This window comes from Carcharhinus amblyrhynchos, chromosome 35 (assembly GCF_965287045.1).
Source record: "Carcharhinus amblyrhynchos chromosome 35, sCarAmb.v2.hapA, whole genome shotgun sequence".
In the NCBI taxonomy this organism is placed as follows: Eukaryota; Metazoa; Chordata; class Chondrichthyes; order Carcharhiniformes; family Carcharhinidae; genus Carcharhinus; species Carcharhinus amblyrhynchos.
In genome coordinates, this window is record NC_137358.1 from 14787229 (window position 1) to 14859317 (window position 72089).

General features: G+C 46.8%; 2 protein-coding genes across 2 annotated transcripts in view; one reads left to right on the plus strand and one right to left on the minus strand.

Annotated features, from left to right (window-relative positions):
• The first annotated feature begins 15254 nt into the window (after positions 1-15254).
• Positions 15255-46986, plus strand: foxred2 (FAD-dependent oxidoreductase domain containing 2). The gene is made up of 9 exons (XM_080217311.1): positions 15255-15354; positions 17390-17944; positions 22304-22555; positions 25392-25676; positions 29098-29264; positions 35586-35751; positions 37804-38045; positions 41025-41195; positions 43258-46986. Exons 2-9 carry the CDS (start codon positions 17412-17414, stop codon positions 43410-43412), a joined length of 1971 nt encoding a protein of 656 aa, XP_080073437.1. The 5' UTR covers positions 15255-15354; positions 17390-17411; the 3' UTR covers positions 43413-46986.
• An 18860-nt stretch (positions 46987-65846) lies between these two features.
• txn2 (thioredoxin 2) overlaps positions 65847-72089 on the minus strand; it is a 25076-nt gene continuing 18833 nt past the window's right edge. The window contains exon 4 of the mRNA XM_080217581.1: positions 65847-68238. Within this exon, the coding sequence (XP_080073707.1) occupies positions 68128-68238 (111 nt within the window). The 3' untranslated portion in view covers positions 65847-68127. The remainder of the gene's footprint in view (positions 68239-72089) is intronic.

Consider the following 72089-nt stretch of genomic DNA (forward strand, 5'->3'; position numbering starts at 1 on the left):
GATGGCATAGCGGCACAGCGTTTGGCACTGCTGCCTCACAGCACCAGGGATCCGGGTTCAATTCGGGCCTCGGGTGACTGTCTGTGTGGAGTTTGCATGTTGTCCCCGTGTCTGCATGGGCTTCCTCCGGCTGCTACAGTTTCCTCCCGCAGTCCAAAGATGCGCGGGTTAGGCGGATTGGCCGTGCTAAATAGCCCCTTAGTGTCAGGGGGATTAGGACTGTAAATATGTGGGGTTACGGAGATTGTTGTCGGTGCAGGCACGATGGGCCAAATGGCCTCCTTCTGCACTGTAGATTCTCTATCTCTGTAACTTCCTCCCCAAATCTCTGCACTCCCCTAATTCTGGCCTCATGATTATCCTCAATTTTAATGACTCCACCATTGACAAAGCATTTAGTCGGCACGTGTTGGTTTCAGATTTTATTTGCTACTTCTCCCAAGAGGTCCTTTGGGATATTTTCCTGTACAATTTAAATGTTGCTGTTTCTGTAGTGCCATGGTGACAGTGTTGGAGAGAGTTAGTGATATGACCAAAATTGGCCAGCAGTCAAAAACAGCTCGTGATTGGAACGGTAATAAAATCTGAGCTCACAAAGTGACTCAGCACAAAACAAGGGCCAAGGGTTAGTCAGCAGTTTCCTGTTGTTGGAACCTCGGTCTACCGTGACACAGCAAAGTTTGCTTGGGCCTCTATTGACTCAGCAGAGAAAGAACTAGATTGAACTGACGGTTAATCAAATATTGATTCAGCAAAACATATCTGTGAAAAAAAGAACTTCACTCAGTCCTTGTAAACATGCCCGGTTGTGTGTGCATATTAATATGTTTGTGTGATGACTGTGTATTTGAGTGTGAGTGCATATACATGAAAGTGTCTGTGCGCTTGTGAGAGTTTGTGTGTTTGTGCGAGTGTGTGTCTGTATATGTGTGTGTGAGCTGGTGTCTGTGTGTGTTGAGAAAGAGGTTATCTATGTGAGTGTGTGTGTGTATATGTGTGTGTGAGCTGGTGTCTGTGTGTGTTGAGAAAGAGGTTATCTATGTGAGTGTGTGTGTGTATATGTGTGTGTGAGCTGGTGTCTGTGTGTGTTGAGAAAGAGGTTATCTATGTGAGTGTGTGTGTGTATATGTGTGTGTGAGCTGGTGTCTGTGTGTGTTGAGAAAGAGGTTATCTATGTGAGTGTGCATCTGTATATGTGTGTGTGAGCTGGTGTCTACGTGTGTTGAGAAAGAGGTTATCTATGTGAGTGTGTGTTTGTATATGTGTATGTGAGCTGGTGTCTGTGTGTGTTGAGCAAGAGTTCATCTGTGTGAGTGTGTGTCTGTATATATGTGTGTGTGATTTAGTGTCTGTGTGTGTGAATGTTGAGAGAGAATTTGTCTGTGTGTGTGTGTCTATGTGTGTGTGTTAGAGAGAGTCTGTCTGTGAGTCTGTGAGTGTGTTGTGTGTGTGAATGAGTGTGTTTGAGAGTTCGTGTGTCTGTATGTTTGTGTGTGTCTGTGTCCGTGTTTGTGTGTCTGTGTTCGTGTCTGCGTTGTCGTGTGTCGTGAAGGCCACCTTGGAGAACCCAAAGATCAGAGGCTGTATGTCTGTGACTGCTGAAGTGTTCCCAGACTGGAAGGGAACTGTTGAGCAGTGTTCATTCATCCGTTGTTGTAGTGTCTGCATGGTGTCCCCAATGTATCATGTCTCAGGATATCCTTTCCTGCAGAGTATCAGGTAGACAATGTTGGCCGAGTCGCAAGAGTATGTACCGTGTACCTGATGGATGGTGCTCTCACATGAGATGATGGCATCCGTGTCAGGACAGTGTCTCACAGCGCCAGGGACCCAGGTTCAATTCCGGCCTCGGTCACTGCCTGTGTGGAGTTTGCACATTCCTCCCATGCCTGTGTGGGTTTCCTCCGGGTGCTCCGGTTTCCTCCCACAGTCCAAAGATTTGCAGGTTAGGTGGATTGGCGGTGCTAAATTGACCCTAGTGTTAGGAGGATTAGCAGGATCAATATGTACGGTTAAAGGAATGGGGCCTAGGTGGGATGGTGGTCAGTACATACTTGATGGGCTGAATGGTCTCCTGTAGGGGTTCTTTGATCTATTGTATGAAAATTGTTGGTCGCCATGCTGCCAATGAAATGAAAGCTTTATGAAAATTCTGTTTATTCTGGTCTGTCCCTGTGTGCTGACCCAGCCCTGAGAGAGCCCATCCTCAGCTTGTGGTTTCTCTGCTGCGGTTTTGAGATTTTTGCTGAGTTATGCTATGAAGAAATGCTGAGTAGTGCTTCAGCTCCGTGACTGCTGCCCTCTCCCTGAATCACTGCAGGGAAACAGCATGTGACGTGCAGCAAAGAAATGGTTCCCTTTGCCTGCTGTGTCGAACACTCAGGGGGGAATCTTACAAAACAGAAACAGTCACAAGGTGCACGTGCTTTTCTTTTCATAAGAACATAAGAAACAGGAGCAGGAGTAGGCCATCTAGCCCTTCGAGCCTGCCCCGCCATTCAATAAGATCATGGCTGATCTGAAGTGGATCAGTTCCACTTTCCCGCTTTCTCCCCATAACCCTTAATTCCCTTGTCTATCCGAAACCTACCTACCTGTGACTTAAATATATTTAGCGAGGTAGCCTCCACCACTTCAACGGGCAGAGAATTCCAGAGATTCACCACCCTTTGAGTGAAGAAGTTCCTCCTCAACTCTGATCTAAACTGCCCCTTCCTTATCTTGAGGCTGTGCCCTCTAGTCCTGCTATCCTTTCTAAGTGGGAAGAATCTCTCTACCTCTACCCTATCCATCCCCTTCATTATCTTATATATCTCTATAAGATCTCCCCTCAGCCTTCTAAACTCTAATGAGTACAGACCTAGTCTATTCAGTCTCTCTTCATAGGCTAACCCCCTCATCTCCAGTACCAGCCTAGTGAACCTTCTCTGCACTCCCTCCAAGGCCAATATATCCTTCCGCACTGTACCGCACGTTGCACTTGGGGCGCAGGTTTGTCACCTCTGAGGCACGGGGTGGGATCTACTGGCCGCGCTCATCCCGAAACCGCAAAATCCTGCCTGAGGTCAACGGACCTTTCCATGGTCTGTCCCTCACTCACTACGATTCCCATAGAGGGCAGAATGGAAAAAGTTGCCCCATGGTCTCTTAATTCTAACTGAGCATTTTTTTTATTTTAATACTTTTTCATTTTTTCAGCAATGCGTGCATCACTAGCTGGGCTATTGCCCATCGCTAATTGCCCTTGAGAAGGCGGTGAGCCACCATCTTGAACCGCTGAGTCCATGTAGTGTAGGTACACCCACGCTGCTGTTAGGGAGGACATTCCAAGATTTTGACTCAGCGACAGTGAAGGAAGAGTGGATATGTTTCCGGGACAGGATGGTGAGTGGCTTGGAGGACAGCTCGCACGTGGTGGTGTTCACAAGCATTTGCTGCCCTTGTCCTTCTTGAGGTTGATTGTTTGGAAGTTGCTGTTGAAGGAGCCTTGGTGAGCTGCTACGTTGCATCTTGTAGCTTTTGCACGCCCTGCTGCCACTTTGTATCAGAGGTGGATGGAGCGTAGAATCATAGAAACTCTACAGTGCAGAAAGAGGCCATTCGGCCCATCGAGTCCGCATTGACCACAATCCCACCCAGGCCCCAGCCCCCCTATCCTTACATATTTTACTCACTAATCCCTCTAACCTACACATCTCAGGGGCAATTTTAGCATGACCAATCAACCTAACCCGCACATCTTTGGTCTGTGGGAGGAAACCGGAACACCTGGAGGAAACCCATGCAGACACGAGGAGAATGTGCAAACTCCGCACAGCCATTGATTGACCCAAGCTGGGAATCGAACCCAGGTCCCTGGAGCTGTGAAGCAGCAGTGCTAACCCACTGTGCTACTGTGCCGCCCAACTGTGTACGTTGAAGGTGCTGGATGAGGAGGCGATCAAACGGGGCTGCTTTGTCCTGGATGGTGTCGAGCTTCTTGAGTGCTGTTGGAACTGCGCCCGTTCCAAGCAAGTGTGGAGTATTCCGTCGCGCTTGTGATCTGTGCCTTGTGGATGTTGGACAGGCTTTGGGGGCGTCAGGAGGTGAATTACTCCCTGCAACAGTCTCAGTCTCTGACAGCACCATGGCATATTGGTTAGCACCGTTGCCTCACAATGCCAGGGGACCACTGTAGGCACAGTGGTTAGCACTGTGCCAGGGGTTCGATTCCTGGCTTGGGTCACTATCTGTGCGGAGGCTGCATGGGTGCTCCAGTTTCCTCCCGTGATCCAGAAGACACGCTGGTTAGGTGCATTGGCCGTGCTAAATTCTCTTGTGGAATGTGCTTTACTGCAGACATTCCAGTGGGACTTGAACTTTGGTTTCAAAGTGTTAGGATAAATTGAGAGGCTGATAACGGAGACAATCAGCCTATTATCGGACGCGTCCTGCCTCTGGAATGCTCCACACCCAAAGATTTGAACAGGATAAATAAGGAGGAGTTGTTTCTGTTGGTCAGGTGGGTTGGTAAGCTCAGGGACACTGATCAAAGCAAAAGACACAAGAAGGGAAGGTCAAAATTTTTATTTCACGCAGCGAGTTGTGATCCAGAACAAATAGACCGAGAGGCTGGAACATGCAACAATTTACATTTAGAATGACTAGAATTCCTACAGTGCAGAAGGAGGCCATCTGGCCAGAAAAAAACATAAGAACTAGTAGCAGGAGTAGGCCCTCTGGCCCCTCGAGCCTGCTCCGCCATTCAATAAGATCACGGCTGATCCTTTTGTAGACTCGGCTCCATGCACCCGCCCGCTCACCACAACCCTTAATTCCTTTACTGTTCAAATATTTACCTGTCCTTGCCTTAAAAACATTCAATGAGGTAACCTCAACCATTTCACTGGGCAGGGAATTCCACAGATTCACAACTGTTTGCATGAAGAAGTTTCACCTCAACTCAGTCCTAAATCTGCTTCCCCTTATTTTGAGGCTATGCCCCCTGGTTCTAGTTTCACCCGCCAGTGGAAACAACCTCCCTGCTTCGCTCTTATCTATTCCCTTCAAAATCTTATATGTTTCTGTAAGATCTCCCCTCATTCATCTGAATTCCAATGAGTATAGCCCCATTCTACTCAGTCTCTCCTCGTAAACGAACCCTCTCAACTCTGGAATCAACCTAGCGAACCTCCTCTGCACCCCCTCCAGAGCCAATATGTCCTTTCTCAAGTAAGGGGACCAAAACAGTACTCCAAATGTGGCCTCACCAGCACCTTATGCGGTTGCAACATAACCTCAGTGTTTCTAAACTCCATCCTTCTAGTAACGAAGGACAAAATTCCATTTGCCTTTTTAATTACCTGTTGACCTGCAAACCAACTTTTTGTGATTCATGCACAAGGACACCCAGGTCACTCTGCACAACAGCATATTGCAATTTTTTTTTACCATTGAAATTACCTCCTGTAAAGGAGAAGCAAACTAAGGCATGGGGTCAGTTTCGCTCTCTGTAATCTGATCATGTGCACATTTGGGATGGCGTGACCAATGTTTCCTTCCCTATTTGAGACCATCAGCCTTTGGGCGAAAGCCAGATGAGGATCTAGACTTAACCAGTCACACTGACCTCTAACAATGACTAAATGTTAGGATAACAGAGCTCAGCTGTCCTCGGGTTCCACATTGAGTGGAGTTGGCAGCATTGGCTTTCCGGCCAATGAAGTATTCTTTGAAGTGTCATTTCCAGAACCACTTTTAGGGACGGCACGGTGGCGCACTGGATAGCACTGCTGCCTCACAGTGCCAAGGATCTGGGTTCAATTCCAGCCTCAGGTCACTGCCTGTGCAGAGTCCGCACATTCTCCCCGTGTCTACGTGAGTTTCCTCCGGGTGCTCCGGTTTCCTCCCACGCTCCAAAGATGTGTGGGTTAGGTTGGCTGGCCGTGCTAAATTGCCCCTTAATGTCCGGGGATTAATAGGGTAAATATGTGGGATTACAGGAATAGGGCCTGGATGGGATTATGGTTGGTGTGAACTCGATGGACTGAATGGCCTCCTTCTGCACTGTAGGGATTCTGTGATTCTCAGCATCTACTCTGTCGAGCCCCCAAGAATCCCATATGTCTCAATAAGTCTGCCTCTCAGTCTTCCAAACTCCAGTGAGTATAGGCCAATCCTTCTCAAACAGAAAATGCTGGAAAATCTCAGCAGGCTGGACAATGCCTGTGGAGAGAGAGAATAGAGCCAATGTTTCAAGTCTGGATGACCCTTCATCAGAACCCAACTATCTCAACTTCCCTTCATAAGAAAATCTCTCCATATCCAGATCAACATTCATCTGTGCTTGGGTTGAGACAGGGGAGAAAGTGGTGTGGTGGTACAGTCACTGGACTAGCAATCCAGAGACCCAGGGAAATGTTCTGGGGACCTGGGTTTGAATCCCACCAGATGATGAAATTTGAATTCAATAAAAATCTGGAATTAAAAAGTCGAATGATGACTGTCGTTATTCAGCCAAACACCCATCACCCTTTACTGTGGATCAAGGAAGGCATTGCTGTCTCGGAGCAGTTAGGTAGCTCAACACCTTGGGACCTACAACAACAGGGTGACACGGTGGCACAGTGGTTAGCCCTGCTGCCTCACAGCGCCAGGGGCCGGGGTTTGATTCCTGCCTTGGGTCACTGTCCGTGGGGAGTCTGCACATTCTCCCTGTCTCTGTGTGGGTTTCCTCCGGGTGCTCTGATTTCCTCCCACAGTCCGAATGATGTGCTGGTTAGGAGCATTGGCCGTGCGAAATTCTCCCTCAGTGTACGTGAACAGGCGCCGGAATGTGGCGACTAGGGGATTTTCACGGTAACTTCATTGCAGTGTTAATGTAAGCCTACTTGTGACACTGATAAATAAACTTTAAAACAACAATCTGGTGAAGTAATGCTTCCTATTGTGTAAGCCTCTGCTTATTTACCCCTCAAACCAATCTGATTTAAAGGAATAAGTCTAAGCTTTATGTCTGTACATGGAACTTGATTACGGAGAGAGAGATTAGTAAAGCAGCTGACTAAACATATGGAATCCTGGGCTTTATAAATAGCGGGAATATGAAAGGCTCAATGTTGATGAAATTCTAGTACAGTCCCAGCTGCACATTGGCCGGTATTTTACAACCTCACTCAGGGGAGGCTCATAAAATCCTGCCTGAGGCCAATGGAGAATTTGGTCCTGTAAGCCATGCCCGCCCTGATTCCGAGGCGGACGAGGTGGTAAAATTCCAGCAATTGAGCCCAATGCATTTTAGAAATGGCATGAATGGTTCGGAGAGCGTGCAGAAGAGACTGAAGCTCTAGCAGCACTAAAGAAACTCAACACCGTCCAGGACAAAGCAGCCTCGCTTGAATGGCACCCCACCCATCGCATTAAACACCCATCCCCTCCACCGCCAACGCACAGTGGCAGCAGAGTGTACAATCTCCAAGAGATACTGCAACAATCCAGCAAGGCTCCTTCGACAACACCTTCCAAGCCCAGGATCTCTGCCACCTAGAAGGGCAAAGTAAGAAGTCTCACAACACCAGGTTCAGGTCCAACAGGAGTACTTGGTATCACAAGCTTTCAAAGCGCTGCTCCTTCATCAGGTGAGTGGAGAGTTGGGTTCACAAACAAGGCATATATGGACTCAATTGCAAGATAATGGTTGGAATGCGAGTCTTTACAGGTAACCAAGCCTTTACAGGTACAGACAATGTGAGAGGAGAGAGGGTTAAGCACAGATCAAAGAGATGTGTATTGTCACCAGCCAGGGCAGTTAGTGAGATTTTGCAAGCCCAGACCAAATGGTGGAGGTTACACAAAGTGTGACATGAACCCAAGATCCTGGGCAAAAACAGGGCAAAAACTAGGGTCGGCCTGGAATCTTCTGGATTGAAGAATAATATCCAGCTGTATGCAGTGGAGAAAAATGATTGGGACATTAAAAAAGATTGTTATTTGATATTTTGTTTGAACATTTCTCTTTACCAGATTTGAAAATTGTGGGGAAGAAAGCTGACAGTAAAGCATCATCCCATTGGGTCGTGAATCTTTTTGGTTTCCAATTGGAGTTAGAAGGTAGTTAGTCACAAGTGTGGATGTGTTGGCCAACTAATGGCAGGTGTGTGGGGGGCTTGTTATGTGATGAAACCTCCAGGAGTACATTGAATCATAGTTGGCAACCCACAAAAAAGCAGTAGACACAAGGGAAAGTATAGTAAAAGTAAAGGTTATTGATTAGTCACAAGTAGGCTTGCATTCACACTGTCATGAAATTACAGTGAAAATCCCTTAATCGCCACACTTCAGCGCCTGTTCAGCTACACTGAGGGAGAATTTAGCACGGCCAATGCACCTAACCAGCATGTCTGTGGGAGGAAACCGGAGCACCCAGAGGAGACCCACACAGACACAGAAAGAATGTGCAAAATCCACACAGACAGTGACCAAAGCCGGGAATCGAGCCCAGATTCCTGGCGCTGTGAGGCAGCAGTGCTAACCACTGTGCCACTGTGCTACTCCCTGCCACCTTGGAACACCGCCACCTGTAAATTCCCCTGCAAGTCACACACCATTCTGACTTGGAAATATATTGGCCATTCCTTCACTGGGTCAAAATCTTGTAACTCCCTCCCTAATAGCACTGTGGGTGTACCTACACCACACATGGATTGCAGCGGTTCAAAAAGACACCACCTTGGCAAGGGAATTTACTGACGGGCAATAAATACTGGCCTCGTCCCTTGGAGCAATAAATAAAAATTGACCAGAACTGTTCCGTGGATGAGATGACCGTGATGTAGAGAGGCTGGAGAAGGTTGTTCTCCTTAGAGCAGAAAAGGCTATGACGAGGTTTGAAAGAGACATTTAAAATCATAAAGAGTGATTACATAAGAGGAAATTATTTCCACTGGTTGAATTCTTACTTTGTTTACCCCAGTCCAACGCCGGCATCTCCACATCATGAGGCAATTTATCATGGCCAATCAGCCAAACCTGCACATCTTTCAGACTGTGTGAGGAAACCAGAGAACCCATAGGAAACCCATGCAGACATGGGGAGAATGTGCAGAATCCACACAGACAATGACCTAAGGCTGGATTTGAACCTGGGGCCCTGGCACTTAGCAGTGCTAACCACTGTGCCACTGTCAGAGGGAAAGGGCACGAAAGTGGGAGGGAGAGCTGCACTGTGAGAGGGTCAGTACTGAGGGAGTGCCGCACTGTCAGAGGGTCAGTGCTGAGGGAGTGCCGCACTCTCAGAGGGTCAGTACTGAGGAAGTGCCGCACTGTGAGAGGGTCAGTACAGAGGGAGTGCCGCACTGTGAGAGGGTCAGTGCCGAGGGAGTGCCGCACTGTCAGAGGGTCAGTACTGAGGGAGCGCTGCACTGTCAGAGGGTCAGTACTGAGGGAGTGCCGCACTGTCAGAGGGTCAGTACCGAGAAAGTGCTGCACTGTCAGAGGGTCAGTACTGAGGGAGTGCCGCACTGTCAGAGGGTCAGTACCGAGAAAGTGCCGCACTGTCAGAGGGTCAGTACTCAGGGAGTGCCGCACTGTCAGAGGGTCAGTGCTGAGGGAGTGCCGCACTGTCAGAGGGTCAGTACTGAGGGAGTGCCGCACTGTCAGAGGGTCAGTACTGAGGGAGTGCCGCACTGTCAGAGGGTCAGTACTGAGGGAGTGCCGCACTGTCAGAGGGTCAGTACTGAGGGAGTGCTGCACTGTCAGAGGATCAGTGCTGAGGGGGTGCCGCACTGTCAGAGGATCAGTGCTGAGGGGGTGCCGCACTGTCAGAGGGTCAGTGCTGAGGGAGTGCCGCACTGTCAGAGGGTCAGTACTGAGGGAGTGCCGCACTGTCAGAGGGTCAGTACTGAGGGAGTGCTGCACTGTCAGAGGATCAGTGCTGAGGGGGTGCCGCACTGTCAGAGGGTCAGTACTGAGGGAGTGCTGCACTGTCAGAGGATCAGTGCTGAGGGGGTGCCGCACTGTCAGAGGGTCAGTGCTGAGGGAGTGCCGCACTGTCAGAGGGTCAGTGCTGAGGGAGTGCCGCACTGTCAGAGGGTCAGTACTGAGGGAGTGCCGCACTGTCAGAGGGTCAGTACTGAGGGAGTGCTGCACTGTCAGAGGATCAGTGCTGAGGGGGTGCCGCACTGTCAGAGGGTCAGTGCTGAGGGAGTGCCGCACTGTCAGAGGGTCAGTGCTGAGGGAGTGCCGCACTGTCAGAGGGTCAGTACTGAGGGAGTGCCGCACTGTGAGAGGGTCAGTGCCGAGGGAGTGCCGCACTGTCAGAGGGTCAGTACTGATGGCGTGCTGCACTGTTGGAGGGTCAGTGCTGAGGGAGTGCCGCACTGTCAGAGGGTCAGTGCTGAGGGAGCGCCGCACTGTCAGAGGGTCAGTACCGAGGGAGTGCCACACTGTCAGAGGGTCAGTGCTGAGGGAGTGCCACACTGTCAGAGGGTCAGTACTGAGGGAGTGCCGCACTGTCAGAGGGTCAGTGCTGAGGGAGTGCCGCACTGTCAGAGGGTCAGTACTGAGGGAGTGCCGCACTGTCAGAGGGTCAGTACTGAGGGAGTGCTGCACTGTCAGAGGGTCAGTACTGAGGGAGCGCCGCACTGTCAGAGGGTCAGTGCTGGGAAAATGCTGAACTGTCAGAGGGTCAGTACTGAGAAACTGCCGAACTGTCAGAGGGTCAGTACTGAGGGAGCACCGCACAGTCAGAGGGTCAGTACTGAGGGAGTGCTGCACTTTCGGAGGGTCAGTACTGAGGGAGTGCCACACTGTCAGAGGGTCGGTGCTGAGGGAGTGCCACACTGTCAGAGGGTCAGTACTGAGAGAGTGCCGCACTGTCAGAGGGTCAGTGCCGAGGGAGTGCTGTACTGTTGTATGGTCAGTGCTGAGGGAGTGCTGCACTGTCAGAGGGTCAGGACTGAGAGAGTACCGCACTGTCGAAGGGTCAGTGCTGAGGGAGTGCCGCACTGTCGAAGGGTCAGTGCTGAGAGAGTGCCGCACTGTCAGAGGGTCAGTACTGAGAGAGTGCCGGACTATCAGAGGGTCAGTGCTGAGGGAGTGCCGCACTGTCAGAGGGTCAGTACTGAGAGAGTGCCGCACTGTCGAAGGGTCAGTGCTGAGGGAGTGCCGCACTGTCGAAGGGTCAGTGCTGAGGGAGTGCCGCAGTGTCAGAGTTTCAGTAGTGAGGGAATGCAGATTATTTGGCCATTATCACACTGATGTTTGTGGGATCTTGCTGTGTGTAAAATGGCAGCTTGTTTCCGAAATACAACATGGAGTACAGTTCACAAGTGTGCGATCGTCTTGGAGATGTGCAGAGGCCTTGAAGGGTGCTGTGGAAACGCAAACCTCTCTCATTGGAAAAGCAATTGACATATTCCTCGATGTGGCTAGGACCATAACTGCCAACACAGTTTGAGAGCTAATTGGATATTGCAATGGGGTAGAACAACAGGGAAGGGGGCTGGGGAGGGGGTGGGCTGGGGAACTTATGGTCGCGGTGGACTGAGGCTCGGTGATGCTGCCCTATATTTTGTTTGGCCAGTTTTACTGTTTTCAGCCAAGGCAAGTCCATTGCTTTGAGGTTAACATTGTACCAGGGCTGGAGTGATGAAGGTTTGCCAATCCTGCAGGTAAGGTAATGTGGGCCATGCAGGCCGGATGTTGACAGCTGTGTGCACAGTCTGCAGGCAAAGGCCTGGTTTGATCGATCCATCTTTGTCTATGTCTATATGAACAGTGAGACACGTCAGCCTGAAGTTAGCAAGGCCAATTGACCTGGGCAAGAAGCCAAGACAAACACACTGAGTTGCAACAACAGAAATCTCCACCTTTGAGTCTTACAATCAATAAAAGCCACTTTCCCAGCACCACAATATCTAGCAGATATGGACAGGTGAAAGTCCCCTATCACAATTCAATATAAATGATAAATGTCTTATCATTGTTGTCCTTCTGGACTTTGCCCCTCTCTGTCTCTGTGACTTCCTCTAATCCCAAACCGAAATCTCTGCACTCCCCTAGTTCTGGCCTCCACAGACATGTTTTGCTGATTCAATATTTGATTAGCCGTCAGTCCAATCTAGTTCGTACTCTGCTGAGTCAGTAGAGGCCCAAGCAAACTTTGCTGTGTCACGATAGACCAAGGTTCCAACAATAGGAAACTGCTGACTAACCCTTGGCTCCGGTTTTGTGCTCAGTCACTTTGTGAGCTCAGATTTTATTACCGTTCCAATCACGAGCTGCTGCTGGTCAATTTCAACAAAGGTTAGATCATGTTACAGGCACTAACTCTCCCCACCACTCTCACAACTACAATAACAACAACATTTAAACAGTAGCTTTAACACAGCAACAAATCTCAAAGCATTTCTCAGGGGAGGTAGAAAGTACAATCTAGGATTGTAATGTGCTCATCAAATTCTTTATCAAAGAGGTGGGTTTTAAGTTTAAAGTTTATTTATTAGTGTCACAAGTAGGCATATATTAACGCTGCGATAAAGGTGCAAAGGTAAAGGGAGGGAAGTCTAATAAGAGAGGGCATAGGTTTAAGGTGAGAGTCGGAGAGATCAAAAGGGTCCAGAGGGGCAATTTTTTCACACAGAAGGTGAGTGGTGAGTATCTGGAACAAGCTGCCAGAGGTAGTAGTAGAGGCAGGTACAATTTTGTCTTTTGAAAGGTTGATTGGCCATGCCATGCTAAGTTGACCTTAGTGTCAGGGGGATTAGTAGGGTAGGGTTATAGGATAGAGCCTGGGTGGGGTTGGAGTCAGTACCGGCTCGATGGGCTGAATGGCCGCCTTGTGTACTGTTGGGATCTATGAAAAAGCATTTAGACAGTTACATGGGTAAGGTGGGTATAGAGGGATATGGGTCGAGCGCGGGCAATTGGGATAAACTTAATGGTTAAAAAATGGGCAGCATGGACAAGTTGGGCCGAAGGGCCTGTTCCCATGCTGTAAATCTCTATTCTCTGAACCTAAGTTAGTGTGAAAATCCCCTAGTCACCACACTCCGGCACCTGTTCGGATACACTGAGGGAGAATTTAGCACCCTAACCAGTACGTCTTTCAGACTGTGGGAGGAAACTGGGGCACCCAGATGAATCCCATACAGACATGGGCAGAACATGCAGGCTCTGCACAGACAGTGACCCAAGCTGGGAATCGAACCTGGATCCCTGGAGCTGTGAGGCAGCAGTGCTAACCATTGTACCACCATGCCACCTATGTGATGTATATATTAATATGTTTGTGCATATAATAGTGTGTGTGTGTACGTACATACATCTGTACCAAACGTGGACCCTTAGCAGGCAAACATCGAGCGCTGAGGAGCTACTTGACCTCGGTGTAAGAAGAATGGGTCTGGTCAACTTACCACCAAATGCTCCAAGGAGTCGGTCTGTGCTGTACCACCTGTATCTTGTGGGAAGCTTTGTGTAGAATAACATCTTTGACCGCAAGCCCATCAGGAGATGGTCTGTATATAACATCCTCGAGACCCTGAGGGAGAAGGAGATGGCAGATTCTGTCGGATGGTTCCCTGGGCAGGCTGTCAAAACCAGTGAGCAGAATACTTCATCGCTAGAATTTTCAAACAAAGCACCAAGATGTAAATTGGCTGGTGGGGAGAAAGGCACTCCCTGTCAGATCCTTCCTACACGTCTGGAGTCTTCTTCATCCACACACTATCCTCGTGGTAGCTGTGGTAGGAAAGAAACTGATATCCGCCTCTTTTCGGGAATGGACATTTGCAAAGAAGTTCGGAAGAGAGATGCATGGGTTTTTGTCAAAATTCATCCTGGGCAGCTCTGTTGATGACCTTTCATCAGTTCTGAGACGTTAATTCTATTTCTGTCTCCACATGAGCTCCCTGATCTGCGGATTATTTGCAGCATTTTCTGTTTTTAGTTTGGATTGGCACCATTTGCAATATTCTGCTTCTGGATTGTATAAAGCTGGAGGACTGCATCCCATTCTGGGCACCACACTTTTGGAAAGATGTTGAAGGTATTAGAGAGAGCGCAGAAAAGATTAATTAGAATGGTCCCAGGGATCAGCTATGTAGATAGATTGCACAGGTTGGGATATTTTTTTCTCGGAGAAGACAAGGTCAGGAAGATATTTGATAGGGATATCCACAATCACAAGGGGTTGTAAAGAATAATCCAGGAGAAATTGTTCCAATTGGCGAAAGAATTCCCCTACAGTCCAAAGATGTATAGGTTAGATAGATTGGCCATGTTAAATTGCCCCTTAGTGTCCAAAAAATGTATAGATTAGGTGGATTAGCCATGAGAACATGAGTGTTACAGGGATAGGACCGGGAAGAAGGCCTGAGTAAGATGCTCTGTTAGAGAGTCACTGCAGATGCGATGGGCCAAATGGCCTTCTGCACTGTAGGGAATCTATTCTATGAAGCAGAAGGCACAGATTTACCAAGCTGATTCCTGGGATGGCAGGTCTGTCAGATGAAGGGAGACTAAATCGGTTAGGATTGGAGTTTCGAAGAGTGAGAGGGGATTTCTTAGAAACTTACAAAATTCTAACAGGGTTAAACAGGGTAGATTCAGAAAGAATGTTCCCAATGGTGGGGGACTCCAGAACTAGGGGTCAGGGTTTGAGGATAAGGGATAGAACTCAGGTGAGGAGAAATTTCTTCACCCAGAGGGTGGTGAATGTGTGGAATTCACTACCACAGAAAGTAGTTGAGACCAAAATATTACCTGATTTCAAGAAGAAATTAGATATTGCTCTCAGGGCTCCTGCTTCTCTGGTTCCCTCACGGAAAACATGCAATCATTATGGTTCTCTATCAGAGAGCTAGCATGAGTGCGGTGGGCCGAATCTCCTGTGATTCCTCCAGGCGCTGCAATAGCGGCCCTGACACTAGGGGGCGCGCTAGGTCGCGCCGCGAGGCCGCCAACCTGATGCACAACAGCCTGGTCCACGTGATGGGCGATAGGGGCGGGGCCCAGGGGAGAGGGCGGGGCTCTAGGGAGAAGGGCGGGGCACGAGGGAGAGAGGGCGGGGCGCGGGTCAGAGGGCGGGGCCGGGGAGAGGGGAGGGCCCCGGGGAGAGGGCGAGGCTCTGGGAAAAGGACGAGGCCCGGAAGTAAGAGGGGGCGGGGCCCGGATGGACTAGGGGCGGGGCCCGGGGGGAGGCGGAGGGGCCCATGGGAAGGAGGCGGGGCCCGGGAGAAAGGAGGCGTGGTCCGGGGAGGAGGCGGGGCCCGGGAGAAAGGAGGCGGCGATGGGTTGATGGCGGAGGCTCTGGGGTTGATGTGTACCGGGGCCTAGAGCAAAGGCCGGGGACAGGAGCTGCGCTGCGGCCTGGAGGTTGGTATGGATTCTTACACGGGCAGCGCTGTAACTTTACACCCGGGATTCAGGGCCTGGATAAAGGCGGCGCTGACAGGATATAACCCCCCCATCACCCCTCACCCCATCCCTCCACCGCCCCAACCCCCCCTCAACCCATCTCCCCTCATCCCATCCCCCTTCAGCCCACCCCCCCTTCAGCCCTTCAGCCCATCACCCCATCCTCCCCCCGCCCCCCCACAGCCCATCCCCGATGCTCGCACTCCCACCTCCCGAATCAGTTGTGATTTGGAGTCTCTGAGTGGAAACATTGACTCCTGTGTGTCTCCTGGCCAGTGCTGTCAGACCTGCTGAGATTTTCCTGTGTTCTTGTTTTTGTTGCTTAATCCCATTATTTTGTTCATGTCATGCCAACTTTCCTGCAAGAGCCTTGATCTGGAGCTGGCAGTGAGATGGGCATCAGGATAGGTGGCATGGCACAGTGGTTAGCCCTGGATCTTCACAGTGCCAGGGACCCCAACACTAAGGGCCAATTTTCCATGGCCAATCAACCTAATCTGCATACAGAATCCCTGAAGTGCAGAAGGAGGCCATTCAGTCCATTGAGTCTGCACCAGCCACAGTCCCACCCAGGCCCTATTCCCGTAACCTCGCATATTTGCCCTGCTAATCCCCCTGACACTAGGGTCAATGTAATGTGACCAACCAACCTAAACTGCACATCTTTGGACTGTGGGAGGAAACTGGGGGAAACCCATGCAGACATAGGGAGAACGTGCAAACTCCACACAGACAGTGACCCTAGGGCGGAATTGAACCCGGGTGCCTGATGATGTGAGGCAGCAGTGCTAAACATTGTGTCACCGTGCCACCCAATGCTGCCTTTGCCTTCAGCTTGATGTTCTCATGCCAATTCTGATCTTTTTTTGCTGTGTGGCCTTGCTGAGCCTCTAACTTGCAGCAATGGTGTCTTGCACATCACCATGCTTTTTACAAAATGTGGTATCATGACTGTTACTGGCACAGATAACCTCAATGCCGAGGTAATCCGAGACAGGGTCTACAGGCATTTAGAGGTGCGAGGGCTGATTAGGGACAGTCAGCATGGCTTTGAGTGGAAAATCATGTTCACAAATTTGATTGAATTTTTTGAAGGGGTAACCAAGAATGTAGATGAGGGCAGTGCAGTTGATGTTGTCTACATGGACTTTAGCAACGTCTTTGACAAGGTACCACATGGTAGGTTGTTGCATAAGGTTAAATCTCACGGGATCCAGGATGAGGTATCTAAATGGATACAAAATTGGCTTCTTGACAGAAGCCAGAGGGTGGTTGTAGAGGGTTGTTTTTCAAACTGGAGGCCTGTGACCAGCGGTGTGCCTCAGGGATCAGTGTAGGGTCTGCTGTTCAATTCTGGCCTTGGGTGACTGTGTGGGATCTGCACATTCTCCCAGTGTCTGCATAGGTTTCCTCCAGATGCTCCTGTTTCCTCCCACACGCCAAAGATGCACAGGTTAAGTGCATTGGCCATGGTAAATTGCCCCTTAGTTTATAAAGATGTGTAGATTAGGGGAAAGGGCGCAGGAGAGGGTGTGGGTAAGATACTCTGTCAGAGAGTCAATACAGACCAAATGCACTCTACGGATTCTGTGATTTCTCCTATCTCCTTTGTCTTGTATCATTTTAGAAGTTACAAAACACAGGAATGATGCGGTTTTTGAATAGTTGTGGCAATCAACCATTTGTGATTTGTCTACAACAGGCCCAGACATGAATTGAGAAATAGCTGTGGTTCAAAGCTTCATTCCAATGTCACCTGTTTCCCTCAAGCACATTACCCCCTTCACAGGGTGTGACAGAGCTGTGCTCTCTTTGAACTGCCCTTCCATCTGAACTATGTTCCTGCTGAACTGATGCTCCGACAGAGCTGCACTCCAGCAGAGCAACAGTCCTTCCCAGCAGCCTTCCCAACAGAGTGGCGCTCCTTGTGAACTGCCCTGGGAGTACATTATATTGCTTTACAGTGAATATCTACCTCTATCTATTTGGCTAGGGATCGATGGTCCGGGAGCAACATGCCAAAACCATCAGTGGGTTGTACCTTTGCTGCACTTGTGGCATGGATCACCTTTACCTCTGCCTACGGAGCTGTGCCAACAGACTACCTGCACCTTGACTACTGTGTAATTGGAGCAGGTCCGGGTGGCCTGCAGATTGCTTACTTTCTGCAGCAATCCCAGAGACACTACCTGGTCTTTGAGCGCAGCAACCTCTCCGGCAGTTTCTTCGTTCATTATCCTCGCCATCGGAAGCTCATCAGCATTAACAAGCGATTCACTGGGAAGCAGAACAAGGAGTTTAACCTCCGCCACGACTGGAACTCGCTCCTCAGCCACGACGACAAGCTGCTCTACAAAAACTACGCCAAAGATTTCTTTCCTCACGCTGACACCATGGTGCACTATTTAAACAATTTCACAAAGAGGTTTGATCTGAAGATTCGGTACAACACTACGATAACGTGGATCGAAGCCGAGAGGGACCCCACAGCCTGGAGTGGGCACTATTTCTTCCTGACAGATCAGAATGACAACCATTACAGATGTAGGTACGTCCCCTAGTCTTACCCCTGCTGATACCCGTTCATGCTGCTGGCAGAGAGTTTCAGGAAGGCAATGGAGTGTGACGATACTGTACCTTTAAGTAATGTATTTCTGCACAGGATATTTCTAGCTGTCCCTTCCATTTTATCCAAGCTGTTGTGTCACTGGGATCCTGTATTGTTGCTGCAGCAGTATTATTCCTTCTATTGTCTAGAATGTTGGTTTCAATCTGAACTAATGCTGTTCTGCTGTTTTCCCCTGGGATTTTGCAGAGTGGGACATGATTGGGATAATTAGCAGGTATGGTCACGTGACAGGGAAGCTGGGCTTACGCAGAATATTCAAGTTTAGATGCTGCTTTTGGAATTAAGAAGGTGCAGTGTCTCTCTTTTCCCTCTCTGATGTTGGAAACTGGAATCTGCCAGGAGATAAATGTCTTTTTTGAAGATTTAGCTGTATGAGAGTGGACCTTTCTCTGAGAGTTGCTATTGTGGAATCTGCAGAGAGAAAGGTAACCTTTTCTGTCTCGGTTCTGGGAGCTGCTGGAGATTGGATTTACTTTTCTGAGGTTTTGGTAGTTTGAAGATATATCCTTCTTTGAAGATTGCTGTTTGGATCTCTGTCCAGAAGTGTTGAGGGTTTAGCATCATGTGTGCATCTTTGGATTCTGTGCTGACTGGTTCTATAGAAGGGATTTATGTTTATGTCTGTTGCTTTAAATTGGAATAACAGAGATAGCTAGCTGTTAAAGATTATGCTTTGCCATGTCTAACTATTTTTATCAGTAAAAATAATGTTTTTTTTAATATTCTACCTGTGTTCTTAAATAAAGTTTGTTTTGATAAAAGCTTCCTCGTGGGTCACTTAAATCATAGTTGGAGTGAAACACCTTTTGCTCATCCTAATGCTAAGATCAAATGTAAAAGGTCTAGGCTAACTGCATAACATACCTTGGAGATTCTGGTCTGGGCCTGCATTGGAGAGGATGCAGAACAGCTTGACAAGGATACTTCCAGGGATTGAAGGGGCTTAAATTAGGTGAAAAGATTGGAAAGGCTGGGGCTGTTCTCGTGAAGGGAAGGCTTAGGGTGGACATGCATGAACTGTTGGAAAATGTGAGGGGTCTGGACAAAGCAGGAAAGAAGAACCTGTTCCCATTGCAAAAGGGGGGGGGCGGTGGTGAGGAAAAACTGCTTTATTGCAACAGAAATATTAGGATCTAGTCCGCACGTTCTCCCCGTGTCTGCATAAGTTTCCTGCCACAGTCCAAAGATGTGCGGGTTAGGTTAATTGGCCATGCTAAATTGCCCTTTCGTGCCCAAAAGATGAGTAGGTTTGGGGGCTTAGCAAGATAAATAAGTGGGGTTATGTGGTTGGGGCTTGGGTGGGGTGCTCTGTTGGAGACTCAGTGCGGACTCGATGGGCCGAATGGCCTCTTGCTGGCCTGTAGGGATTCTGTGATCGGAAACACTTAATGAAAAAGATGGTGGAATTTTGGAACACATTTCTGGGAAAAGCAGTGGATGACAACTCAAAAAATTTATAAGTGACAGACTTTTATTGTCTGCGAGTGTAGCGAAAGCAGGACCAACTGGGGACTTCAAACGGAAATTGGATAATTAATGGAAGATAAAAGAATTGCAGGACAATGGGGGGAAAGGGGCAGGTGTGCTGACAAGCTGAGATTCTCTTGCAGTGTTGTGGCACAGACATGACAGAACGAACGGCCTTCCTCTGTGTTGTGACCATTTTATCCACCATTCACTGCGCTGTAATGGAGAGATAATTCTGCTTTCATTGGGAGAAATATCTGTAGTCTCTGTTTAGGAACAGGAGGGAGCCATTCGGCTGCCAATTCATGGCTAATCCACATCAGACACCATCCACTGCCTTGGCTCCATATTCCTTCATCTCCTTCACTAGTAAAAGTCTGTCACTTACAAATTTTGAGTTGTCATCTGCTGCTTTCTCTAGAAATGTGTTCCAAATTTCCGTCGTCTTTTGCATTAAGAAGTATTTCCAATCATAGTATCCCTACAGAATCCATGCAGCAAGAGGCCACCCAGCCCATAAAGCCTGCACTGAGTCTCTAACAGAGCATGCCACCCAGGCCCCAGCCCCAACCCCATAACCCCACATATTTACTCTGCCATTCCCCTTAACCTACACATCTTTTGGGCACTAAGGGGCAATTTAGCATTGGCCAATCAACCTAACCCGCACATCTTTGGATTGTAGGAAGAAACTGGAGCACCCAGAGGAAACACACACAGACATGGGGAGAATGTGCAGACTCCTCACAGTCACCCACCCAAGGCTGGAATTGAACCTGGGTCCCTGGCGCTGTGAGGCAGCAGTGCGAACCCCCTGCGCCACCATGCCACAATGATTGTTCCTGAGTACCCAGCTCTGATTTTAAGCTCTCGTTCCTTCCCCATGACTCCCGAATCAACAGAAAACATTTCTCTCTTTCTGCCCTACTGATTCTTCTCAAAATCTTTTAAATCACAAATCGCCCCAAACAGCAACTCGACAATGATCAATCAGTCTAAGTGCTGTTGATAGGGAGATAAATGTTGGCCAGGGCATGAGATTCATTACCTTCTCCTGAGAGAGCTGTTGGGACCTTGATTTAATGTCTCATCCACAAGATGGCATCTCTGACAGTGCAGCACTCCCTCAGGGTCACACTAGGCTGACTCAAAGGTGTTTTATCCAAAGACCTCAAACTTATATCCTTCATTAATTTAAACTGAATCAGTGCTGCTACCCAGCGAGGCATGGCTGATTCCTTTTACCTTGTGAAAGTGCTGCAATGTTTTGGGAAGGCTTCGTGAGTAGAACATTTAAGGCTTATATTCAGCCGAACAAGGTTGGAGAAGGAGGCAGGAGGTTGGATTTGGAGCTTTGTACAGGAGGGAAGGGTTCTCGGAAGCACTGACAGGATTAAATACTTGATCTGAGTTGTATTGAAGAAGGTGTGAGAGAGAGAGATCAACGAGGTTTCTGATGTATCCAGTCTAGGATTGTGAGTTGCATTAGCCCTAATCCAGGTAAAAGTTAAATCCTTTCATTTTCATTTGATTTATTGTCACATGTATTGGTATACAATGAAAAGTATTGTTTTTTGTGCACTATACAAACAAAGCATACCACTCATTGAGAAGGAAAGGAGAGAGTGCAGAATGTAGTGTTATAGTCATAGCTAGGGTGTAGAGAAAGATCAACTTAATGCGAGGTAGGTCCATTCAAAAGTCTGGTGGCAGCAAGGAAGAAGCTGTTCTTGAGTCGGTTGGTACATGACCTCAGACTTCTGTATCTTTTTCCCGTTGGAAGAAGATGGAAGAGAGAATGTCTGGGGTGTTTGGGGCCCTTGATTATGCTGGCTGGATTTCTGAGGCAGTGGGAAGTGTAGACAGAGTCAATGGATGGGAGGCTGGTTTGCGTGATGGATTGGGCTACGTTCACAACCTTTTGTAGTTTCTTGCAGTCTTGGACAGAGCAGGAGCCATACCAAGCTGTGATACAACCAGAAAGAATGCTTTCTATGGTGCATCTGTAAAAGTTGGTGAGAGTCGTAGCTGACATGCCAAATTTCCTTAGTCTCCTGAGAAAGTGAGCTTTCTTAACTATAGTGTTGGTATGGGGGCACCAGGACAGACCGTTGTGAACTGGGCACCTGAAAGCTTGAAGTTTTTGACCACTCCTACTTTGTCCCCGTTGATGTAGATAGGGGGATGTTCTCCACTACACTTTCTGAAGTTGATGACAATCTCCTTCATTTTGTGACATTGAGGGAGAGATTATTGTCATCGCACCAGTTCACCAGATTCTCTACCTCATTCCTGTACTCTGCCTCATTACGGGCTGTTGAACCAAAACAGCTCCAGGCGTTCCACAAGTTGTGTTTAAAAGAAAACAGCTTTCATATCTGTGGTTTGCCTACCGTCTCGTAATTTGCAGGCTGTGCTCAAAACTGAAAAATCTCACCCACGGTCAACAGACTTTGCCCCCCACCACACACCCCTGCCTGCTACGATTCCCGTGACGGGTGGGTGGTAAAATATTTCCCCCCACCAAAGTGTCTATTAACCTGACCTCAGTAAAATAAAAGAAAAATACCACAGATGCTGGAATCGGAAACAAAAACAGAAAATGCTGGAAAATCTCAGCAGGTCTGACAGCATCTGTGGGGAGCGAATAAAGCACATGTTTGGAGTCTGGCTGACCCTTTGAGATTTTCCAGCATTTACTGACCTGATCTCATTGTTTGCCAGCCCCTGGTGAACGCTGGGCAGAGGATTAAAGTGCCCTTTAGATGTTAATGGCTAGCTGACTGTTTCTGTTACCCTCTCTCCCTCCAGCGTCCTGTTAGTTGCGACTGGGATCTGGGTGCCCAATGTGCCTGATTTTCCAGGCTCGGAGTACACCGAGGGCTACGAGAGCATCTCTGTGGACCCTGACCACTTTGTCGGACAGACGGTCCTCATCCTGGGCCGGGGCAATGCAGCGTTTGAGACGGCTGACAACATAGTAGGAGTGACGAACTTCATCCACATGCTGAGCCGGTCCCGGGTGCGGCTGGCTTGGGCCACTCACTATGTTGGTGACATCCGGTAAGTCAGGTGTGACCACGTGTGGTTAGCTTCAACGGTGCAGGGTGACAGGGTTGGGATCCCGAGGAATCCCTTTCTGCTCCTGGCCATTTTCACCACTGGTAACAGTTCAACTGAGACCAGCACCTTTAGCAAAAAAGATCAATGACTACAGGGGGGAAATGATTATCTCTCTAACATCTTCCAGCCTTTACAACCCATTGATTCCTCTAACCTGTGTTTGCTGTGTGCAGCCTGCTTATGGCATAACTCCTCAAAGATTGCTGCACGTCTTAAAGCTGTGTGTGGCAGAGAATTGTAGAACACCTACAGTGCAGATTGAGGCCATTTGGCCATCCAGTTTTCACTGACTCTCTGAAAAAGCATTTTACCCAGGCCACCCCTTGCTCTATCACCCATAACCCCACGCATTTTACCAGGGCCAATCCACCTAACCTGCACATCTTGAGACACATAAGGGAAAATTTAGCATGGCCAGTCCACTTGACATACACATCTTGGGACACTAAAGGGCATTTAACATGGCCAATCCACCTAACATACACATCTTGGGAAGCTAAGGGGCAATTTAGCATGGCCAATCCACCTAACCCACACATCTTTGGACACTAAGGGACAATTTAGCAGGGCCAATCCACCTAACCCACGCATCTTTGGACGCTAAGGGACAATTTAGCATGACCAATCCACCTAACCCACACATCTTTGGACGCTAAGGGACAATTTAGCATGGCCAATCCACCTAACATACACATTTTAGGACATTAAGGTGCAACCCACCTAACCGGCACATCCAGTGCAGCGTGTCCCAGTTGCAGTCCTGCTGTGTACTCACGCAGCTTAGCAACATTCAACCCTCCAAGATATCTATATTCTTCCAATTCTGGTGCCTTGCCCATCCCCGATATTTACCATTCTACCATTGATGGTCCTGCCTTTTGTTGTGTAGCCTCAGCTTTGAAACTGTCTCCTTAAACCTTACTGCCTTTCTACCTGCCTCCCTTCAGACTCTCAAAGTCTACAATCCTTGACCAAGCATTTCACTATCAGTCCTGAACTAAGGCTCTGTACCAAATCTTGGGACCTTAGAATGTTTTACTAGGTTAAGAATATCATTTGTCCCAGCATTCACAGTCTAAATTTTAGAGAGCAAGTTTCAGATTTCCATCACACTTTATGTGAAGGATTGCTTCACACTGCAATTGCTGAGTGTGAACTGTTAGATGGCATCCCCCATTTTATGGATTCTCCCACCAGTAAAAAGCAGTATTTATTGACTCCTATTTAACATTTTAAACATCGATTAGATAACTCTGTCACCCTGCTAAATTCAAAGGAACACAAGTCAAGTGTTTTTGCAATAACTGCTTATATAGATGAACATCTTTGTTTATTTATTAGTATCATAAGTGGGCCTACATTAACACTGCAATGAAGTTACTGTGAAAATCCCCTAGTCATCACACTCCGGCACCTCTTCGGGTACACTGAGGGAGAATTTAGCATGGACAATGCACTTAACCAACACATCTTTCAGACTGTGGAAGGAAAACGGAGCACCTGAAGGAAACCCACGCAGACACAGGGAGAATGTGCAGTCTGCACAGACGGTGACCCAAGCTGGGAATCGAACTTGGGTCTCTGGCACTGTGAGGCACAGTAAGAAGTCTCACAACACCAGGTTAAAGTCCAACAGGTTTATTTGGTAGCACAAGTTTTCGGAGTGTCGCGCCTGCTTCAGGTGAGTGAAGAGTTGTGTTTACAAACAGGGCACGTATAGATACAGTCTCAATTTACAAGATAATGGTTGAAATGCAAGTCTTTACAGGTAATCAAGTCTTAAAGGTAAGGCAGCAGTGCTAACCACTGTGCCACCATTTGAGTTCAACAAGAATTTTCCTCTGCTGGCCCATTATTTCTTAAGCTCACTAGTTTTTCCAAATTCTATACCCATAATCTTAGCGGAACGGTACAGATAATAACCAAATCTGTTTCACAAGTCTTGGTAAAGTTGTCTGCCTGTCCTGTCCAGCACCTGCTGGCCTTTGGTATTAACTCTTTCCATCCCATACTCTGCTTCCTCGAGACCTGCAGGTCTGGAAGTTGCTGAGCGGTTAACTACACCTCAGCACTGGTTGGTCAAGAGAAGCTGTTCCTTGCAGGCAGTAAAGAAGCTAAATGATATGTTGGCCATGATAGCGAGAGGATTTGAGTATAGGAATGGGGATGTTTTGCTGCAGTTGTATAGGGCATTGATGAGGCCAGACCTAGAGTATTGTGTGCAATTCTCGTGTCCTTATCTGAGGAAGGATGTCCTTGCTTTAGGGGAACTACAGTGAAGGTTTACCGGGCTGATTCCTGGGATGGCAAGTCTGTCGCGACGAGAGACTTCAGTTGGTTAGGATTGTATTCATTGGAGTTTAGAAGAGTGAGAGGGCATCTCATGGAAACTTATAAAATTCTAACAGGGTAGATTCAGAAAGACTGTTCCCAATGGTGGGGGAGTCCAAAACTAGGGGTCATAGTTTGAAGATAAAGGGTAAACCTTTTAGGACTGAGGTGAGGAGAAATTCCTTCACCCAGAGGGTCGTGAATATGTGGAACTCACTACCACAGAAAATAATTGAGGCCAAAACGTTGTCTAATTTCAAGAAGGAATTAGATATCACTGTTGGGACTAAAGGTATGAAGGGATGCGGGGGCGGGGAGCAGGATCAGGATGTTGAGTTTGATGATCAGCCATGATCAAAATGAATGGGGGAGCAGGGTGGAAGGGCTGAATGGCCTACTCCTCCTATTCTCTATGTTGGCTCACGTTTCTGTTCATTCTCCTCAGGGCTGTGAATAATGCTATGCTGGACACCTACCAGCTGAAATCACTGGATGGCCTGCTGGAAGGAGACCTGGAGAACATCGCCATCATCCAAGACAAAAAGGGAAAGCTGCACCTAAGACTGAGGTACCAGTTTAACGAGAGCAAAGCCTCCCAGGACGGGTGGTCGAATGAAACCGATCAGCACCTCCTGTATGAAGATGAGATTGATAACTTTTCTGTGCGTGAGCCTTACGACCGTGTCATCCGTTGCTTGGGATGGAAGTTCGACTTTTCCATTTTTAACAAGTAAGCACAGTCACACTGCCCTTTGAACTGTCAGACTGTGTTAAGTGGTAGCTGACTCCCACCTCTCGCTTTTGGCTTCCACTTGTGAAATTTTCTGGTATATTTTATGAAGAGGATGGTTTTCCTTTCCAAAAGCCACTTCGACCTTTCTGTTCAGCAGCATTGCTCTCCTTTATTTCAGAGCTTTCCTGATCCTCTGTTCCATTTCACCCATTGTCTTGTCTGACACTTTAACATATAGCCCCAGTGGCCTAATGGATAAGGCACTGGCCTCCTGAGCCAGGCGTTGTGATTCCGAGACCCATCTGGGGTGATGCATACTTTTTAATCTTCATGCTGATTGGGTTAATCAAGTTGGAAAGGGTAGCTGCAACAAATTCATGGAGTGCACTAGTGATAAGATATAGGAGCAGAATTAGGCCATTTGGCCCATTGAGTCTGCTCTGCCATTCAATCATGGCTGATACATTTCTCAACCCCATTCTCTTGCTTTTTCCCCATAACCTTTGATCCCCATACCAATCAAGAACCTATCTATCTCTGACATATATACTATACACTCAATGACCTACCCTCCCCAGCCTTCTGTGGCAACGAATCCACAGACTCACCACCCTCTGGCTGAAGAAATTCCTCCTCATCTATGTTCTAAAGGATCATCCCTTTATTCTGAGACTGTGCCCTCGGATCCTAGTCTCACCCACTAATGGAAACATTTCCCCCACGTCCAGTCTATCCAGGCATTTCAATATTCTGTAAGTTTCAATGAGATCCCTCCTCATCCTTCTAAACTCCATTAAGTACAGACCCAGAGTCCCAAACACTGCTCGCATGTCAAGCCTTTCATCCCCGGGATCATTCTCGTGAACTTCCTCTGGATCCTCTCCGAGGCCAGCACATCTTTCCTTCGATACAGGGCCCAAAATTGCTCATAATATTCCAAATGTAGTCTGACTAGAGCCTTATAAACCCTCAGCAGTCCTGCCTTTGTATTCTAATCCTCTTGAAATTGCATTTGCCTTCTGACTACCAACTCAACCTGCAAGTTAACCTTAAAATTGTAGAATCCCTACAGTGCACAAGTCCCTTTGTGCTTCTGATTTCTGAATTCTCTCCCATTTAGAAAGTAGTCTACGCCTCTATTCTTCCTACCAAAGTGCTTAACCTCACACTTTCCCGCATTGTATTCCATCTGCCACTTCCTTGCCCACTCTCCTAATCTGTCCAAGTCCTTCTGCCATCTCCCTGCCTCCTCAAGACAAAATGTTCCTTCACCTATCTTTTGTATCATCTGCAAACTTAGCCACAATACCCTCAGTTCCTTCATCTGGATCACTGATGTATAAAGTGAAGAGTTGTAGTCACAATGCTGTGCTATTCCTCGGGCAATATGTTATCAAGCCAACCAGGCTATCTTGGATCTGATAATGGGTAATGAGATCGGTTTAATAAATGAACTCAGAGTAAAAGATCCGTTAGGAAATAGTGATCATAACAGAACAGAATTTAATATTCAGTTTGAGAGTGAGAAACGTGGGTCGGAAACAACTGTGTTAAGTTAAATAAAGGGAATTACAATGAAAGGAAGATAGTGTTGGCTAAATTGAACTGGATGGGTAGATTAGCAAGAAAGACAGTAAACAAGCAGTAACAGACATTTAAGGAGGTAATTATGACTCTCAGCAAAAATATATTCCAGTAAGGAGGAGGGAACCTAAGGGAAGGATAAACCAACCATGACTAACTAAGGAAGTTAAGGAGGGTATTAAGTTGAAAGAAAAAACATATGAGACAAAAATTACTGATAGCCTGAACACTAAATTTAGAATCTAGCAAAGAAGGACTAAAAAAGAAAATAAAGAGGACAAACTAACGAGGAATATAAAAACTGTTAAGAACTTCTTTAAATATATAAAAAAGAGACAGAGGTCAAAGTGAACATAGGTCCTTAGAAAATGAATCAGGGGAGATAGTTATGGGGAACAAGGAAATGGCAGAGAATTTAAACATGTTTTTTGATTTGATTTATTATTGTCACATATTAACATACAGTGAAAATTATTGTTTCTTGCACGCTATACAGACAAAACATACTATTCGTAAAGAAAAAAATGAGAGTGTGCAGAAAGTAGTGTTACAGTCATAGCTAAGGTGTAGAGAAAGATCAACTTAATGCAAGATAAGTCCATTCAAAAGTCTGACGGCAGCAGACAGTGTATTGACTGGAAGAAACTGTTCTTGAGTCAGTTGGTACATGACCTCAGACTTAGTATTCCTTAGAGATTACTAACATACATGTCAACGTGCAAATTTAACAGTAGTATAGTCCAGTTCAGTTTTTCTCTTCCAACATTTGATTGTTCCATCCTTCCACATATCATAGTCGTGATAAAGCATTTGCAATCCATTCCTGCCACATGTATAACCTTCAAATGAAATGGCTGTAACAATAAACTCCATCGAAACAGTCTTGCAATTTTATCTTTAAACTTCTCCAGAAACTTCAGTGGACCACAGTCAATGAAAATGATTGTTTCTAGATGAAGTGTTGGCAACAGAAATGTTGCAATGCCAAAACCCAACCCAATGTCTCCTTCTCCATGGTCTAGTATCTCTTTTGATGAACATTTAGTTTTTTGGAAAAATAACCAATAAACTATGGGTGGCACAGTGGCACAGCAGTTAGCACAGCTGCCTCACAGCACCAGGGACCTGGGTTTGATTCCCAGCTTGGGTCTGGTTCCCAGTCTGTGTGGACTTTGCATTCGCCCTCTTGAATACATTCAATGTTTTGGCATTCCGGTGGTAATGAATTCCACAGGCTCACCACTCTTTGGGTGAAGAAATGTCTCCTCACCTCCGTCCTAAATGGTCTACCCTGAATCCTCAGACTGTGACCCCTGGTTCTCATGAGAACATGTTCTCGTGTTCTCCCACACAGACACGGGGAGAATGTGCAAACTGCACACAGACAGTGACCCGAAGCCGGAATTGAATCCGGGTCACTAGCACTGTGAGGCAGCAGTGCTAGCCACTGTGCTGCCCACTCCTAGAGAGAAAGTGATTTGGGTGAACATTGGCTATGTGAGTGATGCCCCCCCTGCCCAAGTGACTATGGGGATTAGCTGGGTAAATGTGCGGTGTTACAGGAATAGAGCCTGGGTGGGATTGTGGTCAGTACAGGTGCGATGGGCTGAATGGTCTCCTGTACTGTAGGCATTCTATGACTTGCCAATGCACCTTCTCAATCAATGGCCCCCTCGTGGAGAGCTGCAGATGCCCACTGGGCACAACTCCAGCCAGCGGTCACCACCTTCAGGCTGGGTGGGAGGAGGGAGCGGACAAAAATAAGCTGTTGTGGAGGAGAATAAAACCATGCTTTCCTTCATTCACCCCCCCCCCCCTCTTTTTAATTCAACAGTATTACCAAACCTCTGAGGAACCGAGGCCGCATGAGTAAGTACCCGCTGGTCAAAGCTACGTATGAATCAGCCAGCCTGTCTGGGATGTTTATCATTGGGGCAGCCAGTCATTCTGTCGATTACAGGAAATCAGCTGGTGGATTCATTCACGGGTTCCGCTATACAGGTGAGCATCAGGACGAATCAGACACTCTACAGACAAATCATAGGTAGAATTGCATTGAACTTGCAACAGAGAAAGAGGACATTCGACCCACCGATCTATTCCAGGTATTTATGCTCCACATGAACCCCTTCCACCTCACTTAACCTCAACTGTTAATACATCCTCCTACTCCATATGGGAGTCAGAATTGATTTGATTTATTATTGTCACACGTATTAGTAAACAATGAAAAGTATTGTTTCTTGTGCGCTATACAGACAAAGCATACCATTTATAGAGAAGGAAATGAGAGAGTGCAGAATGTATTGTTACAGTCATAGCTAGGGTGTAACTTAATGTAAGGTAGGTCCATTCAAAAGTCTGAGGGCAGCAGGGAAGAAGCTGTTCTTGAGTTGGTTGGTACATGACCCCAAACTTTTATATCTTTTCCCAATGGAAGGAGGTGGAAGAAAGAATCTGGTGTGCATGGGGTCCTTGATTATGCTGGCTGTTTTCCGAGGCGGTGGGAAGTGTAGACAGAGTCAGTGGACGGGATGCTGGTTTGCGTGGTGGATTGGGCTACATTCAGGACCTTTTGTAGTTCCTTGTGGTCTTGGGCTGAGCAGGAGCCCATACCAAGCTGTGATACAACCAGAAAGAATGCTTTCTATGGTGCACGATAGTGAGAGTCGTAGCTGACATGCCAAATTTCCTTAGTCTTCTGAGAACATCAGGATAACAAGTGAAAATGCACGAGCAGGCAGTCTTATCGTATTGTCTCTATTAATATATATATCACATGTAGGATCAATTAAGATATGAAATTTCAGGAGATACATTCACGGCGCAGGATAATCAGCAAAATTTGCTTCGGAGCTCAGTACTGTGCTATGAAGAAAGTACAATCCATGATGAATGCAAAAATTTAAACATGGGGGTAGAATCCAGGATTAACACAGTGTTAGAGAATAATAGACGACAAGTGCTTCTGTGCTCATATATCATACAACCTTGTCAAGATAAAAGGGTATCACAGGAGTATAATCACAAGGGAACAAAGTTCTGGCTTCGGGATGAACTGCAGGAAAATATCACCATCTAGTGAGCTTGAAAAGTCATGACAGTAACATCCAGAGTTTCACCAAAGCCTTTGCACTTCTGCCAGTCATCACCCTGAAGCCCTGGTAAAGAGAAACTAGGACCCAGTGGGTGATCATAGATCATAGAAACCCTACAGGGCAGAAGGAGGCCATTCAGCCCATGGAACCTGCATCTACAACAATCCCATCCAGTCCCTACCCCCATAACCCCATGTATTTACCATGTTAATCCCCCTGACACTAAGGGCTAATCTAGCACATACAATCTACCTAACCCACACATCTTTGGACTGTGGGAGGAAACCAAAGCATCCGGAAGAAACCCACACAGATACGGGGAGAACGTGCAGACTCCACATAGTCAGTGACCTGAATTTGGAATTGAACTAGGGTCACTGGCACTGTGAGGCAACGGAGCCACCTGGTGGTGAAGACCCTCTGCACCCAGCTGCTTCCTGGCCTTCTTGACAAACACTGAGGACAGGACAACTTGAGACCAGTGGTGGAGTTTTTGACTGACCCCTGACCTTGAAGACAGGCTACAATGTGTCTCATTGAACCTGAAACAGCCAGTCTTCAAACTGAGATTGTGAAAGCACAATTTCATCCCTGGCTCCCATCGGGAGACTGGGAGCATGGATACTCCTCCTGTGGCCCCATATCCCTGAGGATATTCATATACCACACAGCAGGATTTCTAAGGATGCAAGATATATCCTGATGAGGAAACTGACCTCCCAACTGACAGGATTCTCCTCTCCATTTCATCCGTTCTCTTTAGGATTTCTCACAGTTCATCACTGTGAACACCAATAGTCTGTGCCGGAGTGCAGAGACTGTCATCCACAACTTTATTCACAATGGCAGCCATTGTCTCGATGCCCACAGCATTGCTGAAGCGTAGGCCCACTCACCAGCGAAACCACCACAGCAAACTAGCCTGGCTGTCTCCCACTGCCTCAACCAAACGAGGATTTTCTTGACTTAACCCTGTTGCCAAAGTTTAACCAGGATTGTTCAGGAACATGGCACAGTTTTGATACATCAAGATTAAATGTTCATATGCATCAGGAGAAAAAAAGGGTTAAATTGTGAGAAGCGCCAAAGCTTGCGAAAACATTGCTGCTCCCGTGTTTAAATCACATAACCCCCCCCTCTCCCCAAACCAATTTTTAAAATCCAATTTCTACATTCTGCCCACTCTTTGGATAAAGACATTTCTCCTGAATATTTTATTGGCGATTTTCTTACATTATTCCTTAGCTTTGGTCTCCCCAAAGTGGAAACATCTCTACTTTCTTAAAACTAAAACTAAATTAATCTAACGAGATGAGATTTGAGACAGATGGCAGCAGAATTGGTTTTCCACAGGGGGTTGTGAGGCTGGAAGGTCAAGAGTAGCCGACACATAGGAACACCACCACCTACCAGGAAGTTTCCCTCGAAGCCACTCATCATCCTGACTTGGAAATGTATCCACCATCCTTCACTGTTGCAGAATCAAATTCCTGCATCTCTCTCCATAACAACACTGTGGGTGTACCTATGTCACATTTACCATTTACCATAGAGGTGGAGAGACTCTTCCCGCTCAGAAAGGACAGTAGGACTAGGGGGCATAGCCTCAAGATAAAGGGGGGGCGGTTTAGAACGGAGTTGAGGAGGAATTTCTTCACTCAAAGGGTGGTGAATCTCTGGAATTCTCTGCCCGTTGAAGTGGTGGAGGCTGCCTCGCTAAATATTTTTAAGACGCGGGTTGATGGGTTTTTGATAAGCGAGAGGATTAAGGGTTATGGGGAGAGGGTGGGAATGTGGAACTGAGCCACGACAGATCAGCCATGATCTTATTGAATGGCGGGGCAGGCTCGAAGGGCTAGATGGCCTACTCCTGCTCCTATTTCTTATGTTCTTATGTTACATGGACTGCAGCGATTCAAGCAGACAGCCCTCAAGGGGGAAATTGGGGATAGGCAATAAGTGTTGACCTAGCCGGCAACACCCACAAAATGCACGTAGTTGTCAGGCGAGTGCAGAATCAGCTTTGGGCATGATGCCCCATGTAGCCAAATAGCTATCTGATTCTCACTGTTCAGGATCATCCAGAACAATGTGAGGATCTGATGTTTCTCTCCAGGCGTGATTTTAATTGACACACTGGGAAACTTTTAAGAAAACAAATTTTATTTAACAACATAGTTTGACAAATGGATTAGCTTAACCTTTAACATTTGAATAATACTTAAATATGACTAGATACAATTTTTAATTCTTAACTTAGGATTTCAATGTTGTCTCAAAACAAGGCTAGAAAATCACACAGCCTATTGAGAGGCAAGAGAAGAAATGATCAACACTTGCATGCGAGATTCAAAGATATTAATGGGGTAATGGCATATTTAAAAATTACTTTATATATATATATATATGTATCTATCTTATAAATATTTCTCATGGGAATTCAAGTTAAGGGATAAGCAATAAAAGTTCCAATTCAAGCAATATTCCTCTTATAGATATAAACTCCTCTTCAAAATCAGTTAACAATAACCCAGGTTTCATGCTTGTACTTAATAACAGCCCTAGAGCTTTCTGAACACAGCTGGAGAGGTGTTGAGTATTATTAAAAACTTTGCATAACCTTTTGTGAAGGCTGCTATCCACAGTGATACAGTGGTTAGCACTGCTGCCTCAGCACTAGGGACCTGGGTACAATTCCAGGGTTGGGTCACTGTCTGTGCGGAGTTTGCACGTTCTCCCCATGTCTGTGTGGGTTTCCTCACACACTTCGAAAGATGTGGTGATTAGGTGCATTGGCCATGCTAAATTCTCCCTTGGTGTACCCGCACAGGTGCCGGAGTGGGGATTTTCACAGGAATTTTATTGCAGCGTTAATGTGAGCCTACTTGTGACATTAATAAATAAACTTAATCTATCCTTGTGATCGCCTTTCCAATGGCAGTAAGCTTAAGATCAGAGAAGACTTTGTGATATAGGCTAGTAGGATGCAGAGGAGCAAAAGACAGATCATCTCGCTCATTGAGAGCCCTGTGTTTGATCAATTTAACTACCTTGGAACATTTGGCTGAGGCACATGGTAACAAAGACTAGGAATCTGATCTCGGCCTTCGGCAGTCTCCAGATTTATAGAATCATGGAACCCCTACCGTGCAGAAGGAGACTATTAATGCCATTGAGTCTGCACCGACCACAACTTTATCCAGGCCCTAAGCCCGTAACCCCACATATTTACCCTGCTAATCCCCTGACACTAAGATCAATTTAGCATGGCTAATCCACCTAACCCACACATCCTTGGACTGTGGGAGGAAACAGGAGCACCCAGAAGAAGCCCACGCAGACACGGGGAGAACATGCAAACCCCACACAGGGCTGGGATTTGAACCCAGGTCCCTTGTGTTGTGAGGCAGCAACGCTAACCACTGCAGTCGACAAGAGATACTTCTCTTGATTGAAGCTGAATCGGTGTGCTCCTAACTAGCACTAATTCTGTTCTATACTTCATTTCCAGTGGCTGCTGCAGCTCTCAAAGCTCCTGAAACTGCCCTGTTTGTAATTCTCAAAAACTTAGGTGGAGCTGAGAGCGTTTTATGTTGCTGTCTTGGTGTAACTTTTACTTTCTGCAAACTTGAGCTGATTAAAAGCTCTGCTGCCTGTATCCTAACAAGTCAACTGTGCTTGTTGACTTAAATTGATTCCCAGTCTGGGAAAATCTAATTTTCAAATTCTCATCCTTGTGTACGTGACCTTGCCCCTCTCTCTCTCTCTCTGTAACCACTTCATGCCCTGCAAACCATAATACTTTTTCATTTGAAAGTACAGAGGACAAAGAAAATTACAGAACAGGCACAGGCCCTTCGGCCCTCCAAGCCTGCACTGACCATGCTGCCCGACTGATCTAAAACCCTCTATCCTTCCGGGGTCCATAATCCCACTATTCCCATCCTATGGGAATTGAGAGCTTAAGCAATTGGAGTAGGCCATACAGGCCTTTAAGCCCACTGCACCATCATGGGCGGCACGGTAGCACAGTGGTTAGCACTGTTGCCTCACAGCGCCAGGGACCCGGGTTCAGTTCCGGCCTCGGGTCACTGTGTGGAGTTTGCATGTTCTCCCTGCGTCTGTGTGGGTTTCCTCCCACAGTCCAAAGATGTGCAGATTAGGTGGATTGACTGTGCTAAATTGCCCCTTAGTATCAGGGGGATTAACAGGGTAAATATGTGGGGTTACGGGAATAGTGGGATTGTGGTTGGTGCAGACCCAGTGGGCTGAATGGCCTCCTTCTGTGATGATTCAGTATGTTCATGGTGATACTCGACCTATCCCTGGTAATTAATCTTGCTCCAGAGTGTACCTATCAAGTGAATATCGCCAGCTTTCTGTGGTAGAGAAGCCCAAAGAGTCACAACTGCAAAACTTTCACATCTCAGTCCCTAAAGTTCAACTGTTTATTCTGACACTGTCATCACTGGGTTTGGACTCCCGTCAGAGGTGGGGGTGAATGTCAACATGTAGCATAAAATTTAGAAGCTGTTTGGCCCCTTGAGCCTGCTCTGTCATTCAATATGATCATGGCTGATCAGCTATTCTTCAGGTCCACTTTCCTACCCTTTCCCTGTAAAGGTATTAGCACTGCTGCCTCGCAGCGCCAGGGACCCAGGTTCAATTCCCGGCTTGAGTCACTGCCTGTGCGCAGTCTGCACATCCTCGGGTTTTCTCCCACAGTCTGAAGGACATGCTGGTTAGATGCATCGGCTGTGCTAAATTCTCCCTCAGTGCACCTGAATAGATGCCAGAGTGTGGCGACTAGGGGATTATCACAGTAAGTTCATTGCAGTGTTAATGTAAGCCTACTTGTGTGACACTAATAAATAAACTTTAAACTTTGGAGGCTTAGCAGAATGATTAAAAGTGGGAATCTGCAAACGATTAGAACTGGCAAAGAGTTGATATCTCTGAGGGATGGAGATGATTGCAGAGGTAGGAAAGAGCGAGGTGATGGAGGGATTTGTTAACAGGAGTGAGAGTTTTTAAATCAAGTCTTTGTCAGGTCAGTGTGAGTGGGTGAATAGGAGTTAGGCAGCTGGTCTGGGTGAGTTTCAGTTTCCAGAGAGTGGAGGATAGGAGGCCAGCCATGTCCGACTCCAGATATCATGTTTGACTCTTGTGCATGGTTTGTTAATGCAGCTGTTGTAACCAGCAGTTTCTGGTTGTCTCCTACCAGCCCGTGCTGTTCACCGCCTGATGGAGCGTCGCTACCACGGCATTCCCTGGCCGGCCACTACCCTGCCCATCACCCACTTGACCAACGCAATAATCAAGCGCATCAACGAGGCCTCTGGTCTTTATCAGATGTTCACTGTCCTCGCTGACGTTGTACTGCTGCGGAAGTGAGTGAACCTCCACCGTAAGAAATGTAATGTGGCGCGGGACAGTATTCACAACCTCCAACACACACAGCCCAGTAAAAAAAACTCCTGTCACTGTTGCTTCGATCACCCTGCGTGACCTTCACTTGTGATCTGATGCCCTTCTAAAATTAAAGTTTATTAGTGTCTCATGTAAGGCTTGCATTAACGCTGCAGTGAAGTTACTGTGAAATTCCCCTAGTTGTCACAGTCCGGCGCTTGTTCAGGTCAATGCACCTAACCAGCACGTCTTTCAGAATGTGGGAGGAAACCCTGGAGCACCCAGAGGAAACCCACGCAGACACGGGGAGGACATGCAAGCTCCTCACAAACAGTGACTCGCGGTTGGAATTGAACCCAGGTTACTGGAGCTGTGAGGCAGCAGCACTAAGCACTTTACCACCGTGGTGCCCCTTCCTTCTTTAAGTTGAACCTAACCCACTATTTCTTCCCCCCCCCCCGTCCCACACCACCAGGTACTTGCTGCATATACTCCTGAGCCTGGAGTGTGGCAACTAGGGGATTTTCACAGTAACGTTATTGCAGTGTTAATGTAAGCCTACTTATGACACTAATAAATAAACTTTTAAAAAACTGATGGTAGAATCCCTACAGTGCAGAAGGAGCCCATTAAGTTTACATCGACTATCTGACAGAGCATCTTATCCAAGCTTCGTTCCCGTAATCCCACATATTTATCCATCTAAACCCCCCAACCTTCGCATCTTTAGACATTAACCTACACATCTTTTGGACTATGGGAGGAAACCGGAGAACCCGGAGGAAACCCACGCAGACATGGGGAGAATGTGCAAACTGCACACAGACAGTCACCAGAGGGCAGAATTGAACCTGGGTCCCTGATGCTGTGAGGCAGCAGTGCTAACCACTGTGCCACCGTGCTGCCCAGAGCGAAAGTTGGCTGATGTTAACCTGATGATACTGAGTTCTCTACAGCTTCTAGGCTGTGATCAGTTAAGGTGATACAAGCACAGCTGATAATTGAGTTGTTGAGCTCAATTCCTCAATCCCCAAAGCATGTGGGTCTGTTGCGTTCAGTATTAAAATAAGCACATTTACCGGCCATTTATAATCTCTCCGAGTTGGATATTAATATTGTCCCAGGGGCTATCGTAGCAGTGATCTCAATGCTGAAGTGTGAAGCTAAGACAGATGTTATTGCAGCCAGTGGGCAGCTCCCACGGAGGAGGAGAGTCACAGAGGTTTACAGCATGGAAACTGGCCCTTCGGCCCAACTTGTCCATGCCACTTTTTTTTAAACCACTAAGCTGGTCCGAATTGCCTCTGTTTGGCCCATATCCCTCTATACCCATCTTACCCATGTAACTATACTGATGCTTTTCAAAATTGTACCTGCCTCTACTACTGCCTCTGGCAGCTTGTTCCAGATACTCACCACCTTCTGTGTGGAAAAAATTGCTCCTCTGGACCCTTTTGATTCTCTCCCCTCTCACCTTAAACCTATGCCCTCTAGTTTTAGACTCCCCTACCATTGGGAAAAGATACTGACTATCTAGCTGATCTATGCCCCTCATTATTTTATAGACCCCCTATACTAGTCCCCCTGCGTTAAATTGTCCATTCATGTCGGTGTCAGCGCACGTCAACGTGAATCACAACAGGTTCCCCCACGATGTGCACTTGACGAGCAGAACCTACTGGAGGCGCACAGGTGAGTACAGCCTCCAAGGGGAAAGAGTCATGCCTGAGAAGTATCCTGGCACCACCCCTTGGCATTGTGTGGGTACTGCCAGGAGGCAACTAGGCACCAGGAGGTGGGGGGGTTGTCACGTGTGGGGAGTTCTGTGGTTGTGGTGGCGGGGGGAGGTAGTTCCATTGTCGGAGGCTAGGGGAATGTTTGGGGGGTGGGGAGTTTCACTTTTTATTCATTTAATACCCTGGGTTGCTGGTGGGATGGCCTCAATTACAGTCCACTCTGAGGAACAGAGTCTGAATGGGGAAGGGTTCCCTGTGTCCTGTGGTTGCTGATGTAATGCTGATGTGTATTTACAGAAACTCCACAGAGTTTGAATACCTGGAAGAGTATCCCGTTGGAGCACTGCCACACCTTCAGGAAAACACGGGGAAAAATGTGACTGATGGGCTGTTTGTTATTGACCTGGAATATGGGAGCAACTTTTCCAGACCGGAATCTGATGTTTTCCATCCGAGCCGTTCGGTGGGAGAACCCAAACACGCGTGGCTCTCGAACTTCCTCCACCCCGTCATCTACTTCTACAAACACCTCCCAACAGGTCAGTGTCTTTGCTCCATCCTGCCCGTTGAAGTGGTGGAGGCTGCCTCGCTAAATATTTTTAAGAAGCGGGTTGATGGGTTCTTGATAAGAGAGGGGATTAAGGGTTATGGGGAGAGGGCGGGAAAGTGGAACTGAGCCACGACAGATCAGCCATGATCTTATTGAATGGCGGGGCAGGCTCAAAGGGCTAGATGGCCTACTCCTGCTCCTATTTCTTATGTTCTTATGTTCTTATGTCCTCTCGCTACCCTCAGCCAGGGGGATCTGTTTGCTGGAGCTCTTACTGATTGCTGATCCAATGAGCGGATCAGTTGTATACGTCACAAAATGGTTTTGGTGCAGAAGGAGGCCATTTGGCCCATCTGCCTCCAAATGAGCATTATGATTAATTGCGAGTCCCCTGCCTTTTCCCCGTATCCCTGCACATTGTTTCTAATTAAATAATCACCGTTTGCCCTCTGGAATGCCTCGATTGAACCTGCCTCCAGCACATTTCTGTGCACAAGTGCACCCAGGTCCCTCTGCTCCTGCATCCCCCAAAAAATTTTACCCACTTATTTTGTATCGCCTCTCTATGTTCTTCCTACCAAAATGCATCACCTTACATTTCTCCACATTGAACTTCCATCTGCCCCCTCCATCAACATGCCCATGCCACTGAATCTGCAGTGCAGAAGGAGGCCATTCGAACCATCGAGTCTGCACTGATCACAATCTCACCCAGGCCCTACCCCATAACCCCATGCATTTTACCCTGCTAGTCCCCCTGACACAAAGGGGCAATTTAGCACAGCCAGTCCATCTAACCTGCACATCTTTGGACTGTGGGAGGAAAGCGGAGCATCTGGAGGAAACTCGCACAAACACACGGAGAATGTGCAGACTCCACAGTGACAGTGACCCAAGCTGGGAATTGAACACAGGTCCCTGGCGCTGTGAGACAGCAGTGCTAACCCACTGTGCCACCTCAGATGCCCTTTTGAAATTCTACACTGCCCTTTCCATTGTTTACAGTACTTCCAAGTTTCAAATCATCTGCAAATTTTGAAATTGTCCACTGCACGCCCAGAAGCAGATCATTAATATATATCAAGGAAAGCAAGGATCTGAATATGGACCCCTGGGGACCTCCACAACAAACGTTTAAAGCCCTCAGAAAGCACCAAGCAAGTAACTCAGTCTGAGCTCTGTCAGGTGCAGCCCACCTGGCATGAATAGGTGCCCTTTACCCTAGAGCCAGTCCCAGTGTCCCAGGAATCTAAAGCTCTCCCTCCTGCACCATTTTTCCAGCAACGTGTTTATCTGCCTTATTCTCCTATTTCTGTACTCCCAGTGCCATTTGTGAGTAATCTGGAGATTACGACAATTGAGGTCCAGCTTGCTAACTTTCTGCCTAGCTCTCTAAGTTCTGATTGTAGGCCCACATTCCCCCTTCTTACCTAAGTCAATATGGACCATGAACTCTAGCTGCTCACCCTCACCCAGAAGATCTGCAGTCGCTCTGTGACATCTTTGACCCTGGAACCAGGGAGACAACACACCGTACTGGAATCGTGTTTACAGCTACAGAAATGTTCGTCTGTTCGCCTAACTAATGATTCCCTACTACTATTGCTTATCCTTTCTCCCTCCTCCTCCTGTCCAGTTGAGCTGCTCATGTTGCCTCCAACTTGGCACTGCCTGCATTCCTGTGAGGAAGCAGCGTCCTCCAGCTCCAAAACGGAAAATTGATCTCTTAAGTGGGACCCCAGGTGAAACGCCGTGCAGCCCCCACCACCACCCCCCACCCCCAGGGGGACACTCGCACTGGCCCCCCGGGACTCTTGTGCTGCCCCCCCCCCTCCCCGGGACCTCCGTGCTGCCCCCCTCCCTCCCCGGGGACTCCTGCACTGCCCCCCCTCCCTCCCAGGTACCCCCGTGCTGGTCCCCCGGGGGACCTCCGCCCTACCTGCCTAGTTCTTCAGGCTGCCTGATGGTCATTCATTCCCCCTCTGCCTCTAAGCTCTGAAGTTGTGGTGTGTCCACCTCTCTGAACATGCTAGCCATGTAACACTCAGCCTCCTGATATACCACAGTGACTCCAGCTGCCTTTCGAGCTCTGAAACCTGGAGCTTACATTTCTGCAGCTGGCAGCACTTCCTGCACATGTGGTCGCCGCGGATACTGGCAGCATCCGTGACTTCACACATATTACAGGACACGCAGTCCATTCAACTGAGCTGTCCTGCCTTGCCTTGACTTTACCTCCCTTATGTTACCATATTATATTGACCCTAGCTTGCTCCTGGCACTTCTGAGTTAAATCCAAGTTTATCTCTTTGTTTAGAATGATTATGATTTTCTAATTTACAGCAATTTGAAGACAGTCCCTAATGGCAGCTCCTTAACCAACCAGCCAACTTGTGGTGATTCTGTAATGTCACTGTTTAAAAGTCTTGCCCTTCTCTCACTGCTCTTTGTTGAAAGTTAGTCTCTCAGCACACATTACTGAAGCTCCCATCTCTCTGTGCTCTTTATTGAGGCTCTACGCCCTCTCATTGGGCACTTTATTAAGTCTCAGCTCATTACTCTTTACTGAAATCTCACACACTCTCTCTCTCCCTCCACATCAGTGTCGGGGGGGATGGAATCTGAGAGAAACCTCAGTGAGCTGTGAACAAAATAGTATTTCAAAGGTTGGAGCTGTTTCAGTTGTGTATTGAGTGTTCAGTATCTCACTGTGCTCACAGACCAGCCGGTTAGCTAGATCATGCCTCTGATTTCCCCACCCGTGGGTTCAGTAGCAGCTTCCTCCGGGTTGGCCGCAGTGTGTGGAGAGTAGCGTAGATTCACGCACAGCGAACCGCATGCAGGCGGTGCAGGGAAACAACGTAGGGAGCAGTGTGGAGCTCAGTTCACGGGGAGCAGGGCACATGGTTTATGGGGAAAAGCGCCAGGAACACAGCTCATTAGGGGTTAATTTTCTGCTTGTTTTCAGAGGCTGAGATGATGCACAGACCGAAGTTCTGGCCACTGCCCCGGCCACACAGCATCCACCACGTTGTGGAGGATCTCCTGACAGACTGGACAGCTGCCAAAGCTCACATCCTACCACTGCGTCGCTTCCTGGAGAACTGTCTGGGCACTGACCTCCGGGGCTTTTTTGCAGGTGTGACATCCTCTCGTAATAAATCCCGCTAATCCCACACTTCCTGCTTTCCAGGTGTCTCTAACTCGAGCTGTTTTCCCTCTGGGTTGGGAGACTGTTCCGTTCTCTGTGATTGTTTGCTCAGGCAGCCTCTGCAGCGGGCTAACAGTGTCACAGAGCCCCACGGGGATGAGATAAGGACGGCACGGTTGTCAGCACTGCTGCCTCACAACGCCAGGGACCCGGGTTCAAGTCCAGCTTGTGTTGCTGTCTGTGCAGCACCTGCACGTTCTCCCCGTGGATTTAATAGTTTACAGTTTATTTATTTATTAGTCACAAGTAAGGCTTATATTAACACTGAAGTTATATTAACAATGAAGTTACTGTGAACATCCCCTAGTCGCCACACTCCGGCACCTGTTCGGGTACGGTGAGAGAGAATTTAGTATGGTCAATGCACCTAAACAGCCCGTCTTTCAGACTGCGGGAGGAAACCGGAGCACCCAGAGAAAACCCACGCAGACACGGGTAGAGTGTACAGACTCCACACAGATAGTGGCCCAAGCTGGGAATTGAACCCGGGTCCCTGGCGTGTTGAAGCAGAAGTGCTATCCACTGTGCGACTGTGCTGCCAATCCAGGTGCTCTGGTTTCCTCCCACAGTCCAAAGATGTGTGGGTTCGGTGGATTGGCCATGCTTGCTTGCCCCGTAGTGTCAGGGGGACTAGTTAGGGTAAATGCATGGGGTTATGGGCACGGGGCCTGGGTGGGATTGTGGTTGGTGTGGACTCGATGGGCTGAATACGACTTCACATCTTCCCAGTCTCACTAATCCAGCAGTTTATTGTAGCCCTTCTTAGATAAGCTAACAGCACTGAACCTGAGCCCACGTGATGTGTCACATTGTGGAGCTTCGAGCTTTTATAATCAGAATCCTACAGTGCAGAAGGAAGCCATTCGGCCCATCGAGTCTGCACCGACCACAATCCCACCCAGGCCTTATCTCCATAACCTCATGCATTTACCCCAGCTGGTCCCCCTAATACCAAGGGGCAATTTAGCATGGCTAATCCACCTAACCCCTCATCTTAGGACTGTGGGGGGGAAACCAGTGTACCCGAAGGAAACCCACGCAGACACGAGGAGAACGTACAGACTCCACATAGTGATCCACAAGCCGGGAATCGAACCCAGGTCCCTGGCACTATGAGGCAGCAGTGCTAATCACTGTGCCACCATGCTGAGGTTACCTGTGCTCTGCTGTGCTGTGGAGGTTGAAACCTCTAACTCCTGGAACCTCTGAGGGTGGCGTGGTGGCACAGTGCTTAGTTCTGCTGCTCACTACGCCAAGGAGCCGGATTCAATTCTGGTCTTGGGTGACTGTCTGTGTGGAGTTTGCACATTCTCCCTGTGTCTGGGTTTCCTCCCACAGTCCAAAGATGTTTCAGGTTTGGGGGGTTTGGTAAGGTAAATGTATGGAGGATATGGGGATGGGGCAGAGGTAAGGGCCTAGGTAGGATGCTCTGTTAGAGAGTCGGTGCAGACCCATTGCAGATGTGATGGACCGAATAGCCTCCTCCTATAGTGCACCCGAGCCACACAGTTACGTACAATTTAGAGACACTTCTTTGTTTATTTTGCTAACTCCTGGTGGGGTACAGTTCCACCCTCCAGGGCCTCCTGACACTGCGTGTGCGTGTGTGTGGCTGTTTGACCATGGAGGGTATCGCTGTCTCATCCAGAGCAGAAGCGGAAACGCATGGAGTTTGTTCACCCTCCCCTCCCCACTATCGAGTGCTCAGCTCTTCCTTGGCTCCACACAGCTGCAATTCTTCCTATCTGTGTGGTCTGGTCACACCAGGTCACGCATTCACCCTGGGAGGCTGAGGCTGCCACATTTCAGACAATAACCTCAAAATACTGCATCAGTTGTGAAGCACATTTGGGCTTCTGAGGTTGTGAAAGGCGCTATATAAATGAAAGTCCATTCCTTAACGGACTGGGTATTTTGAGCAGTGTGTCGCTGTAGCAGTTGAATTTTATGGATGTATTTGATTTTCTAATGGGATTTCATTTCCCTGCAGAATCCTGCTTCAAGTTCACTTTAACCAACCAGCACGTGCCACCTTTCTGTCGCCACGGTTACTTAAAGATGCAAGGGTTGTTGGATGAGGTGACCCCATGGCTGGGCTCTTTGGACCATTCTCCCAGCGACACGGTCTCGATCGAGGTCCACTGACAGCAGCACCTGTCCATGACCAGGGCAGTTGGGCAGCAACCATCCTGAGGTGAAACTGTTTAGTGACTGAGTACAGAACGGCAGCTTGTGCACTTCGACCAAGTGAGGCCTGAGTGCGCACAATTTCACCATGCTGCAGGACTGAATCATGCAAGGACATGCACACGGGCACACTCGTGCACGTACACACTCACACACACTAGCGTGCACACTTGCACAGACACACTCTCACACACACACACACACACACACACACACACACAGACACACACATTCTCCTCCACACACACGCACCCCCCAACCATACAGACACATGCATGCGCGCGCACGCACACACAAACACACACACACACACACACATACTCCGACACCCCGGCAGGCACCTGCATGCACACCCCAACGTGTGCACACGTACATACACATGCATGTGTACATACATACATACACACACACATACACATGCACTCATAGAAACACACATATGGACATAAATACTCAGAAACGCGCGTGGGCGTACACACATACAGACACGCACACACATACACAGACCTGCAGAGATATGCATGCAGACACACGCAGCCACGCGTGCACATGCAGACAGGCAGATGCAGACGCATGCATACAGACGCATGTACGCAGAGACACGCGCACGCATACAGACACACTCATATATTTAAAAAAGGGTTGCAGGTTGCTTTAAGAGCTGATCACGTGACTTGATGGTGATGTCATTAGGGTGTGCGCTGTTTTGCTTTCAGTTTTGTTTCCTGCAGTGCAGAGAGAGCAGCTCTTCAATAAAACCTGTTATGTGTTAGTTTGAATCCATATATGCAAACCATGTTCTTTCTGTTAAAACCCACAATCCCCAACACAGTTAACAGCATAGCTAGAACATTGCAGAAAGAAAATTGGCAGCAATCTGAGATCTTGTTTCATCGAGAAAAGATCCTGAGTAGCAAGAAAAATAAATTGTGGGTCCACATTTCGAATATTAGAACACTGGGGAACAGCAACAACAAATCTAATGTCCCGGTGCCAGGAAGACTCCAGTAAGAAAAAGCTCTCTGCATGGTTCTAAAAGACGGAGGTATTTCTAATCAGAGAAGGGTGCGATTCCAGGCATTATCTGGCTAATTTGTAAAGAGTGGATGCTTTACTGTACAGCTGAGCCCGTCGAGGAAAAAAAAATATAGTTAGCGGTCTCTGGATTTAAAAAAAGTACTGGGAAGACAAGAGAAATGGCAGATCAGTGAGGATCCGTGGCTACTTTCAGTGAAGAAAATGAAGCCTGGAGCTACTTAAATAACAAAAGCAACAATGGAACATCTTCAAGCACAATGTCCAACTATCAAAGAAGAAAAGTGTGTTCTTCCAGCCTTTGGTTCAATATTTGTGTCACATTATTGATAGTAAAAACACACATAAAGCACCTAAAAAGGTAGAAAATATTTTAGAAGCACCACATCTGACTAACGTGACACAATTGAGATCCTTTCTGGGATTAGTAAATTTATTGTGGCAAAATTTGTCCCAAACTTTGTTGCATCATTGAAGCCATTGCTTAATTTACTGTGTGTGAAACAGTCACGGGACTGGACGACAGAATGTGACAAGGATGTCAAAGATGCTTTGCAGAAGTCTGAAGTATTGGTTCATTTTATTCCGAAGCTATCATTACTGCTTGCTTGCAGACATTTCATCTTATGAAGTAGGGGTAATCGCTTCACATGTTATGCGTTTGGGAGAATGCCCGATAGCTTCACATCCTCCAACTGGTGCTGAATCTAACTATACTCAGCTGGAAAAAGAAGCATTGAGTATAATATTTGGCATACTGAGGTTTCATCAGCATTGATGTGATCGTCTTTTCACATTATTGACAGATCATAGATCTACTATTTTTGGGCTGTATAGAGGTATATCTCCATTAGCTGCTAGCTGATTGCAATGATGGTTGCTGATCTAATTTGCATATTCTTTTGATATAACGCATCGTCAAACAGAGTGCCATGCAATACTAGTGCATTATCATGTTTACCTTTACCTATTGAGCAGATACCACCAACTAGTTTTGCTAATGTTCTTTACTTTTCACTGGTAGATCATTTGCATGTGACAGCTTTCTCAAGTTGAGAGACAAACCAGAAATGGTTTTGTGATGGGGATGTGGTGCTGAAAGGAATGATAGCTGGAATGCATAGTTTCAAATCAGGATGCAGACAATGTGTGAAAAGGAAGCTTGAGCTGACCATCCAAGGCAGATGCCAATTGTGGGAAATCCGAGTGATCATTCCTCTTAGTCTGGATGAGCATTGAACAGCTACGTGAAGGATACCCTGATATAATCCGGATAAAGGGATTGGCACGTAGTTATGTTTGGCTGGGTCTGGATGCTCAGATTGAAGAGAAAGTGGGTCAGTGCCAGTCCTGTGCACAAATAAGAAATACCCCACTCCTTTACATTCTTGGCATTGGCCTAAAATGCATTGGCAATGTTTATATCTAGATTTCGCTGCTCCATTACATGTTTGTAATCACAATTGATACACACTCAGAGTGGCCAGAAGTTATCATGAGATCTTCTACATCTGAGCAAACCATTGAAAAACTTGATGAAATGTTTGTAAGATTTGGCAAACCGGAACAGATTGTGAGCAATAATTATTCATAGTTTACTTCACAAGAATTTAAGAATTATCTCAAAGTAAATGGTATTCAACATATAAAATCTGAACCTTATCATAGAAACGTAGAAGGTAGGAGCAGGAGGAGGCCATTTGGACCATCGAGCCTGTTCTGCCATTCGTCACGATCCTGGTTGATCATCCGACTCAATAGCCTCATCCCGCTTTCTCCCCATAACCTTTGATCCCATTCGCCCCAAGTGCTATATCCAGCCACCTCTTGAATACATCCATCAACTAAAGGATTTGCTGAAGTATTTGTACAATCCTTGGAACGTTCTTTAAAAGCTCCAAAAGAGTAAGGTTTGTTATCACTTCGTGTGAATAGCTTTTTGGCATCTTATAGAAACACTACTCATATGATTACCCAAAGTTCACCTGCACTATTACTCTTAAAGAGAAAGTTGAGAACTACATTTGATTTATTACCTCCAGAAACTTCAGAGGTAGAGCGTCGACAACAATCTCAAGTTACTAGAGGAGAAGTGAGGGCAAAACAATTCAACCAGGAGATCGAGTGTACGTGTATAATTATGCTACGAGTGAGAAATGAGTACCAGCCAATTTCTTACATGGTTCAACTGAGGATGAGCTAGTTTGGCGATACCATGCTGACCCAATTGTTATCATCTCAGAACAACTTCTTCAGAATCATCCCCAGAACTATCAGCTCCTTTAGTCCCGAGTGTTCTGAAGATTATAACGGAAGACCTAGTCATATCTGCATTGCCTGATGATTGTATCTCTGCTACTATACCAAGTGAGAATGATACAGACTTAGTTCCAAGAGAAGAAGTATCTACTGAAGTTCCAAGTCATAATTCTAGGTTCAAGAACTGCCCAATTCCAGAATGTTGCACCCAAAGAGAAAATGCTGGAAGATCTCAGCAGGTCTGGCAGCATCTACAAGGAGAGAAAAGAGCTGACGTTTTGAGTCCAGATGAGCTTTTGTCAAAGCTGACAAAGCCCAGTTTTGACAAAGGGCCATGTGGACTCAACGTCAGCTCTTTTCTCTCCTTACAGACGCTGCCAGACCTGCTGAGATTTTCTAGCATTTTCTCTTTTGGTTTCAGATTTCAGCATCCGCGATAATTTGCTTTTATCCAGAATGTTGTAAATAACCAAAGGGGAGTTGACATCCTCCTGATCGATTTTCTCATTGACTGTATATAATGATTAATGGTGTCGTGTCTAGTGTATTATTGATCCTATGTATAACATTGTAGTCATTTGCTGTCATTACCACAGAGGTAAAGATGGAGGGATGTTATATATTTTAGAAAGGTTGCAGGTTGCTTTAAGAGCTGAACAAAATTGATGGTGATGTCATTAGGGTGTGTGCTTAGGCTGCTGTTTTACTTTTTGTATTCTGCAGTACAGAGAGAGCAGCTCTTCAATAAAACCTGTTGTGTTTGTTTGAATCCATGTGTGCAAACCATGTTATTTTCTTTCTACAACTCTAACATTCTTAGAACATTACACATGTGCAGACACGCATCGTAGACACGTGCGCAGATACACACAGACATTCATCATTGACACAGACACATAGCTGCAGAAACGCATGCGGACACGTGTATGCAGACACGCAGTATGGACATACAAAGACACGCAGATATATGCACATGCACGCACAAGGGGACACACATGGACAAACACAGGCACACACATGAACAGAGACCGACAAGCACACGCAGGTGCACACACAAGCCCACAAATATGTAGGCACAAACACATGCAGATACAGACACACACATAGACAGACATGGACACAGACCAACAGGTGTATGCACGCGCGCACACAAAGACATGCACAGATACAGACTGAAGTGTACACACAATCACATTGCACAGAATTTGGAAAAAAAAATTATATAATGTATATTCATATGAAGAAAAGCCTAAAATATGTAAGTAGCAGGTAGTTTATTTTTGCATTGTTCAGTTTGATACGTGGGGCAGTTGGGGACACGTTTTTAAATGTTTGCTATCTTATGTTTGAAAACTAAGTTTGATGTTTGGCGATGCCAGGTGATGCTCGGAGCTTCCCTGTCAGTTACTGACCTCGCTTCACAAAGCAGCTGATTAAATCTCTGAAAATCCAGTCACCCCTCACGCTTATATCAAAACCTAACCTGCTGAACACGGACAGCACGTTTTCTGCTATTCAGGGAAGACTAGTTGTAATATTTCAGGTTTAAATACAACATTGCCACAAACAGGTGCCTTTGTTATCACCGCTGATTGTGGGATCTTGCTGTGTTGTCATGACCACTGAGTTTCCTAAATTACAACAGTGTCTACACTGGCAAACTTGTAGAAGTGACATGCTGAACCTTAATTTATTCACCCTCAAGGTTTTATGTGCCAGTAATACGTTTTAATGTTGAAAAGGATTCTGTATTGTTAATTATTGTTGCATGTAAAGTAAATAAGGTTCTTAAAATGCTTAAGAAGCTTAATTTAAAATTACATGAAAACGCAGTTTAGAGTTATCCTTGCCATAATCTATTCCTTACCGTGAATGTCCTGAAAGGGGCAAAGGGAAATGTCTTCCCTCTTTATCCCCTCTCTTTTTAGTTTGTACTGGCCTTTGTTTCTCGAGAGCAGTTCTGCTAAGTGAACTCGAGCCCACTCGACCAATCAATAAGACCATAGCTGATCTGTGGCCTAATCCCATGTACCTGTCCTAGGCCTATATCCCTCGATATCCCTGCTCAATAGTTTATCTCAGACTTAAACCAAACGATGGAACCAGCGTCCATCTGAGGAAGAGTGTTGTTTAAAATGTTGGTTAGGCCACATTTGGAATACCATGTCCAATTCTGGTCACCACGCTACCAGGAGGATGTGGAGGCTTTGGAGAGGGTACAGAAAAGGCTCACCAGGATGTTGCCTGGTATGGAGGGCATTAGCTATGAGGAGAGGTTGGAGAAACTGGGATTGTTCTCCTTGGAAAGACAAAGGCTGAGGGGGGTGACCTGATAGAAGTTTATAAAATGATGAGGGGTATAGATAGGGTGAACAATTGGAAGCTTTTTCCCAGGGCAAAAATGACAATTACAAGGGGGGGCACAAGTTCAAGGTAAGGGGGGGAAAGGTTCAGTGGCGATGTACGGGGGAACCTTTCTACACAGAGGGTGGTGGTGGGGGCCTGGAATGCACTGCCAAGTGAGGTGGTTGAGGCAGTTGCGTTAGCCATATTTAAGACTTATCTTGATAGGCACATGAACCGATGGAGAATAGAGGGATATAAGCGGCTAGTTAGATAGGTAAACATGATCAGTACAGGCTTGGTGGGCCTGCTGCTGTGCTGTACTGTTCTTTGTTCAAACCTCTGCCACTCTGTGTGTGTGGAAGTATTTTCTAACATCTCTCCTGAATGGCTTGGCCCTAATTTTTAGCTTGTGGCCCCTGGTTCTAGACCCTTCATGATGTGGGTATGCTGGCGTTGGACTGGCGTAAACACAGTAAAAAGTCTGACAACACCAGGTTTTAGTCCAACCTATTTATTTGATAATATACTCACAAGCTTTCGGGGTTAGTCCCTTCGTCAGGTGAATGGAGAGTTCTGGCCTCAGACAGAGCATATAAAGCACAGACAGTTTAGAGATTACTGATTAGAATGTGAATCCTTACACCTAAGCTGCTGTTCAAGACCTGAAGTGGCTGATAATGTGAGTGGAAGGAGCACTGATCACAGTTTAAAGAGATGTGTATTGTCTCCAGACAGTACAGTAAGTGAGGTTTTGCAAACCCAGGCAAGTCACGGGGGTTACAGATAGTGCAACATGAACCCAAGATCCCTGTTGAGACCGTCCTCGTGTGCGGAACTTGGCTATCAGTCTCTGTTCAGCGACTCTGCGCTGTCGTGTGTCATGAAGGCCGCCTTGGAGAATGCTTACCCGAAGGTCAGAGGCTGAATGTCACGGGCATTCAGCCTCTGACCTTCGGGTAAGCATTCTCCAAGGCGGCCTTCACGACACACGACAGCGCAGAGTCGCTGAACAGAGACTGATAGCCAAGTTCTGCACACATGAGGACGGTCTCAACAGGGATCTTGGGTTCATGTCGCACTATCTGTAACCCCCGTGACTTGCCTGGGTTTGCAAAACCTCACTTACTGTACTGTCTGGAGACAATACACATCTCTTTAAACTGTGATCAGTGCTCCTTCCACTCACATTATCAGCCACTTCAGGTCTTGAACAGCAGCTTAGGTGTAAGGATTCGCATTCTAATCAGTAATCTCTAAACTGTCTGTGCTTTATATGCTCTGTCTGAGGCCAGAACTCTCCATTCACCTGACGAAGGGACTAACCCCGAAAGCTTGTGAGTATATTATCAAATAAATAGGTTGGACTAAAACCTGGTGTTGTCAGACTTTTTACTGTGTCTAGACCCTTCAACCAGCTGAAACATCACAGCCTGATCCACCCTGTCCTTCCCTATAAATATTTTATCTATCAGATCACTCCTCAACCGTATAACTGGCTGGAGCTGTGCCCATTGCTCCTTTCCACTGGCCCTCCAGGCGGGAAGGTGTCAGCAGATTGATGATGTTTTCCTGCCCATCACCCACCCCCCCTCGCCCCACCCTGGATCCCCCTCTCTGGCCAGCAGAGCCAGAGTCCAGATCGATGAATGAGAGGTCAGAGCTATGCAGGACCTATGCAGGCGGTTGTTAAAGCTGTTCCCCAGTTCAGGGCTACTCTGTAAACATTGAATGTTTTGAATGATGCAACTGGAGTACTGTGTGCACTTTTGGTTACCGCATTTGCGAAAGGATATATTGGCCTTGGAGGGAGTACAGAGAAGGTTCACTAGGCTGATACCGGAGATGAGGGGGTTGGCCTATGATGAGAGATTGAATAGACTGGGTCTGTACTTGTTGGAGTTTAGAAGGCTGAGGCATAGAGACGTATGAGATAATGAAGGGGCTAGATAGGGTAGAGATAGAGAGATTCTTCCCACTTAGAAAGGATAGCAGGACTTGAGGGCACAGTCTCAAGATAAGGCGGGGGACAGTTTAGATCAGAGTTGAGGAGGAACTTCTTCACTCAAAGGGTGGTGAATCTCTGGAATTCTCTGTCCATTGAAGTGGTGGAGGCTACCTCGCTAAATATATTTAAGTCACGGGTAGATAGGTTTCTGATAGACGGGAATTAAGGGTTATGGGGAGAAAGCGGGAAAGTGGAACTGATCCACTTCAGATCAGCCATGATCTTATTGAATGGCGGGGCAGGCTCAAAGGGCTAGATGGCCTACTCCTGCTCTTATTTCTTATGTTCTTATGACTATACGTTGAAAGGGTTATCCGTCTGTTCCCACTTCCCTGTTCTTGCCCTAATACTGAAAACAGTTCCTTTCCAAGCATTTAAACCTGGGACTCTCTCCCCCAGTAAGGCTGTGAGAGAGTCATAAAATCCCTACACTGCAGAAGGGGGCCCATTCGGCCCACCTAACCCGCACATCTTTGGACTGTGGAAGGAAACTGGAACACCCAGAGAAAACCCACGCAGACGCAGGGTGAATGTGCAAACTCCACACATCCGAGGCCGGAACTGAACGCGGGTCCCTGGCACTGTCCCACCCCAAAATCGAAATCATTGGTGCTTTCGAGACTGAGATTGATAGATCATTGCTGGGTGAAGGATTCCAAGGGCTATGGAGCCATGGCAGTGAGATAGTAATCGGGTGCAGGTCAGTATGACTTTGTTGAATGGACAGATGCGGGCTGAATGGCCCTCAATGCTAAATATAGATAATATAAGCAACTGTAATGCCTCTAGGTTCCTGCAGGTGATGCTACTGAGCTGTTGATATTGGCAAACAGTGGGGACCAAACCTCAAAATGAGCAGGAAATGAATCATCAGTAATTTGACAAACTGAGGAAGTGTAAAAGACTTCAGGTGGCCATAGAGGTTAGAGAAATAGGTACGATAGCAGCAGAACAACATAAGGAAGGGCCAATCAAACCAGGCCGCTTTGTCCTGGATGGTGTCAAAGCTTCCTGAGTGTTACTGGAGCTGCTCCCATCCAGGCAAGTGGAGAGAATCCCATCGCAATCTGCCAAATCTTACTTGTGCACACATCCGCCTGAAAGCTTTACTTTCTCTGATCAAGCTGTGCACAGTCTCGGTTCTTTTCAGTAGAAATCTGCTCGTAATGATAATGGGCTCGATCTGTGTAAATTTATGATGTAATTACAGTTCCACACCAGTGCTGCCTCCCCTGATATCCCAGTCTGTACTGCAGACAAAACCCTTCCGCTTCAGTCGACATTACTTACATTCAATAAATGACACAATGACGATATTAAATATGGGTGGTGGCACAGTGGTTAGCACTGCTGCCTCACAGCGCCAGGGGCCCAGGTTCGATTCCAGCCTCAGGTCACTGTCTGTGTGGAGTTTGCATGTTCTCCCCATGTCTGGGTGGGTCCCCTCTGGGTGCTCCGGTTTCCACCCACAGTCCAAAGATTGCAGGTTAGGGGGATTGGCCATGCTAAATGTGGGGTTAGGGCAGGGGGAAAGGGCCTGGATAAGGTATTCTGTCAGGGACAATAGGTGCAGACTTGATGGGCCGAATGGCCTCCTTCTGCACTGTAGGGATTCTATTCTATGAAATGTGCACTTTTAAAATGGGGTATATATTTTGACACACTATCCTGGCCCAATTATTCTTCCAACTCACCCTCTCCCCAACAGTCAGACAATCAGAACACCATTATAAAATCCCACCAGTGCAGAAGGAGGCCATTCGGCCCATCGAGTCTACACCAACCACAATCCCAACCAGGCCCTATCCCCATAACTTCAATATTTACCCTGCTAATCCTCTGACACTAAGGGTCAATTTAGCGTAGCCAATCAACCTAACCCGCACATCTTTCGGACCGTAGGAGGAAACTGGAGCACCCTGAGGAAACCCACGCAGACGTGGGGAGAATGTGTAGACTCCACACAGTCACCCAAGGCCAGAATTGAACCTGGGTCCCTGGTACTGTGAGGCAACAGGGCTAACCACCACGACACGCATACACACACACACACACACACACACATACCAGATGACATGCAAACCCACAATCCCTGGCTTAGGAGGCCACTGCCTTATCCTTATTAGGCCACTGAGGCAACACTAATTAATCAATGAATGATCCTGTCATATCTCTTCCCCAATCCAACACCCGCATCATAAAACTCCACCAACCACAAAGCCACCCTCCCCCTCACATTTGTACAGTTTAACACCACATCAAATAGCAAAAGAACCGTAGGGAAGATTTGTTTTCAGGGTGTTGTGACACGCTGCCTGGCAGGATGCTGGAAACAGACTCAGTGATAAACGGAATCGGATGAGCAGCTGGAGGAGAAAAGTTAACCATTCTACAGGGAAAGACCAGGCGTCGCGGAGCCAATCAGATAGCTGTCTTAAGGAGACTGGCACTGGCACAATGGCCTGAACGGCCTCTGTTTCTGCTGCATGTTTCTGTCATTCAGACTAGGTAATGAATTTGCCATTAGTAAGTGGGGGAGATTAGTCAGAGCCTGCGGGGGAGGACACTATCGATTAACCTACAAATTAATGGAGGGGAAGTCGACCAGACTGTTAAATCTATTCATCTGATTTTCCACTCTTGGTCCACGTGGTTTATCAATCTGTGTTTGTTAATAGCCCTGGTTTGCAGAGGTCACTGTGGGGGCGCGGAGGCGAAGAGCTGATTTTAACACCTACTCACCCTAAAGCCACAATCGGAGTGATCTCCAATCCCGACAGTGCAGAAAGAGACCATTTAACCCATCGAGTCTGCATCCAACCCAGGCCCTATCCCAATAACCCCAATAACATTTATCCTGCTAATCCCCCATACCTACACATCTTAGGACACTAAGACAACATAAGAAATAGGAGCAGGAGTAGGCCATCTAGCCCTTCGAGCCTGCCCCACCATTCAATAAGATCATGGGTGATCTGAAGTGGATCAGTTCCACTTACCTGCCCTCTCCCCATAACCCTTAATTCCCTTATCGATCAGAATTCTATCTACCTGTGATTTAAATATGTTCAAAGAGGTAGCCTCCACCACTTCAATGGGCAGAGAATTCCAGAGATTCACCACCCTCTGAGAGAAATTCCTCCTCAACTCTGTTCTAAACTGGCCCCCCCTTATTTTGAGGCTGTGCCCCTCTAGTTCTGGTTTCCTTTCTAAGCGGAAAGAATCTCTCTACCTCTACCCTGTCTAGCCCCTTCATTATCTTGTAAGTCTCTATAAGATCCCCCCTCAGCCTTCTAAACTCCAACGAGTCCAGGCCCAATCTACTCACTCTCTCCTCATAAGCTAACCCCCTCATCTCTGGTATCAGCCTGGTAAGAGATCATCTAACATTTACCTAACCCACACATCTTCGGAGTGTGGGAGGAAAGTGGAGCACTTGGAGGAAACCCACACAGACACGGGGAGAATGTGCAAACTCTGCACTGAAGGTTGGAATCAAACCTGGGTCCTCATATATTCTGGACTAATTTCTAAGTTAAAATGTTGAATATTTTAATTGGTTAATTTAACTTTAGGGTAAAGGTGGCTGCTTGAATTACCGCAATAATGCAATCTCATCCCACTCCTTAGTAACCAGGGGTCAAAGAGCAGACAGGTGGCTGTAAATTTCACTCCATTCCGCACCGAATTTTTTGAAATTTTTTTTTAAACAATACTTTTAGAGTGGGAATCTCAGGGCCAACGTTATCCTGTGTTGGAAGGTTGGAGAGACATTACGGTGAGACTTGAACCTTGTTTTTCAAAGTGTTTGGGTAAATTGAGAGGCTGATAACAGAGACAATCCGCCCATTGTCTGACGCATTCCGCCTCTGTAATTCTCCACACCCAAAGATTTGAACAGGGTTAATAAGGAGGAATTGTTTCTCTTGGTCAGGTGGGTTGGTAAGCACAGGGACGCTGATCAAAGCCAAAAGACCCGAGAAGGGAAGGTCAGAATTTTCATTTAATGCAGTGATCCAGAACAGACAGACGGAGAGGCTGGAGCATTCCATAACTTACATTTAGAATGGAGAGGGTTACAGAAAAGATTTACCAGGATGTTGCCTGGCAGGGAGGGCATTAGCCAAGAGGGAGAGGTTGGAGAAACTTGGTTTGTTCTCACTGGAGTGACTGAGGTTGAGGGGCGACCTGATAGAAGTCCATATAAGATTATGAGGGGCATGGACAGTGTGGATAGTCAGAAGCTTTTTCCCAGGGTGGAAGAGTCAATTACCAGGGGGCGCAGGTTAAGAGGTGATGTGAGGCAAGTTTTTTACACAGAGGGTGGTGGGTGCCTGGAACTCACTGCCGGGGGAGGTAGTGGAAGCAGATACAATAGAAACTTTTAAGGGGCATCTTGACAAATACATGAATAGGATGGGAGTAGAAGGATATGGCCCCCGGAAGGATATGGGGCTTTAGTTCAGTCATGTAGCATTGTCAGTGCAGGCTTGGAGGGCTGAAGGGCCTTGTTCCTGTCCTGTAATTTCCTTTGTTCTAATGATAGAATCCCTTCAGTGCAGAAGAAGGCCGCTTGGCCAGAAAAAAAACGTAAGAACTATGAACAGGAGTAGACCGTCTGGCCCCTCGAGCCTTCTCCGCCATTCAATAGAAGATCTTTTCGTGGACTCATCTCCACTTACCCCACCCCAGCTCATCATAATCCTTAATTCCTTCACTGTTCAAAAATGTGTCTATCCTTGCCTGAAAAACATTCAGTGAGGTAGCCTCAACTGCTTTGTTTTAACGGCTGCTGGTTTTGCAAATAACCTTGAATACAAGCACCAGTTTGAATGTGTTACGGTTCACTGAATGTCTGGAAGCCTGCATTACAGCCCCACCCAGCTCACTACTCTTGTACCAAACAGCCCTGGGCTGGGTTCAATGCTCAAGATCAGAACTCTGTCAGTATATGTTACAGATGGTGTGTGTACAGTAAGTTATGGAGGGTGTGTGTGTACAATCAGTTATTGAAAGCGTGTGTATATAGTCGCTTATTGAGGTTGTGTGCCTACAGTCAGTTATTGAATGTGTGTGCGTACAGTCAGTTATTGAGAGTGTGTGTGTATAGTCAATTATTGTGGGGGTGTGTAGTTGGTTATTGAGGGTGTGTTTGCATTCAGTGTGTGTGTACAGTCAGTTATTGATGGTGTGTGTGTACAGTCAATTATTGAGGGTGTGTATATACAGTTATTGAGGGTGTGTATGTACAGTCATTATTGAGGGTGTGTGTGTACAGTCAATTATTGTAGATGTGTGTGTATAATTAATTATTGCGGATGTGTGTACAGTCAGTTACTGAGGGATGTTTGCATACAGTCAGTTATTGAGGGGGTGTGTGTATAATCAATTATTGCAGGTATGCGTTGTCAGTTATTGAGGGATGTTTGCATACAGTCAGTTATTGAGTGTTAGTGTACAGTCAATTATTGAGGGTGTGTGTACAGTTATTGAGGGTGTGTATATACAGTCAGTTATTGAGGATGTGTGTTTACAGTCATTTAGTCAGGGTGTGTGTACAGTCAGTTATTGAGTTTGTGTGTGTATTCAGTTATTGCGAGTGTGTGTGTGTACAGTCAGTTATTGCGAGTGTGTGTGTATTCAGTTATTGCAGGTGTGTGTGTGTACAGTCAGTTATTGCGAGTGTGTGTGTGTACAGTCAGTTATTGAGTTTGTCTGTGTATTCAGTTATTGCGAGTGTGTGTGTACAGTCAGTTATTGCGAGTGTGTGTGTATTCAGTTATTGCAGGTGTGTGTGTGTACAGTCAGCTATTGCGAGTGTGAGTGTGTACAGTCAGTTATTGCGAGTGTGTGTGTGTGTACAGTCAGTTATTGCAAGTGTGTGTGTGTACAGTCAGTTATTGCAGGTGTGTGTGTGTACAGTCAGTTGAGGGTGCGTGTCAATTATTGTAGCCACCATAAACCCACTGCAGGTTGGTGTGACAAGTCCCTGGTTTGCTGTTGCTGTCAGGTCAATGCCGGAGGTGCAGTCAGCACTTTGTCTGCCAGGCGCAGATGAAGGTTACACCCAGGATGTGGGGGACAGAGGCTGGGTTGTGTTTTTTTTCCCCTTACATGTGGGTAATTTTCTTTATCCATCCCACACTGATGGTCAACAGGAATAATCTTGCCTGGGGAGCAGCAAAACGATCATCCCACCTCACTCTGCGAGAGACAAAGCAGGGATCCCACTCTTCATTACTGCCTGGTGACCTCCCATTGGATAGTGTGGAAGACTATGATGCCCTCTCAAGTTGAATAGCATCCACAGGAGGCTTCAGAAGAGGGAAGGGCACTAATCCAGTAAAAGATGATGCGACGGGTGGAGGAGAGAATACACAGCTGGAGAGGCGCAATACCTGCCTCGACTCCATTAACATTGCTGGCCCGAAACGGAGTTTCCTTCTTGGTCCTGCCATGTCCAGCACCAAACGCCATTAATTACAGCGGCTGCTCTGCGGCTGGTGTGTGGGCTTATTTCTTTCACCACTCCTTTACCCTCAGTAACTGACTGTACACACACAACTCCAATAATTGACTGTACACACATACCCTCAATAACTGTATATACACACCCTCAATAACTGACATTGCTGGAGTGAGAGCGAGTAAGAGCGAGTCTGCAACAGGAACTCTGGCCCTCCCCCAGCCCCAGCTCCCTTCAAACTGTGATTTCCCCCGTTAAAATGGGCCCAGATTAGCACAGAGCAGGACACAGAGACCTTGCGTTTCCAGATGCTGGGTTTGGTACCCCCAGCATTGTCAAATTTTCACACCACCCTCTCCCCCCCTGCCCCCGCCGCCCCTCCACCATGCAGCACAGCGGTTAGCACTGCTGCCTCGCAGCACCAGGGACCCGGGTTCGATCCCGGGCTTGAGTCGCTGTCTGTGTGGAGTCTGCACATTCTCCTCGTGTCTACGTGGGTGTCCTCCCACAGTCTGAAAGACGTGCTGACATAATTTTTCAAAAAAAAGGGAAGGTATGAAAGAGAATCTAATAAACCCGGCCTGACATCAGAAATGTAATCACACAAGCTGCTGGATTGTCCTAGAAACTCAACTAGGTTACTCATGTCCTTCAGGGGAAAAAAATGACTCACCAGTAACTGATGCTGCGATTATTTCCCCTCTGTATTGTGTCATGAATTTGCCTCGGTAAAATTCTCTAATAACCCTTTAAAATCTATGCCAACTTGAAGTTTTTTTTAAAGTTTATTTATTAGTCACAAGTAGGCTTACATTAACACCACAATGAAGTTACTGTGAAATTCCTCTAGTCACCACACTGTGGCGCCTGTTTGGGTACACTGAGGGAGAATTTAGCCCGGACAGTACACCTAACCAGCATGTGTTTTGGACTGTGGGAGGAAACCCACGCAGACACAGGAAGAATGTGTAGACTCTGCACAGGGACCCAAGCCAGGAATTGAACCCAGGTCCCTGGCACTGTGAGGCAGCAGTGCTAACCACTGTGCCACCCCTTCTGCCAGGGGGTGACCGCTGTAGATTGTACTCACACACTCAGCAGTGACTGAGATTGGGGCCAGCGAACCTTATCAATCTCAATGTCACAGAATCATAGAATCCCTACAATGCAGAAGAGACCATTCAGCCCATCGGGTCTGCACCAAATCTCCAGAAATGCGTCTTTTCCATGCCCACCCACCATACTTTCCCTGTAACCCCACACATTTACCCCGTTAATCCCCCTAACCTACACATTTGATCTGATTTATTGTCACGTTAGTATAAAGTAGAAAGTATTGTTTCTTGCATGCTATACAGACAAATCATACTGTTCATAGAGAAGGAAAGGAGAGCAGAATGTAGTGTTACAATTATAGCTAGGGTGTAGAGAAAGATCAACTTAGTGTGAGGTAGGTCTATTCAAAAGTCCAATGGCAGCAGGGAAGAAGCTGTTCTTGAGTCAGTTGGTACGTGACCTCAGATCTTTTTCCTGACGGAAGAAGGTGAAAGGGAGAATGTCTGGGGTCCTTGATTATACTGGCTGCTTTTCCGAGGCAGCGGGAAGTGTCAACAGAATGAATGGATGGGAGGCTGGTTTGCGTGATGGATTGGGCTACATTCACGATATCACGGCCAATCCACCTAACCCACACATCTTTGGAGTGTGGGAGGAAACCGGAGCACCTGGAGCAAACCCACGCAGACATGGGGAGAATGTGCAAACTCCACACAGTGATCTGAAATTGAACCCGGGCTCCCTGGCATTGTGAGGCAGCAGTGCTAACCACTGTGCCACCGAGCTGCCCCACAGCTCGTGTGTGTGTGTGTGTGTGTGTGTGTGTATCCTCCTGTTAGTTTTACTCCAGTGAGATGAGTCAGCTCCTGAATCTCCACGTGGAAGAAAGAACATTGGAGCCTCCACCATTACTGTTCATAGTTCCAGGTGCATGGAAAAGTACATATAAAAACAGCAAGCGCTGGAAAAACTCAGCAGGTCTGGCAGGATTGGTGGAGTAAGAGAAACAGAAATAACAGAGCTTCGGAGCTCTGAAGAAGTCGGAATATTAACTCTGTCCCTCTCACCACAGACACTGCCAGACCAGCTGAGTCTTCTGTTTTTATTTCAGATTTACAACATCTGCAGTCCTTTGCCTTTATTTTGACGTAGAAGTGCACGTTGCCACAGCAACACAGACTCCGAGTGAAATGTAACACCTCGCCACCATACCGTCTCGCGTTGAGAAGAATCAGCAGTGAGCTTGATAAAAGGTTCCAAGAGTGTTTGACACTCAGAGTTGGCGCTGAGAGACCATTTCCAACTGAGAAGAGAAATTTCTTCATCGAGAAGCCTGTGAATCTCTGAATTTCTCACGCCCACCTCCCCCCCGGGAACTGAGAGTCCTCTGTTGTTCAGTTGAGTGTATTAAAGGCTGAGACTGATAGATCTTTGGATCCCTTAAAGAGGAAGAGTACAGTTGAAGTCAAAAAACAGTCTTGGTCTTTGTAAATATGAAGCAAGCTGTGGGGTCATTCATACTCCCACTCTGCTTTCTGATGTTCCTATCTGCCTCCAGACAACCCACAAAGCTCCACTGATGGTGCGGTGTGCATCACATAAGAATATTCAGCCTGTAACTGAATTGGGCAGGACGTTGCTACCCACGCCAGCTATGGGGCAACACGGTGGCACAGTGGTTAGCACTGTTGCCTCATGACGCTGGGGACTTGGGTTCAATTCCTGGCTTGGGTCACTGTCTGTGCGGGGTCAGCACTTGTTCCCCTCTGGGTGCTCCAGTTTTCTCCCAAAGATGGATTGGCTATGGGAAACTGCCCTTTAGTGTCCATAGATGTGTAGGCTAGGTGGATTAGCAGGGCTGCAGGAAATAAGGGGTGGGGGGATGCTCTGTAGGGGAGTCAGTGCAGACTGGATGGGATGAATGGTCTCCCTCTGCACTGTTGGCATTCTCTGATTCTGCCAGGCAGCTGCCTGCTAGCCTGCCCAGGGTACTGATGGAGATGAGAAGCCACAGATAAGGGTGGAGAAGGTGAAGTGAGGATAGAAGGGATCATTTATGAAGACAGACAATGGCAGGTTTGGTTCAATTGCACACCCAAAGACATGCAGGTTAGGTGGAATGACTGTGCTAAATTGCTCCTTAGTGTCCAAAGATGTGTAGGTTAGGTGGATTGGCCATGGTAAATGCCTGGGTAACATGCCCTTTCGGAGAATCAGTGCAGACTTGATGGGCCGAGTGGCCTCCTCCTGCATCATAGGGATTCTATGGATTGAATATAAAGACTGCTGCTGGGCCATTTATTGCATTACTGTACAAAACTCCTCCTCACCCAGGGAATACATTCTGTTTGCTGTTACGTGCTCTCACTGTAGGAACAGCAGCAGATATCAGTTTGAATCTCCCAGATTAAAAAAACCTCACCACCATCTCAGAAATGCGTACAGCTGGACCACCCATCATAGAATGGATAAATAGGCAGAATGAATCTCACTGTGTCGAAATGGGCTGCATGCAATTCTTAATCTGTGCTGAGTGACTGACCTCAGCCAGGGCAACAGGACAAATGTGACAATTGATCTCTTACCACCCTCACCACTGCCGGGGAATAGGAAGTCCATGTGGGATGAAGAACAAGATCAGAGAGTCTGCCAACACTCACATGGCTACCTGGGCGAGATCCCAGAGGCTGTTCATGAAACTGAACCTGAAATCATTAAACACAGGATGGGTAGTCCTCCCGCTTGGAGTCAGTGACAAAGCTATTCAGACCCAAGAGCCATGTTCCACTCACATTGTATTGACACCATCAGGAACTGAACAGTTTGTTTTGCTCAGGCTTCTCCCAACACCTGTTGCTTTGCCTCCAGTTTGGACATTTAGTCTGCTGGACAGTTTGCTACAGAAATGACTCATCTACTTCCTGTACCGAGCTAGTGATAAGGAGCAGGAGGCGCTGGAAGCCATCCATGGGAGGAACAGCACCAACTTAGACCGATGTTACTCATGTATACGTGCAGGAATTATTTATGATTTCTGTTTGAGGAGGGAATAGTTGCCTCTCTTGAGACTGGCAGAACTCGCTAGCAGCCAGGTATCAACAAATGTAGAATCCCGTCACTTTGTTTAAAAGTCACTGAACCAAACAACTACGGAATAAGTCGGCCCCGTGTCTAGCGTATAAAGTTAACATCCTACTGCCTCACTGCCAGATCACAAGCACAATCTGGCCAAGCCCAGGCTTGGGGAGTTCAAAGTACATGCAAACCTGGCGTCAAATCAACCTCTGTTGATTGGATTTCCGAGCAAGGGAGTTGCTGATTATCTGAGGCTGTGCTAATTGACCAGACTCACTAATTATGCTGAGCAGAAGTGGGGGTGTCCTGTCAATAAGAGACTGGCTATTTTCCAACTGACTCCAGATAACAGCTAACAGGCCCAACCATCAGAAAAACATACAAACCAGAGGTAAAAGCAATTACTGCGGATACTGAAATCTTAAAAAAAAACACAGAAAATGCTGGATGATACTAGACACTATAAGAAAGCCCACCAATGCCTCTACTTTCTCAGAAGGCTAAGGAAATTTGGCATGTCAGCTATAACTCTCACCAACTTTTACAGATGCACCATAGAAAGTATTGTTGTATCACAGCTCGGTATGTTCTTTATTCTTTAACATTGCACTGAACCAGACTGTACAAACCCAGATTGTACTGAACAAAACTGAAGAGCTTGACCTTGGTTTTGGACAAAGCTCAGCACAACATTGAGGGCCGAAGGGCCTGTACTGTGGTGCATTGTTCTATGTATGGCTCCTGCTCTGCCCAAGACTGCAAGAAACTACAAAAGGTTGTGAATGTAGCCCAATCCATCACGCAAACCAACCTCCCATCCATTGACTCTGTCTACACTCCCCACTGCCCTGGCAAAGCAGCCAGCATAATTAAGGACCCCACGCACCCCGGACATAGTCTCTGCCAACTTCTTCTATTGGGAAAAAGATACAAAAGTCTGAGGTCATATACCAACTAACTCAAGAATAGCTTCTTCCCTGCTGCCATCAGACTTTTGAATGGACTTACCTTGCATTGAGTTGATCTTTCTCTGCATCCTAGTTATGACTGTAACACTACATTCTGCACTCTCTCGTTTCCTATAAACAGAATGCTTTGTTTGTATAGCGTACAGGAAACAATATTTTTCATTGTATACTAATATATGTGACAATAATGAATCGAATCAAATCAAACCACAATCTCAGCAGGTCTGACAGCATCTGTGGATAATAAAAAAAATCGAGCCAATGTTTCAAGTCAGAATGATCCTCTGTCAGAGCTCACTGAAGGCCCTTCACCAGTTCCAACCTTTAGAATATGGTCCATCTGTGTCGTAGCTCTATCTACCCACCTCACTGCCCTTTGCAGATACCGCCTGACCTGCTGTGTTCCCAGCATGTCCTACTTACTGTTTGCCTGTTAGGCAGCCAAGTCTACTTTGCCCACTGGAGGCCTTCAACCACTGGACCAAAGCCATTGGCTTCCCCTGAGAGCGAGAGCACGAGAGAGAGATTTCCAGTGTGTGCTCGCTCCAAATACCACTTTTTAATTGACCATATCCTACTGGTCAAATCTCTTGGCATTCCCTCTCTGCTTCCTGCTCCTCTTTAGGGAACGCTGCACTACTTTGGATGGGATATTAAACCAAGACTCTGCCCACCCGTTCAGGTGTGTGTAAAGCTTCCTGGGGGCCCTGTCTGAAGAGGAGCAGGGAAGATCACTGGTGTCCTGGCCACTGTACATCCCACAATCAACACCATTAAAACAGATCATTTTATTGGCTATTTGTGGGAGCTTGCTGTGCACAAATTGACTACTGTGTTTCCTACAAGTCATGACACTTCAGAAGTATTTCATTGGCTGTAAAGCTCAGGGATATTAAGGTTGTGGAAGGTGCTATAGAAATGCAATTCCTTATTTTTTCCCCCTTACAACAGGGTCTTTCAAACCTAACACTGACCACATCTCCTTGTCTATTATCTCTTTTGTGGTTCCATTTCAAAACATGGCTGTTGTCACTTTTGAGAAGCACTTTAGGATGCTTGGAGATGGTACAGTGGGTTAGCACCACTGCCTCATAGTGCCAGGGACCCGGGTTCAATTCCCAGCTTGGGTCACTGTCTGTGTGGAGTCTGCATGTTCTCCCCCTGTCTGCGTGCGTTTCCTCCCACAGTTTGAAAGATGTGCTGGTGCATTGCTAAATTCTCCCTCAGTGTCCCCGAACAAGCACTGGAATGTGATGACTAGGGGATTTTCACAGTAACTTGTGTTAATGTAAGCCTGCTCGTGACTAATAAGTAAGTTTTATTAAGGCACTATATAAATCTTAAATTGCTGATCCTGGCTTCATCCAAAACATAAGAACATAAGAAATAGGAGCAGAAGTAGGCCATCTAGCCCTTCGAGCCTGCCCCACCATTCAATAAGATCATGGCTGATCTGAAGTGGATCAGCTCCACTTTCCCGCTTTCTCCCCATAACCCTTAATTCCCTTGTCTATCAGAAACCTATCTACCTGTGACTTAAATATATTCAGTGAGGTAGCCTCCACCACTTCAACAGGCAGAGAATTCACCCTTTGAGTGAAGAAGTTGTTCCTCCTCAACTCCGATCTAAACTGCCCCCCCCCCATCCTGAGGCTGTGCCCTCTAGTCCTGCTGTCCTTTCTAAGCGGGAAGAATCTCTCTATACCCTATCCATCCCCTTCATTATCTTATACGTCTCTATAAGATCCCCCCTCAGCCTTCTAAACTCTAATGAGTACAGACCCAGTCTATTCAGTCTCTCCTCATAGGCTAACCCCCTCATCTCTGGTATCAGCCTAGTGAACCTTCTCTGCACTCCCTCCAAGGCCAATATATCCTTCCACAAGTGCGGCGACCAAAACTGCACAGTGTGCAGGGGCTGAGTTACTCTTTGCTGATACAGATGTGCAAAGCCCTAGGCCCAAGAGTAGGGACCTCCTCGAAGCTTAGATCTGATGATTCTCAGACTGGAGAATCAAGTTCTCACAATGAAATCTATGGGAGAATGGGAAATGGGGAGAAAGGGTGTTTTAAAAAAAAGGAACTTTCATTTTGCTGTGAAAATTTATTTGTAATAAATCTATTACATTGGTGATAAAATTTAACATTTTAAACATTTGAAATCTGAATTTGATTACGAAGTGAGCTGTGTGCAAATCACAGTTAAGAAAGCTCAAATTGACAATGAATTTAAACAATCCAAACTCCTCGGCTCCAACCCCAAGCCCTCGTGTCACCCACGTGATTTGCTGCAAAGTGGATAACAGAGCGCTGCCGAATGTTGCAGGTACTTTCCAGCGACATGGTTGGGTGTCTGATACGGATAACAGGGAACCTTAAAATTCTTCAGGGGCAAACAGTCAGGACAAGGAACAGCCAAACCCACACAAGAGACGTCGCAGCATTGCCAAATAGCATGGGGGCGGGGGGGAATGGTGGTGGTGCTTGTGACATCCATTTGGGTTAAAACAAATGACCAGACACGAAAAGCAACACCAGTCTTGGCCCTTACATCCAGCAGAGTGGTTGGGAAGAGTTACTGCTTTAAGGTTTCAGTCAAATTAAACAGATACTAGGTTCAAATTGTGAAAACACGGCAACGCCAGTCCCATTTCGAGCCTTCCGTGAAGTTTTTCAAAGCCTGACTGTTGCCCTGTCCATTATTGGCTCCTGAACTTCGCCTCAATCCAACTTGAAGCACAGGCCATCCCTGAGCAGTGCCACATGGTTAGGCATTTGTTCGCAGCCCAGTGTTATCCTACATAAAATTTGTTGCACTTCACACAAAGCACTGGTGATTGGGGAGCTGCAGTCAGGTAGGCCAAAGGCTTAGGCCCACAATAGTGTTTGCCACTCATGGCAGCCCATTTCTGCCTCAGATTTCATCAATACAGACACTCAGTACAAGCTGAGTGACTGCCCGAAATTTATATGGGTGGTGCAGTTGAGCTGGATCCCTACTTCACTCCACTTCCAGATTAAGCAAAGATTCACCGAGAAGTGATCAGGCCTGCAATCCTGGCCCATGACGCTTCAGCCACAGCTTACCAAGACTAGTTTTACAGGACCATTACTGTCCTGCTAGAGATCAAATAACTCATTCAAGATTGGTGCTTAAAAATAAGTTCCTTCCTGAAGCGATATTAAAAATTATACCTTTAATGAGTTCCATCCAACTGGATACACAGTGACGGCCTCAATCCTGCCAACGTTTCATGATTTTGTTTTTAAATATGTTACAATAAATGCCAGACGCTGAGTCTCAGTAGGCACATACCAGCTTTGGGTGAAGATTTAAGCATTTTGATTTCAGACTTGGGCAGAGAGCCATTAGCATCCGGAAATGTGGCCAATTTGTTCCGCGGGAGTTTGAGATCCTCCTTCCAGCTAAAGTTTTACTTAAGAGATTGATTGTACTTCATTATTTTGGAGCGCAGTGTGCAGGCGATTACTCACTGTGTGGTTGGATGTCAGTGGGATCACGCACTGTGCTGCTGGCTCCAGCACACAGCCAAACAACTGAAATCATCAGATTGCTCTGCTATAAATCGCAGCTCACGTGAGGGACAAAGTCAAGACTGGCTGAGCAGTGAAAAGGAAAAGAATAGAACTGAGTTGATGTATGCTAGTCCTATTTTAAGCAGCATTTAAACAGATTTAGATTCCACCCCCTCCCACCTCAACAATTTATTTAATCTTCACCTGGTTACTGCATTTAAAAAAGACATTTAGTAGGCCCCACCAGACATAATCTGGGGTCACACCTCTCATTAATCTGCCAGTCACAATCTGATTTGACCATTGCTCAGACTGCTTGCTAACTGGTTAGGTGTGAGAAGCACGTCTGAAAGATTGACGTACAGAGTTCACAGCTGATAAAGTAGAACATTTCATATTTTCAGGTCAGATTCTTTTCCCTGCCAGCACACTGTTCATGTGGCAACTGTTCGAGGATGTGCTCAGGCTGCATGCAGCAGCAGGCTATTTAACCATGTGTTACACCACACAGGGAATCACCAGCTTGATCTGTTCTATCCTTAGCCCAGGGATACTGAGGCCCACTGCTGCTGTGACCGCGTCCTAGACCAGTGAGCTCCACACGGAGGAAGGACTGAGCCGGGCATGGTCTGTTCTCAGTGGCCGAGGACTGCTCCCAGCAGTGACTGGATTCACAGATCTGTAATTTACACAGCAGCCAGGTGGCACCCTACAGGGGCACATTGTGCCAGACTGGGAGGGTGCAACCTCCTCCTCGTAATTCTGTCAACCTTGAATTACTGAAGTGGCCAGAGCCACAATGGGGAAGGAATCCTTCTTCCTTTGCCAGGTTTCACTTCCCCTCTTACATAACAGGCTGCATGTGCTGAAGACCATAGTTTTTCCTCAGGTGGGGGGGGGATATTGAAAATAAATTCACTATAACAGTCCATGAAAACCAAGTCTTCAAATAGACAGCCTCTTTGCTGTCCTTAAAATCATGATTGTTAATATTCTACCTTCAGGAGAATAAGTTGGTTCTAACTCTTAATTTCTTGCTCATTGCATTAAGGCAGTGTTGAACAGTGTAGTTTACATGATTGACAGCCAAGAACAGAGCTCACTTTTAGCAACACAGGGTAACTGCCCACCCGACCCTAAAACCAGACATAAGGACTCAGCACATTTTGAAATTAAAATGAACGATTAACCAGAGAAACGGTGTTAGTGCCAGCATCTGTTTCAAACCCTCTTTCCACAGGAAAGCAGAATTTTGTAATTGTCCAGGTCACTGATTCACACGTGAATCCTCTCCCCCAGCCCCCAACCGTCAGTTGCCGAGCTAAAATTTATTTAGTGATTTTTTTTAAATGGAAGATATACTTTTTCTAACATCTCCCTTGTACTTTGTCTCGCTGGCCTAATTCTAGCTATATGGCCTTTCAGTCTCTGCTGATAATCCACATAGCCAGCCAAAAGGACTGGAGAATCCTGCCTCTCTTCATCACCAATGAATATTTCCACGCAGCTTTTGCTCGGTGCAGGGTCGCTCAATGCCGTGGGTCACACAGCAGCACTAGGAGAGGCTGGAGAATTCCTGGGGAGAAAGGCACAGCAGACGGGACAGGATGGAGAGTACGCGGCTGTGCTGGTGTAATAAGGTTGGGCAGGCTGCTACGAGGTAAATGGAGTAGATTCCGTTGTGTTTGGTGTGCAATAATGGTTACATATTTCAGAAGATGACAGGAGACAGCAGCCTCAGTTGTGGCAAGATTTACTAGCTCGAGTGTGGGTAGAGGCAAGAATCTCAGCCAGACAGGTGGTTAGTAGCAGCATCTCTGACCTAGTTTACAAAACAGAGGAAACATGTAGCTGGAAAATAGAGGATCACAGGACAGTCACACAACTATCTCATAAAACCTTAACAGGCCGTCAGTCCAGTCACTATCAAATCAGCTTCTTGATGAAGACTTCCAGTTCATCTTCACTTTTCACGCCAACAAACTTGTCCACGACATCCCCGTCCTTGACAGCGATTACCGTTGGGACTACAGTCACCTGCAAACCATTGGGGAAAATGCAGCAATCTTACATTATTATTTTTGTAACTGGAACTTTGAAAATGAAAGTATAAATATTACAGATCACAGTGCAACTGGTTATTGGGAATCAGTGGCTCAAAGCAGATAACTTGGTGGGAAACCATTGGAACCTATAACTGGTGCCATTCAGTCCAGCCTGCTTGTGCCAGTTTTGAAAGTGTTATCCAATCAGTCTCATTCTCCTTTGCCCTTTCCCCATATCCCTGCAATCTCATCCCCCACCCCGCCCCCTCAATATGTGTCTAAATCTCAGTTACTATTGAATCTGCTTCAGGCAACACATTCCAGATCATAACCTGCTGCATCAAAACATCTGCATCTCCTTTCCGATTCCTTTGTCAATTGCCTTAAATCTCTTTTCTGGTTATTAAATCTCCTGCCAGTGGAAACAGCTTCACCCTATTTCCTCTATCAAAACCCTTATAATTTTGAAGGCTTCTGTTCAATTTCCTCTCAACCTTCTCTACTCCAAGAGAATCTTTAGTCTCTTAGAACCATAGAATACCTACATGCAGAATGAGGCCACTCGGCCCATTGTGTCTGCACCAACAACAATCCCACCTAAGCCCCATCCCTGCAATTCCACATATCTACCCCTCAACAAGAGCAAAGATGTACTTCTGAGGCTGTATAAGGCTCTGGTCAGACCCCATTTGGAGTACTGTGAGCAGTTTTGGGCCCCATATCTAAGGAAGGATGAGCTGGCCTCGGAAAGGGTCCACAGGAGGTTCACAAGAATGATCCCTGGAATGAAGAGCTTGTTGTATGAGGAACAGTTGTGGACTCTGGGTCTGTACTCACTGGCGTTTAGAAGGGCGACGGAGAATCTTATTGAAACTTACAGGATACTGCGAGGCCTGGTTAGAGTGGACATGGTGAGGATGTTTCCACTAGTAGGAAAAACTAGAACCAGAGGGCACAACCTCAAGCTAAAGGGACGATCCTTTAAAACAGAGACGAGGAGGAATTTCTTCAGCCAAAGAGTGGTGCATCTGTAGAACACTTTGTCGCAGAGGGCTGCGGAGGCCAGGTCATTGAGTGTCTTTAAGACAGAGATAGATAGGTTCTTGATTAGTAATGGGATCAGGGATTACGGGGAAAGGGCTGGAGAATGGGGATGAGAAAAAAATGAGCCATGATTGAATGGCAGAGCAGATTCAATGGGCCGAGTGGCCTAATTCGGCTCCTATGTCTTATGGTCTACCCTCTAACCTATGTATCCTGGGACATTATGGGACAATTAAGCATGGCCAGTGCACCTAACCTGCACATTTTTGGAGTGTGGGAGAAACCAGAGCACCTGGAGGAAACACATGCACATACAGTGACCCAAGCCAGGAATTGAACGCGGGTCCCTGGAGTTGTGAGGCAGCAGTGCTAAGCACTGTCCACCGTGCCATCCCTTGGTGCAAGTGAAGCAAATGAACGGGGAATACAGCCTGTCCAGTGCTGGAGGTGGTACAAGAATGGACTCAGAATTATACCACATTTCAGCACACTGACTTGTGCTTGAAGTCCAGTGTCTTGTGTAGGTAAACACAATAGACATGATGCTGGTCACAGTGCTGCATTAAATCAATCAATTCTGCTCACGTCGAGTTGAGAAAGGAACGTCACCCAGGGGATAACCACTCCCAGACCCACCAGCAGCAATGTGCTTTGGCTGAACCATCTGAACACAAGGATGGGGTCTCTTTACGACATCTCACTTAGAAGACAGCTTCTGTGAACATGCAGCACTCCCTCAGTGGTACTGGGCTGCCAGATGACATCCTTGGATAAAGCATCAGCCTGTGACCTTTGAATCCACAGGGAACAGTGCTACTAATAACTTGAGCCACACTGCCAGAGTCACACAGATGATGAAGCAGGGCACTTAAGATGTTCCACTATTCTGTTTTTGGTTGCACTGAGATAAGTGGCTCTCCCAGCACACTCCATCCTATAGCAGGCACAAAGCAAGTGTCTCTAAGGGGCACACCCGTAGCTTCTCCATTGAGATATGGGGGAGAGAATCAAACATTGCAGCCTGCAAATATGCAGTCAAAACACTATGTTTTTCCTGTGTCCTGACAGGTGACAGATTAGTAAGAAAAGAAAGACGAAGTGTGTGTATGATGCCAACTCTAACATGTCCAGGAACAGGGGCAAGTGATATGGGCTTCACTCTTTCTTCCCCCATTTTGTGCTCTGATCTGAGGATCTGAAGTCGTACATTTACCATATATTGCTGGAGTACATCATCAGTCTGCATCACCTGGAATAAACTGCCTGAAAGGGGGGTTGGAAACGGTAACTTCTAAAAAAGAATTTGCAGTTAGAAATTAAATTTTAAAAGTTTGGGGAACAGAGAAATGGAATATGGGTAACTTCCAAAGAGACATTGAGCCAAATGGCTTTCTTCTGCATTATACAATTCCGCTCCATAGCCTTTTCATCTCGACAAGTCTCATCATTTTAAAGCATCCAGGAATTGGGCCTAGCCTTTCTGAAATGCCATCAGTTGAAGCTCCAGTTTCATTTCCGCGTCCCGCCCACTTCTGGGTGGCTCCCAACCCACATGTGGCCTTTTGCACAAGAATGAGAGGGTGAAGAAAACAAAAACCCAATATTCTCAATTGTTGACTCTTTGCACTGTACCTTAACTCCTTGGAATTCAGTCTGGGTCAAACATCTGCTCACTCCCCTCCCAGATTTACTGCACATTCTGTTCAGGAATGCAAGAAAGATAAATCGAGGAGTTGGACTGAACCCAAATTAAACAGGTCTGTTTCTGGGCGAGTCAGTGAGCTTCAGTTCAGGGCACCCAACCATGAAAGCACAGATGCTGCGGGTTCAGGTTAGATAAGCTTCAATTAGCACGAGAGAGGGAGGGCAGTTTAAGAATCCCTATACAAAATGGGACAGAAAGTTTTCAGATATGAACCGCATGACAGGTTTCTTTCTCAGGCTCAGTTATGCGTGAAATGCTAAATCGGGGCCAATTAAGTTTGGAATTCAGACACATACAATGCATAAAGTTAGAGCCAGGGTGTATCTGCAATCAACTAATTGTACACATACACTGATTAAAACTGAACCAGTGTCATAGCCTGGAAACAGGGGGACCCTGGACTGCACTGATTAGCTCAAAGTGTTTCACTTTCACAGGTTCTCTTCCCTAAATAGTCTCCGCCTTCAAAAGCACCTGATTCAAAAAGAGAAGCTGAACTGCAGCCTCTAAATCCTTACCCCAAGAAAGGTCAAGGGTGTCAATCGAGTTTGCACTTGCATAGGACTGAGGCACTTAAATGGTCCAAATAAAAGAACTGAACATGGTTCTGGCTGCTATTCCATTTTTTTCTGCAATTTATTCATTGACGGGACATGGGCATCGTTGGCTGGGCCGACATTTTTTGCTCGTCCCTGAGAGTCAACCACATTGCTGTGGATGTGGAATCATATGTAGGGCAGACCAGGTAAGCATGGCAGATTTCCTTCCCTAAAAGGACATTAGTGAAACAAATGGGTTTTTGATGGTCACCATTAGACTTTTAATTCCAGATTTTTACTGAAGTCAAAATTTCACCAAATGCCGCGCTGGATTTGAACTCAGGTCCCAGAGCGTTATTTCATTTATTTGTCAATTAATATCATAAGTAGGTTTACATTAATGCTATAATGAAGTTACTGTGAAAATCCCCTAGTCACCACACTCCGACGCCAGTTCGGGTACACTGAGGAAGAATTTAGAACGGCCAATACACCTAACTGGCACATCTTTCAGATTGTGGGAGGAAGCAGGAGCACCTGGAGGAAACCCATGTG

Bases quoted from the DNA above. Each gene is read 5' to 3' on its own strand.
- foxred2 (XM_080217311.1), top strand. From the start codon at position 17,412: ATGCCAAAACCATCAGTGGGTTGTACCTTTGCTGCACTTGTGGCATGG. The intron at 22,556-25,391 runs GTAAGTCAGGTG...CATTCTCCTCAG, and splicing joins CACTATGTTGGTGACATCCG to GGCTGTGAATAATGCTATGC. The intron at 38,046-41,024 runs GTCAGTGTCTTT...GCTTGTTTTCAG, and splicing joins CTACAAACACCTCCCAACAG to AGGCTGAGATGATGCACAGA.